This window comes from Vipera ursinii (genome assembly GCF_947247035.1).
Source record: "Vipera ursinii genome assembly, chromosome: 4".
NCBI classification, from domain to species: Eukaryota; Metazoa; Chordata; class Lepidosauria; order Squamata; family Viperidae; genus Vipera; species Vipera ursinii.
Genome location: NC_139514.1, coordinates 115183270 through 115253269, shown reverse-complemented (window position 1 = coordinate 115253269; position 70000 = coordinate 115183270). Strand labels below are relative to the sequence as shown.

General features: G+C 43.6%; 1 protein-coding gene across 1 annotated transcript; it reads left to right on the top strand.

The window, feature by feature from the left end:
• Nucleotides 1–16039: 16039 nt before the first annotated feature.
• PCDH17 (protocadherin 17) lies at nucleotides 16040–26391 on the top strand (the record flags this gene model as incomplete). Its single annotated transcript, XM_083361307.1, has 4 exons — nucleotides 16040–16138; nucleotides 21906–22159; nucleotides 23262–23287; nucleotides 23510–26391. The coding sequence occupies 4 exons, from the start codon at nucleotides 16040–16042 to the stop codon at nucleotides 26389–26391; spliced, it is 3261 nt and encodes a 1086-aa protein (XP_083217433.1).
• Between the last annotated feature and the right edge of the window lie 43609 nt (nucleotides 26392–70000).

Below are 70000 nucleotides of genomic sequence, written 5' to 3'. Positions count from 1 at the left end.
GATGAGAATTAAGACCGTAATTAGAGTGTGCCAGAGCTTGCAGCCAATTGACTGGCGCTGAGATGGATGAGAGCTGTGCTCAGATCCAGACAAGGCATCTCTTGTACAGCTTGCAGAGACATGGAGACAGTCACTACTATGCTGAGTCTAGTAAACAGCCCTTTCCCTCCCCCCAAATAGGTTTATTTCAGGGGGGGTTCTTCTTATTTTCCCCTCTCCAGCTTTCAAGACAGAGAGATCATTCTCAGGGGTTGCCACAAAGAAGCGGCGGGGGGGGGGGGGGGTTTGTCAACCTATTCTCCAAAGCAACTGAGGACAGAACAAGAAGCAACGGATGGAAACTCACCAAAGAGAGAAGCAACCTAGAACTAAGGAGAAATTTCCTGACAGTGAGAAGAATTCGCCAGTGGAACAACCTGCCTCCAGAAGCGGTGAATGCTCCAACACTGGAAGTTTTTTTAAGAAGACATTGGACAGCCATTTGTCTGAAACGGTGTAGAGTTTCCTGCCTGAGTAGGGGGTTGGACTAGATGACCTCCAAGGTCCTTTCCAACTCTGTTATTCCATTCTATTCTAAAATAAGATAATCTTTATTATCATTTTTTTTTTTACTGTGGGCACAACGTCACACATCAAAAATGAAATTTAGTTGCCCGCTCTCAAAGTGAAACACATAGATGACACATGCCTAAAACATACTATAAACAACAGATGTATAGACCCACACCCCTACATATACATAACAATATGTGAACAACCAGTTCTCTGTGTGGATGCCGCTTCCAGAAGTCCATTCTGGGCCTGGGCAACCAAAAATTAGCTACCAGTTCTGCTGAACTGGGGCAAACTGGCTGAATTCCACCACTGGCCTTGATAAATATGGCTCAATTCAAGAGAAATAGGCTTTAAAGATTTAAAAATCAAATGAAAAAAAATAAAATAAAAATAAATAGGCACAGAGTAATACTCAGAAGAGTCCCAGATACAGAGGGACAGATAATTTTAGATCATGTGCAGCCCCGTTGTATAATCATTCTGGTAAGCAAATTTGCTTGACAGCTAAACTGAGGAAAACCAGACATCATTTTGAGGAAATTTGGAAAAAATATATAGTTGGATAAAACCAGCAATTATTTTCAGACAATATGGTTCTTCCCTTCCTATTGTGTCAATCTGGAAACTCCAGTTTCGGAGTTGGATATAGAATTTCTGGCTAATATATTTAGAACAGGGGTCTTCAAACTTGGCCCTTTGGTGGCTTGTGGACTTCAACTCCCATAATTCCTCAGCCAATCTCCATTTTGTTTGTTAGATTTAAGACAGAGCTCTTTCAAACTTGGCCCTTTGCTGACTTGTGGACTTCAATTGGCTGAGGAATTCATGCTGGCTGAGGAATTCTGGGAGTTGAAGTCCAGAAGTCATCAAAGGGCCAAGTTTGAAGACCCCTGATTTAGAAGGAGACAAGTCACAATATTTCTCACCTGCACCGCAAGCCTCCATATTATTTCCAACCAAGATTCTGTTTTCATCATATTTTCATCTTTTTCATGACCGTTACTACTTATAATATCCATGGATTTGTGGATAGTCTATTGCCCTATCCAAATTGTGTATCATGGAAGAATGGGGAAAATTAAATAAATAAATAAATAAAAACCCAGAATAAATTTCTTCAGACCTCTTTCACACTGACCCCCACAGCAAAGTTGCCAAGAATAATTGTATTACAACTTTGATAGATTTCATCAGCAGCTCAGTTAATTTCATTGATTAAAATGATGGATGTCCATTATAACTGATGAGGTTGCTTAGCTTGTTTGCTAAGATAACATCCCATCCTCTGTTTATCAAAACACCAACCCCCATTTTTTTAAAAATTAGCTTAATTTTAGTATGATTTCAGAGCAAAACAAAATACTGTCATTCTTTCCTTCGTGAAGGTAATCTTTATTTGCAATTATTCCTTCGTTCTTGGATTTCTTTCAAGAGTGGGGCAGCATACAAATAAGCACCTGTGTGGAAAGATTTCTAATAGGCAAATATATTCCCAATTAACAAAGTCACACATTAATTAAAGGCATGTGATTAGAGTTAAAATAATTTAAGCCATTTACCCTATCCCTGAAAAGGATTGAGAATTCACCTCTTAATTAAAATACATTTCTTTATTTAATGAATTTTTTGCCTGACCTTCTGGGTGCATAGCTCTGATTTGGTGGCTTTTTCCAAACAGCCTTTTCCAACGCATAAAATATCAGAAGCACAATCCTTGCAACAAATGACAGTTTAAAACCATTAATTAAAACAAGCAAAGTTTGAAGTCTAGCACATTAATCTAATGAGCACCAGAATGAAAACTTTTTCAGTGATACATCCCCAGCATGGACTTCCCAAGATGTCGACCCACACCTATCCCTGTTACAACTCTTGGTGAAGTGCTGACATTAAATTTGAGTTTAGTATTAAATTTAAAGGTCAGGCACCTCTTTTTTTTACATCAACTCTCCAGCTTGAAAATATTCAGAAGCTTCTCTATAGGATTTTAGTAACCAACAGGTTGCAAGGATATTTTTGCTTCATAGTTCACCAAAGCACCAGAGGGCAGAACGAGAAGCATCAAACATAACCAAGGAGAGAAGCAACCTGGAATTAAGGAGAAACTTCCTGACAGTGAGGACAATCAACCAGTGGAACAGCTTGCCTCCAGAAATCGTGAGTGCTCAATCACTGGAGATTTTCAAGAACAGACTGGACATTCACTTGTCTGAGATGGTATTAGGTTCTCCTGCATGAGCAGGGGGCTGGACTAGAAGACCTCCGAGGTCCCTTCCAACTTCTATTCTATTCTATTCCATTCTATTCTATTCTATTCTATTCTATTCTATTCTATTCTATTCTATTCTATTCTATTCTATTCTATTCTATTCTATTCTATTCTATTCTATTCTATTCTATTCCCTCAGTGATATCCTTGGTGGAAATTCCCAGCATCTCTGAAGACAAAAAAAAAAAATCAGAGTAGAATATGGAAAAAAAAACATGTTTATAGCATTCAGTCCAGACACTGTTAAGCAGCTCAACTTCAGGAGCCCTTACAATCAAGAAACAGAAGGACATCATCTTCAAGCTGAGTTGAAGACCTTCTTACTAATGGAAAATTAGAAGAGGTCATTGTTCCTTAAAAGAACATAATAGCAGGTAAGCTTCTAATTCGGGCATATTTGACATATTTGCAATCAATTAAGTTTTTCATTAAGAGTTTGATGTACTTCTACATCAGCTGAATGACTGCAGGCACTTGAGCTAGCCATGACAGCAAATGTTATATTTCAGAAGCAGTCATGTCAGTTTTCTGGATTGCTTCAGTCAATACGGTTTCCACTTTAAAGCAAAATTAACCAACCTTCCAGGCTAGTGTTTACATTACCTTTCCCAAATATGCATTTCATTAACCCTGAATACATTCATTTCCGAATGTTGCCTATTGACTGATTTTTGACGAAGAGAAAAATGGAAAATCCTAATCCTTCAGTGGCAATGTTTAAGCCTGAATAAATGTGCTTGAGGAGTTTTCCATATTTTATTCATGTACAATAACTGCCTGATCAAATCTGTATGACAACTCTATGGGAAGGATAATTTAAGGTGCAAGTTGACTTCCAAACATTATAGCATCTGTCATTTTACAACACAACGGACTCCCTAGTAAAAAAAAACAAAACACAATTCGGTGATGTGGCAATAATTCTGAAATAGCTAACGGAAAACCTTACACTGCTCTACACAGTAAAATGAAACAAATTGTCCCACTCCGTTTGTTTGTGTGAATGAGGGTTCTCTAATTATTTCCCCAGCAAATCAGGATCTTAAGCGGAATACAATTTTTAGATTCTAAATTCTGATATCTTTTTAAATCAAGGAAATGCAATTGCTCCCTTTCCTGTTAGTGACAAAGCCCCACACACTGCTGCAAGCAGGCAAGATTTAGCTCCCCTCCAACATTATATGAGTAAGGTAACCTGATTTTTACTTTTAAAACTTTATACTTAAAAAAATCTGTGTGGGCGTTCAAAGAGTCATATCATTCCCTCTTTACATCTTCAGTGTAGGGAGCACCAGATGGAGGCTAATTCCAGCAGCAATTAAGTGGTGGTTCTCCCTCAGCATTAGATATTTTTGTATGCTACTATAGGGAGGCAGCACTATATGACGGCCATGGACCTGACCCAAGTAATTCAGGGCCCGACTCATGGGGGGGTGTCACACTCTCGACCTGGTTTTTCTATCTGGGCAATGGTTGGATGATTTGGGAGGGGGCTTGCCAACTACTGTCCCCTTGTCATGGTCCGATCATTATCTCCTGCGGCTGGTCTTCCGCTATGTCACCCTCCGCCGCTGGGCTGCAGAACCGACCAGGTGGTTCTGCCCCAGGCGCCTAATGGACCCAGAACAGTTCCAGATGGCGCTTGGGTCTTTACCTATCTCCCTCCCTCACAGCCCAGCCGATGCCTTGGTGGAGGCCTGGGAAAGGGCTGCCACTGAGGCGCTCGACCGTGTTGTACCCTTGCGACCCCTGACCCGGCACAGATCCCCTTGGGCCCCATGGTTTTCTGTGGAGCTCCGGGAGATGAAGCGTCGGAGATGGGGTCTAGAGAGCGGTTGGAGGTCCACCCGGTCTGAATCTGACCGATTGTGACTAAGAGCCCTCACAAAGTCTTACCTCGCGGCGATGAGGACGGCGAAGTCTAATTACTTCACTGCCCTCATCGCGTCCGCAAATAATCACCCGGCCGCCCTGTTTAGGGTGACTCGCTCTCTCCTTGATTGGGAGATGAGGGAGGAACCCTTACAGGGGCGGGCTGAGGAGTTTAGTCATCATCTGGTGGACAAAATCGCTCAGATCCGGACCAATTTGGACTCTGATTGGGCAGAGTCTGACATGGAGGAATCGAGCGGTCTTAAGCATGTTCTCTGGACTGAGTTTGACCCTGTTTTCCCCGATGACGTGGACAGGATCATGAGGAGACTGAGCTCCTCCACTTGTTTACTGGACCCGTGCCCCTCCTGGCTGGTTTATGTGGCCCAGGAGGAGACACGAGGCTGGTTCCAGGCAGTAATAACTGCTTCCTTGAAGGAGGGCATCTTTCCCACCACCTTGAAGGAGGCAGTGGTGAGACCCCTCCTCAAGAAGCCTGTCCTGGACCCGGCTGTTTTAAATAACTACCATCCGGTCTCCAACCTTTGCTTTTTGGCGAAGGTTGTTGAGAGTGTGGTGGTGCATCAGCTTCCTCTGTTCCTGGAGGAAACTGATTATCTTGACCCATACCAATTGGGTTTCAGGCCTGGGTACAGCACGGAGACGGCATTGATGCAATATAGATATGGAATTCGCCCTGAGGATCAGAAGTTTGAAAGAAAATCCACAGGAGAATCTGGAAGAGACGTTGGTGGATGCCCTGGTGCCTATTTTGGGGTTTCAACTTGAGGATTTTTTTGGGAAGATATATAAAGTATTTCGTGTTAATTCTTGGATTGCTAAATGAAGGAAACTGCCAAGGGATGTGGTTGTCTATTTTACAAAGAGAAAGATTAGAAATGAGATCATTCAAATCTCTTATAATAAAAGACTTAAAGTGGCTAATCAGGAGGTTTTGATTCTGAAAGAGATTCCTGCAAGAATTTTGAGAAAAAGGAAAGATTTTTTTTCTTTTTGACAGATGAATTAAAGAAACAACAGCTTCGGTTTAGGTGGGAGATACTAGTGGGGATTGTGGTGAATTATTCTGGAGAAAGATATTGTCTTAATACAGTATTGAAGGCACGTGATTTTTATTCTAATGTATTGAAAGCAGGCTTACCGTCATCCTCTGAAGTTAAAAATGGAAAGGAAGAAGAAGAGCGACAGTTACAAGAAATAGTTTCGGAAGCTGTGCAATCCTTGGCTTTATTTAAAGATCTTAAGATTCAAAGAATGAGACGGGCTGAATTTAGATTTAAGGAACAATAATAATAATAATAATAATAATAATAATAATAATAATAATAATAATAATAATAATAATAATAATAACAGTAGAGATTAATGGAGGACTTTGGTAGAAATAAGATTTAGAAATGGAACTTGTTAAAGATCGTAGGATAATCAAGATCTAATAATGGTGGATATTTGAGGATGGTATTTACAGTAGATCTTAAAAATTAGTATGTATGTATTTAAATTGCCAGTCTAAATGTTGAAGATGTGGTTGTGATGATGCAATGCATTATTATGGATGGTTGAATTGCAAAAGATTACAATTTTAAAAGTTAAAGTAATTTAGTGGAATATGTAAGATCTTTAAGAAAAAGATATTTATAGCTAATAACTATAGTAGAATTTTAAAAAGGTAAAGGTTCCCCCGCACATGTGTGCTAGTCGTTTCCGACTCTAGGGGCCGGTGCTCATCTCCGTTTCAAAGCCGAAGAGCCAGCGCTTGTCTGAGGACGTCTCCGTGGTCATGTGGCCGGCATGACTAGACACCAAAGGCGCACGGAACGCTGTTACCTTCCCACTGTAGTGGTCCCTATTCTTCTACTTGCATTTTTACGTGCTTTCGAACTGCTAGGTTGGCAGAAGCTGGGACGAGTAACAGGCGCTCACTCTGTTATGCGGCACTCGGGATTCAACCCGTCAAACTGCCGACCTTCCGATCGACAAGCTCAGCGTCCTAACCCACTGAGCCACTGTTATATTGGAAGAAGGCTGATTTGTTTATTATAGAAGAATGGATTTTGAAAGTTTTGAATTAGATAGAAATGGTAGAATTTGGAATATGTGAAGAATATTTGTAAGGGAGGTATATTATGATGTTTAAGGAGAATTAAAGCGCGTCTGGATTTAAAGTGTAATTATAGTTAGTTAGTATATTTTAGATTAAGATTGTGAAAATAATACCCTGTATTCTGCTTTGGGAACTCAGGGGGGGGGGGCTGGGGGAGGTAGGGGTATTGGGTGGGTTAGGGTATGAGTTAGGGGTAGGGGGGATGGGGTTTATGTTCAAAAATGTACTTTAAAACTTTTAATTTTAAAAAAAGTAAGAAGTATAGCTTTGTGTTGCTGTCTCTAGTTTTGTTTTGATTTTTTCCCCGTTGGGTTTTTCCATGACAGCCAGATGATTGATAAGTAGCTAAGTAGCTACCTAACTAGCTAGATGGATAGATAGGTAGACAGCAATAGAGCGAGAGAGAGAAAGAGAAAGGGAGAGGGGGAGGAGGGGAGAGGGAGGGAGAGGGGGAGATAAGGAGAGGGAGGGAGAGGGAGAGAGGGAGGGAGGGAAAGGGAGGAGGAGAGGAGAGGGAGGGAGAAAGGGAGGGAGAGGGAGGGGAGAGGAGAGGGAAGGAGGGGGAGAGAGAGGGAGGGAAGGAGAGAGACGAAAGAAGACGTAAGAAGTGAAGAGAGAAAGTGGACATACTCGCCCATCACTTCCATGGCCCACCTCTGAATGGGCCATGGCCCAGTAATAGGCTGTGGTCTTCGGGTTGGGGACCCCTGCCATTCAATCAATCGATCGATCGATCGATCGATCAATCAATCAATCAATAGCTAAGGGGTTAGATTAGCCCTGACTTTACAGGCCAGACTTCAAGCGACCCTAAAAACGTGGCTTGCTGATAGGCACACAGACTGGAAAATGTGGCAAAATCAGTACGGTGGTTGTATTGAGTGTTAATATTATTTACCTCGACTATGAATTTTATGATTTCCCCCCCCCAGGATGGTTTTATATTCTTCTTCTTTGTTAAATGGTTGCATTGTTGTGATGGTGGGTTTGGATTTTTTTAGGGGGGGGGGCTATTCTTGTTGTTTTTTTCTATTTGTTTTGATTGATTGTAAACTGTCCAGAGCCATACATACATACATATGTGTGTGTGTGTGTGTGTGTGTGTGTGTGTGTGTGTGTGTGTGTGAAGATGGGTGGCTATATACATTTGAAGGATAGATAGAGAAAAAATAAATAAATAAATAAAAGGCTGTGTTTGGGTGTGTATTTCCAGAGTTCATCCTGAGAAAAGGGAAGACCTAGCAGTGGGGTGAAGAGAGCACTTAATGGATCAAAAGAAGTTAAAGCCAGCGCTTAACAACTGTGAGGAATGGGGGGGGGAAACACACACACAAAAAACATATTGCTGTGTTGTATTTGCGCAAATGCATTTTCAAGAAGGCAGCAAATGCAATTTCAGGAGCGATAAGGGATTAAAACCTTTTATTTGTGGAGGTGTCCTATGCTCGAAGAACATTCATAGTTCACCCTGCAGCTGGGGGTAGTACCTGCTGACCTGATTAAGGAGCCCAAAATGTTGGATTGTCAGCAAGCCATCATTAGGAATGTTACAGTTAGTAGAATTTTGCAGCAATGGAAAGCACAAAAATACCAAATGATCCAACGCAAGGAGTTTAATCTCTCCTAGTGTTTGTCAACAGTGGGAAGTGACTTTGGATTTACTTGTAGAACTTAAGGGGTGGGGCACGGCATCCAGTCATCGGCTTAAAATGAGCACTGATTGGCCGAGAGTTTTCTGTGCTCAGCCATTGGCCAAAGAGAAGAACAAGGACTGCTCTGAGATGCTTAGGGCACGGGGTCATCAAATGTGGCCCTTTGATGACTTGTGGACTTCAACTCCCAGAATTCCTCAGCCAGTGTGCCTGGCTGAGGAATTCTGGGAGTTGAAGTCCACAAGTCATACAACGGCCAAGTTCGAAGACCTCGGGCTTAGGGGATTCTCTAGATTCAGAATCATCTGACCGAGAGCAGACTCATAGTTTGCTGATGTCAAAATAGATATGGAAACATCAAGAGTGGTTCAAGTGCATTTCAGATGAATTTTAAACTGGTTTGGGGCGATCAAAGCTCAATGAGGTGAACTGTTTTCTGACATGAGCAAAGCGAGCAAATTAGCAAGTGGAGCCACTTCTGGTGGCTATCATCCTACATTTCTCCTGAGATGGGTGGTTACTTCTACCCATAGAGATCTCAGCCACTCTGTAGAAACCAGTGTCTAATCACACTTGACCAAATAAAGCTATTCTATTCTATTCTATTCTATTCTATTCTATTCTATTCTATTCTATTCTATTCTATTCTATTCTATTCTATTCTATTCTATTCTATTCTATTCTATTCTATTCTAATCTGGTGAAATAACAACAGGCTTCTACTCATGGGTAAACAGGCTAGAAAGAGGTCATGTGGGAATGAGATGCTAGTTGAGTAAGTGGTCCACAGAGGTAATAAATATGAATAAACTAAAAAAAAAGTACTCGGGATCCTACTGATATCAGTGGGAGTTATTTAAACATGCATATAACTGGCCTACATAAATCAGTGTGACTTATGGTCTAGTTTATTTACTCTTATTTGGGAGTTCAGCCACTGAAGCCCACCTAGACATGCCTTAGGAACATCCCCTAGAGCAGGGATCTTCAAACTTGGCCCTTTTATGACTTGTGGGCTTCAACTCCCAGAATTCTTCAGCCAGGCACGCTGGCTGAGGAATTCTGGGAGTTGAAGTCCACAAGTCATCAAAGGGCCAAGTTTGAAGGCCCCTGTCTTAAATCTAACAAACAAAATGGAGGCTGGCTGAGGAATTGTGGGAGTTCAAGTCCACAAGTCATCAAAGGGCCAAGTTTGAAGGCCCCTGTCTTAAATCTAACAAACAAAATGGAGGCTGGCTGAGGAATTCTGGGAGTTGAAGTCCACAAGTCATCAAAGGGCCAAGTTTGAAGGCCCCTGCCCTAGCGCCTATGCATTTGGCTGGACATAGGGTGTCCATTAAGTACAACCGATGTCTTCCTGTCACCGAAGGTCTCTGTCAGACGATTACCGATGTTGGGAACTGTATCTGCAAATATGTCAAAGTTTTAAGCCTGCAACATGTTTGCCTGGCTGCTAATTGGTACATTTTTTTTCTTTTCTTAGAAGAGTGAAAATTCTAACCTTTTACTTGACAGATATGTGGGTAAAATGCCACCTAACAATTTGAAAGCTTATCTGCAATGTTGTTGCTGGTTTGGTTTTGTTTACATTGGAAACTCAGACAAGAATATACAAATATCGAGAAGGATGGGAGGAAAAGGAGAGGGGGAAGAACGAAACAAAAGTCAAAGTTAAAAAGGTTGTTTCAACAAACGCTGAAACAGCCTCTGATGTTCTTTTTTTCCGTTCTGTTATAAAACAGATGCGCTTTCCGGAAAATGGATAATAATATGACAATATTTGAATGTTTGAGTGATCCTGTACCTATTGCATACCAGATTAGGGTCAGGAAAAGGGATCGATCTTAGAGCAAGCATTTTATCTAAACTAGATAAGCAAGACAAGACTTCCTTTAGAAAGTATTGGCGAAAGACAGTTAAACTTGGAAAAGCTATGGTGGCGCAGTGGTTAGAATGCAGTATTACAGGCTAACTCTGCCATCTGACAGCAGTTTAATCTTGACCGGTTCAAAATTGACTCAGCCTTTTATCCTTTTACCAAGGTCAGTAAAATGAGGGCCCAAATTGTTGGGGGCAAGAGGCTGACTCTGTAAACCACTTAGAGAGGGCTGTAAAGCATTATGAAGTGGTTTATAAGTCTAAGTACTAATGCTATAAAAAATTCCCACTGCCAGCAGTTCGATCCTGACCGGTTCAAGGTTGACTCAGCCTTTTATCCTTTTACTGAGGTCAGTAAAATGAGGACCCAGATTGTTGGGGACAAGAGGCTGACTCTGTACACTGCTTAGAGAGGGCTGTAAAACACTATGAAGTGGTATATAAATCTAATTGCTATTGCTAAACTCGGATAATATAAAAGCTGAGACAGACCAAGAATCTAGCTCCCCACTCAAAGACAGTGGGCAAGGTATTTCGGCACCTAAAGCAGAAGATCAAGTTCAGAACTAAAACACAAACTTTGTGTTTTGTGCTTTGTGATGTTGTTTTGAACAGGGTGGAATGGAATGGTCTAAATCAGGGGTGTCAAACTGCTGGCCCATGGGCCGGAGCATCACAGAGAAACCACACCCATCCCATTTTCGGAAATGGGAAAAATTTCCGATACCTCGCGCGATGTCACATGACGTCGCGACTTTGACATGCCTGGTCTAAATACTCTCGAAAGAATACAGAGAAGAGCAACAAAGATGAACAGAGGACTGGAGGCTAAAACATATAAGGAATGGTTGCTGGAATTGGGTATGTCTAGTTTAACGAAGAGAAGGACGAGGGGTGACATGATAGCAGTGTTCCAATATGTCAGGGGCTGCCCCAAAGAAGAGGGAGTCAAGCTATTCTCCAAAGCACCTGAAGGCAGGACGAGAAGCAACAGATGGAAACTAACCAAGGAGAGAAGCAACCTAGAACTAAGGAGGAACTTCCTGACAGTTAGAACAATTAACCAGTGGAACCACCTGCCTCCAGAAGCTGTGAATGCTCCAACACTGGAGGTTTTTAAGAAGAGATTGGACAACCATTTGTCTGAAATGGTATAGGGTTTCCTACCTAAGCAGAGGGTTGGACTAGATGACCTCCAAGCTCCCTTTCAACTCTGTATTTTGTTACATGACTTCTTAGATTATGTAGCAAAAGTCCTGGATTTTAGAAAGTTAGCAACAATTAAGGGACCTGAGGAACTTAGTGTTATAAACTTGAATTAATTAAGAATACTTCTCATAGGAAAATGCTGGTTATCTTTTCAAAATAATGAGATCTGAAGGTTGAATATTAGAGGGAGCCAAAGGGTAACAATAACAAAAATGGAGCAGAAATCTTTATTACTTTTCCCACTTTTTTTCACCAAACTGTTTGACAAAATGGATGAATTTGTTGACCAAATGGATAGAAATTATAGAAGAAAAACAAGAAGTTTCATTAGATGTTTGTGAAATCATGTTGAAATGGGACTTAGATATAATATAAGTGGAAATAATGGATGACTTGAATCAGAAAAGTGGTTTGAATAACTTCTTTATATTAAATATACAGAAAAGCTCTGTTAATGTTTTGAGAAATGATAAGCAGAAGGATAAACTTTGCATACTGGACTTGCAATATGTGTGTGTGTGTGTGTGTGTGTGTGTGTGTGTGTGTGTTAAGTATTTGTCAAGACTTTTGAATGCACCTTGCTAATTAACTCTTTCTTTCCTGCTTTGGCCTGACTCAAGGCTTATCCACAGGATATAGTCAACTTATGACAGCTCATTATTTGTGTAAATTATTCAAATTGCTAATAAAGAATTTGAGAGGCTGAGATGATCATTTTGAACTCTTTATGTTCTCATCAGTCAGTCATACCCTTTATTCAAACCCGGGCTGATTATATATTAGGCAGTTGTATGTATGTATATATGAATATATATATATATATATATATATATATATATATATATATATATATATATATATATATATATATATATATATATATATATATATATATATATATATATATATATATATAACTAGTTGCTCTTGCTGCACTTTTGCTAACAAGGCATGGTTGATGAAACATTTGGATTTTGTTATTTGTTTTTTCTAATGAAGAGATAAACTATGAGGAACAGAGATTAGGCTTTATTTAGACACCATGTTAAGCTAGTAAAATTATTTAATTTGTTGGGATGAAGGGAGAAGTAACTTTTTCTTCTTTTTTCCCCCTTTATTACTTTTTTTTCATTTCATTTTTCTGTCTGTAGATTGTGTGGTTTATATTGGCTTTTATTCTTTCCATTTATAATCCTTTAATAAGATGAAGTTCAAACCTGGGATAAATTGTCCATAGGTTCAGTGCTGATCCCGGGGGCAGCTCACAGAGTATCCACCAAATATGGACTATTTTTGACAAGCATCTAAGGTTACAAGTGCAATACGATAAAAGTGAAGTTGACCTCTTCTACTCGTCCCAGCTTCTGCCAACCTAGCAGTTCGAAAGCACGTAAAAATGCAAGTAGAAAAATAGGGACTACTACGGTGGGAAGGTAACAGCGTTCCATGCGCCTTTGGCGTCTAGTCATGCCGGCCACATGACCACGGAGATGTCCTCGGACAAGCGCTGGCTCTTCGGCTTGGAAACGGAGATGAGCACCGGCCCCTAAGTTGGAAACGACTAGCACGCATGTGCAGGGCTACCTTTACCTTTACCTTACTTTTTATACTTTTTTTTTACTGTAAAACAATCTATTTTATAGCTATTTTGCATTGAACAGAAATGGTCTTAACCTCATTGGCTTCTAGGTTGTTGTTGTTGTTTTGTCTGTGAGTTTGTGTTTGTTTTTGCTGTTCTTTTGTGGGTGCTTACTAAATCCACACCTTTCCTGCCTCTTGAGTTATCTGAATTCTACCCTTTGGTTGCTGGTTAGATCCCATATACCCCAAACACAGCAGTGCTAATTCTATCCACTAGAGGGAGCCATAACCAATTGCATTATGGCCACTCCATGTAAAGATATTGTGAATGGGAATTTGCAGTAAATACAGCGCAGCAGCAACAGTAATGAATTAGATGGCTTAAATCGGACTGATCAGCTGTAAAGTTTGAAGACTTGGGTGTGTGAGAGAGAGAGGCAGAAAGAAAGCAGGAAAGAACAGAAGCAGGAAGAATATAAAAACTGATGAGAGAAGGAAGGAAGGAAGGAAGGAAGGAAGGAAGGAAGGAAGGAAGGGGCTAAAAAGAACAAGGGGAGGGAAGGAAGGAAGGAAGGAAGGAAGGAAGGAAGGAAGGAAGGAAGGAAGGAAGAAAGGAAGGGGCTGAAAAGAACAAGGGGAGGGAAGGAAGGAAGGAAGGAAGGAAGGAAGGAAGGAAGGAAGGAAGGAAGGAGCTAAAAAGAACAAGGAAGGAAGGAAGGGGCTAAAAAGAACAAGGAAGGAAGGAAGGAAGGAAGGAAGGAAGGAAGGAAGGAAGGAAGGAAGGAAGGAAGGAAGGAGCTAAAAAGAACAAGGAAGGAAGGAAGGGGCTAAAAAGAACAAGGAAGGAAGGAAGGAAGGAAGGAAGGAAGGAAGGAAGGGGCTAAAAAGAACAAGGAAGGAAGGAAGGAAGGAAGGAAGGAAGGAAGGAAGGAAGGAAGGAAGGAAGGGGCTAAAAGGAACAAGGAAGGAAGGAAGGAAGGGGCTAAGAAAGCAAGGAAGGAGGGAGGGAAGGAAGGAATTAAGGAAGGAACAAAAAAGAACAAGGAGGGAGGAAAGAAGGAAGGAAAAAAGCGGAGAGAAAGAAAGAAGAAATGAAAGTAATAAAAAGGAACAAGGAAATGAAAACGAAGGTGAGAGATTTTTTTAAAAAAGAAAGGAAAGGAAAAGGAGGAAAGCGTGAAGGAAGGAAAATAAGATGACAGAATAGGGGAACAAGGCCCCCACCCCACCCACCCCCCAAAAAAAGGGGGGGGAGTGAGCACGACCCCCTTACAATCAAGCAAATCAGCCCCTTCGCTTCCTTGCTGACCTGAATTGGCTGATCAGGAAATCGTCCCAGCCTCTTCCTTCTTCTGCCTAACCAGTTCTGGGGAGGCTGGGACGCTTTCCAAGAAGCCCCAGTTCAACCCCAGAAGGGATATATTTTCTTTTTTCTCTCTCTCTCTTCTCCCCACCCCGACCCTGTGCAGGTGCTTCTTTTACACTCTCTCTCTCTCTCTCTCTCTCTCTCTCTCTCTCTCTCTCTCTCTCTCTCTCTCTCTCTCTCTCCCTCCCTCCTCCTCTTCCTCCTCCGTCCCCCCCCCACCCCTCCTCTGGCTTTCTTAGCACAGCATCGGCTGGATAATGGCGAGCAAGCCCGGCGCTCCGCATGGCTGGCGGCCCGTGTCCGAGCTGCAAAAAAAAAAAAAAAAAAAAAGGAAGCCTCGGCCGAGGAAGGCAGGCAGGCCCGCGTGGAAAATGCCAAGCAGGGCGAGGCTTCGCTTCCCCCGCCCCCACGCGCGAGGATCTCTCTTTAGGACTCCGAGGAGGTTTTTTTTTAAAAAAGGGGTCCTCCAGGAAAAACAAAAAATCTCCCGCTTTCGGGACGGTAAGAGAAGCCATTCAATATTTCCCAAGGGGGGTGGTTAGGGTTCACCCCTCCTTCTTTCTCTCTCCTCTCTCTCTTTTCCTTCCTTCCTCTTTTTTTCTCCCTTCCTTCCTCCTTTCCTCTTTCTTTCATTTTCTTTCTCCCTTCCTTCATCTCTTTCTTCCTTTCTTTTTCCTTCCTTCCTTCCTCTTTTCTTTCTCCCTTCCTTCCTTTTTCTTTCTCTCCCTTCCTTCTCTTTCTTCCTTCCTTCCTTTCTCTTTCCTTTCTCCCTTGCTTCCTTTCATTCTTTCTTCCTCTTCCTTCCTTCCTTCCTCTTTTCTTTGTCCCTTCCTTCCGTCTTTCTTTCTCCCTTCCTTCCTTTTGCTTTCTCTCCCTTCCTCTTTTATTCTTTTTCTTTCTTCCTTTCTTTTTCCTTCCTCTTTTCTTTCTCCCTTCCTTTTTCTTTCTCTCCCTTCCTTCCTCTTTCTTTTCTTTTTCTTCCTTCCTTCCTCTTTCCTTTCTCCCTTCCTTCCTTTCATTCTTACTCTTCCTTCCTCTTTTCTTTCTCCCTTCCTTCCTTTTTCTTTCTCTCCCTTCCTCTTTTATTCTTTTTCTTTCTTCCTTTCTTTCCTTTCTCCCTTCCTTCCTTACTTTTTTCTTTCTCCCTTCCTTCCATCTCTTTCTTCTTTTTCTCCCTTCCTTCCTTTTTCTTTCTCTCCCTTCCTTCCTATTTTATTCTTTCTTTCTCCCTTCCTTCCATTTTCTTCCTTTCTTCATCTCTTTTCTCCTTCCTTTTTTTCTGCCTTCCTCTTTTCTTTCTCTCTTCTTTCTTTCTCCCTTTTTCTTTCTCTTCCTTCCTTCTTTCCTTTCATTCTTTCTTTTTTTTTTCTCCCCCCCCTTCTCTCTCTTTTGCTTCCCTTCCCTTCTTGAATGATTCAGGCCCAGCCAGGCAGGAGTCATTCACAATTTATAAATGGCATCTGAGCCTTCCTATTTATGCACCGAGATCAATGCTTTGAGCAATCAAAAACGTTTGCCCTTTCGTAGTTCAAATGCACCTTCTCGGAGGCAGAAGCGCAGAAGTTGATGCTGGTGGTGCTTCTTTTGGAGGCCTTTCCCATTCGGAGATTCTTCTTCGCAAACTTGAAGAGGTCGGCAGCCTCCTGGCCTTGGAGCTCCTCTTGCAAAGGTGGGCTGGACGAGAGGGATGTCCTACATAATGCCAAGAGGTTTTGGTGCTTTGGCAGGAACATCAATAGAAAAAGAAGCAGAAGCATTCAATCTCGGCCTTCTGCCCGTCCAGAATAACGAGAGTTGGAAGGGACCTTGGAGGTCTTCCAGTCCAACCCACCCCCCACCCCACACACACACACTCAAGCAGGAGACCCTGTACCATTTTGGACAAATGCCTGTCCAATCTCTTCAGGGAAAAAACTCCTGTGATGGAGCACCCACAACTTCTGGAGGAAACTTCAGATTTAACTTATTCAGGGGCAGCTCTGGGCTTGTCTATTCTTCCTATGGCCACATCCCAAATGGGCATCCCTTATCCTATCTATCTATCTATCTATCTATCTATCTATCTATCTATCTATCTATCTATCTATCTATCTTTTTCTTTCTTTCTTTCTAACTACATCTATCCATCTATATCTACATCTATCTATCTATCTATCTATCTATCTATCTATCTATCTATCTATCTATCTATCCTCCATCCATTTCTCTCCCTCTTTATCTCTTATCCCATCTTCCTATCTATCTATCTATCTATCTATCTATCTATCTATCTATCTATCTATCTATCTATCTAACTAACTAACTAACTAACTATCTCCATCCTGACTTTATGTTTATAAATAATTCAAGGCAAGGTACATACTCCTTCCTCTTCCTTTTCACTCCCATAACAACAACCCTGTGAGGTGGGTTGGGCTGAGAGAGAGAGAGAGAGAGAGAGAGAGAGAGGGAGAGAGAGAGAGAGAGACTGATCCAACCAGCTTTCATGCCTAAGACGAGACTACAACTCACCATCTCCTGGTTTCTAGCCTGGTGCCTTGACCACTAGACCAAACTGGCTGAAGCTCCATAATGGCACAGACTTTGAGGGTGCTACGTGGCAAGGATTCACCTTACCACCTTTTCACCTCAAGGGCTGGACAGAGAGCCTGGAGATCAAGGAGGAAGAACAATAGGGGATGATGGACAAAGAGTCTGGACAGAGAGCCTGTAGGTCCAAGAAGGAAGACCAATGTGGGATGATGGACAGAGAGCCTGGAGGTCCAAGGAGGAAGAAGAAAGGAAGATGATGGGTACTCAGACTATCACCCCAGCCCAAAGTTTACTCCCTCTTATGTAAAAATTGAAGCTCTCAATCTCTCCTCCTTCATGGAGGGGGAAAAAAAGCACTTACAGCAGGGGTGTCAAACTCAATTTCATTGAGGGCCGCATCAGCATTGTGGTTGCCCTCAGGGGGCTGGGTGGGCATGGCCTACTGGGTGGGCGTGGCTAGAGTGCATATGGCCTACTGGGTGGGCGTGGCCAGCACTACATCGTTCACATCAAGGGTGCCTATGGGGGCCTGGGCAGGAGTGGGACAGATCTGAGGGTCTCTGGCAGAAGGAGGGTCTCTGGGCCAGGGCCAAGGCAGTGGGGGCCGTTCCCTCACTCTTTCCAGGATGAAAACCACTTCGCGGGCCGGATCCGGCCCCCGGGCCTTGTGTTTGACATGTCTGACTTACAGCTTCTTTCTTCTAACAATCATCCAACCACGGCTGTGTCAAGATAATCATAATCAGGACATAGGTGGGTGACCTTATATCATCTATCTGATGTCTCAAACCCCCCCCAAAAGAGAGAGAGAGGGGGGGGAGGGAGGGAGGGAGGTGGACAGGAATTTGGCTTCCTGTTTTTCCAAAATCAACTTCTCGGAGTTAGAGATTGTGTGATGGCCCCTTGGAGTTGGGATTTGCTGCAGAAGGAAGGGGCCCAAGGCCATCATCCCTGGAGGTTTTTAAGAAGAGATCGGACAGCCACTTCTCTGAAAGGGGTATAGGGTCTCCTGTTTGGGCAGGGGGCTGGACTAGAAGACCTCCAAGGTCCCTTCCAGCTCTATTTTGATTAAATGCAGGATCAAGTCCCAATGGATTTTTTTTTTTAAAAAAAAAAAAAGCTTGCCTTCAGACTTTGTGGGTGCTTCACCACTTGAGTTTTTTTAAGAAGAGACAAGACGGTCACGTCTGAAAGGGGTATAGGGTCTCCCGTTTGGGCAGGGGGCTGGACTAGAAGACCTCCAAGGTCCCTTCCAGCTCTACTCTGATCCTCATTCTGATCTTCTCTCCCGCCCTATTGCCCGTGGCCCCAACAGAGATGGACGTGGCCCCATCATTTGCATTTTGACATATCCCTTGGCTTTTTATTTATTTTATTTTTATTCCATTTATATCCCGCCCTTCTCCAAAGACTCAGGGCGGCTTACAATCTAAGAAGCACAAATCAAATGTGCTTAGCAATAGCCTTCATTCTATGTATATGCCTGCTTATTAGGGCTTTCAGCCCCCCTCCCGAAGCGGCATTATTACAAAGTCAGCTTATTGCCCCCAACAATCTGGGTCCTCATTTTACCTACCTCGGAAGGATGGAAGGCTGAGTCAACCTTGAGCCTGGTGGGACTCGAACCTGCACTAATTGCAGGCAGCTGGTGTTACTTAAGGAGGCATCAGCCCACTGCTCCACCAAGGCTCTATAATTGTTGTTGTTTTTCCTCTCCCCTTCCCAGTCTTGGCTCTAGGCTGGGCGAGACCCTTCCACGACCCGTGGCCGCTATTTTGGTTTTCTCCTAGCACCGCAAAGTTGGGAGGCTTTTGCGCGCGCGCGCACACACACACACGCGCACCCGCACACACCTTGTAGGGGAGATGGGCGGCATACACATGTGATAAATAAAATTGAATACATGCATGCACGCGTGCATGGATAAACAAACAAAAGAAAAAGGCAGGTTACCCACCGGTGGGCTGGCTAGCCTCGCCCCACCTTTCACACGCGCACACCCGCACACACAGAGATAGACACAGAGACACACACTCACACACCCCGCCGCAGCGATATAAACCTGTCCCTGGCTGGTGCCCAAGCGGAGAGCCGCTCTTTTTTTTTTTTTTTTTTTTTGAGCAGCCCCGATCTGCTTTTCGCGTTTGGGGAAAGCAGCCGTGGCCCGGTTAACGTCGGAACGGGCACCCGGGCGTGCAGGCGTGCAAAGCCCCGCACCTGCTCCTGGCTGCAAAGGGAGGAGGAGCACACGCGAGGCTGACAAACGCGCCGCAAAGGAGAAGCTGGGCGGACGGCGGCGGCGGAGGGGGGGGGTTTCTGGTGGGGGGGGTAAGCCTCCTTCTGCCCGGTTGGGTCTTTCGCTTCTCCCCATCTTCCTCTGCTACACGGCCCCCAACCCCAGTCTTGGGGCGGGGGGGAGCTCCCAGGCGCAACCCCCCCCCCTTACACACACACACACACACACACACAACCCGGCCTTATCTCCCCGCCAGACGCCCGCCCATGATTGGCTGTTCCTGGCCGGGGGCCGGCTCTTCTCCTCGGGCCTGGATTGGCTGGCGGAGACTCCGGATCAATGTTGAAGCGACGGCGTGTTGGAGGGGGGGGGGGACTCGGAGTCAGTCCGCCCGAGGCTCCGTGGCGGGTGGGCTGGAGGCGGCGGCGGCGGCTGCGGCAGAATACGAAGCGCTGCTGCTGCTGCTTTCCCCCCCCCCCGTCATCTCCTCCTCCTCCTCTTCCTCGTCTCTTCCTCCTCCTCCTCCCCCCTCCAACTGTTGCTTCGGATTCTGGATCCACTGGCTTTCTTTCTTTTTTTTTTCTTTGTCCCCCCCTTCCCTTCCCTTCTCCGGATTGCAACGGCGGCTGGATTCCCTTCGCCGGATTCGTGCCTGGGTGGAGTGCGTTAAAAGATAACAAACCCCCACCCCAATAATAATAATAATAATAACCACAACGACAACCATCATCATCATCATCATCATCATCATCATCCCAGGCCAAAGGGAGAAGCGCCCCGCAAAGCCTCGGATGGCTAGAAAAAGGGCCGGATTATCATCCGGCGCGGATTCTCTCTCTCTCTCTCTCCCCTTTTTTTTCCTTCCTTCCTTCCTTCCTTCCTTTCTTTTTTTTTTAACCTTCCTCCATGAAGTAAACCTCAAGCGGAGCCAACTCTTCTTCCAGCTCCATCCAACCCGGGTTGAATTTGGCCGAGAAGGGATGGTGATGGGGGTGGTGGGGATACCACAAACTTGAGCTCGCCCGGGAAGGGTTGCTGTTGCGATGGTGTCGGTTGTGGGTGCCGGGTGGGTGGGATTGTGCTGGCGCCCGCCCCCCCCCTGCCCTCCCCCCTTTCCGAGTCGGGAGTTTTCCCACGTAATTCTCAGGGAGTAAAAAAAAAAAGAAAGAAAGGAGAGCGCCGAGCTTTCCAGTCCAACCGCTGCTGGAGAGTTGGGAGAAGAGAGCGAATTGTTTATTTTATTTTATTTTATTTTATTTTATTTTATTTTATTATTTTATTATTTTATTTTATTTTATTTTATTTTTTTATTTTATTTTATTTTATTTTATTTTTTATTGTCTGCCCCCTTGGCTTTGGGAAAGGATCGCAACGCCGTCCTCTTTTCTTTCTTTTTTCTTCTTCGTTTTTGACTTTTTTTTTTTTTATAAAAGGACACCCACCCACCCCCACCCCTCCCAATCTCCCTTTCTCAACTTGTGGCTCGCGATCAATGATCTGTTTGCGGGCGTGCAAAGGTTAAGGTGGGGAAGCCGCCGCCCGTGCCACGCGCCACACGAGGCGCTTCGAATCCCCCGCTCCTCCCGTCCTGTCTTATTTTTTATTTTATTATTTTATTTTTAAAGCTGCGCTTTTTTCTTTTTTTTTGGACAGCTCCCCTCCGACTCGCCCCAGCGGCAAAAGCAAACACCTGCAAGGTCTCTTCTGATCAGCTTTTGTTGGCCTCTGCGCCGGCTTGCGGTTGCCTCGATCTTCAATTCCAGTCTCTTTTTTTACCCCCCCGCCCCACCACCCCCTCCGCACATCCAGGGGTGAAGCTTTGCATCCCCCCTTTCCCCCCTTTTATTCTAGCTTGCCTTCCACCACCACCACCACCACCCCATCCCCATCCCACCGGAGGTTGCCTTGCAAAGCCAGACTCGTTTCCCCGACTCTGCACGTACCGCAAGGCGAGAGAGAGAGAGAGAGAGGGGGGGGGGGGAAGGAGGGAGGGAGGGAGGGAGAGAGAGGGAGGGAAAGAAAGAAAGAAAGAGAGAGAGAGAGAGAGAGAGAAAGGGAGGGAGAGAGAGGGAGGGAGGGAGGGAGAGAGAGAGAGAGAGAGAGAGGGAGGGAGAGAGAGAGAGAGAGAATAAAATTAAAGCACCTTGCAGCTCCTACTACATCTTTACAGCGCTCTCCTTCCTACCTTGCTTTTCGGGAGGAGGAAAAAACAAACAAACAACAAACCAGATTATTATTATTATTATTATTTAAAAAAAAAAACAACGGGAAGGTGGGAAGCCGGCTGGAAGAGCGAGTCACCTCTTTCGGAAGAGGACGAAGAAAAAGGTGGCCTTCACGGAAAGGAGGGAGGGAGAGAGAGAGAGAAAAAGAGAGAGAGAGACGAGGAGAGCCGTTCCACGAATGCCAAGGCGCAGTTTCCCCCACCCACCACCCCCTTTTTTTTTTTTTTTTTTTTTGGAGAGGCTAGGAGCGCGGGGGCGCGCACGCGTGCGCTCGCGTATGCTTGCCTCGCCGTCGCCCCCACCCTCGCCTGTCTCTCTCTCTCTCTCTCCCTCCCTCTTTCTCTCTCTCTTTTTTTTTTAAACCTCTGCGCTCAGTCATGAGTTGCCTGTTGATTTCCTCTTAAGAGTGGCAAGACTCCGAGGCGCGGGGAGGCGAGCGGGACTGAAATTCAACCGCAGCCAGCGCAGGAGCGCAAAGCCCTGGCAGACACGCACCGAGGCAGCAAACACCAAACAGCAATAGCGGCGGCGGCGGCGGAGGAGGAGGCGACGGCCGGCACCCGAAGAAGAAAGCCGAGCGGGCGATGCGGTGGTGGCGGCGGCGGTGGTGGCGGCGGCGGCGCCAGCAGCCCCAGCAAGAGCGGCGGCGGAGGAGGAGGGTGCCGGTTTCCTTAGCGGATCTCCCCCGGCCTGTTTGAAGCAAAAATTTAAAAAAAAAATCGCCGTCGCCCACCCTCGCCCCCTCCCTTCCCCGCCGCCCTTCCGCCCAGCGATCCGCTGCAAAGCCGGAGGAGCCACGGCTCCGGAGGGCGCTTCCTTTGGCTCTCCAATCCACCCATCCAACTCTACCTCTAGAATTTCATTCTCCTGGGTTTTTTTCCTTTTCTTTTCTTTTCCTTTCTTTCTCTCTCTGTCTTTTTCCAGCCGGGAAAGAAGAAGAAGAAGAAGAGACAGGAGAGCGTGCGAGAGAGAGAGAGAGCGGGCTTTTTGGAACTACAAATCTGGAGGGACTTGGACCGTCTATATATATATACATATCTTACCTATTTTGATTTTTTTTATTTTTTATTTTTATTTTTTTGGCTTGGGGAGACCGGCCCTTTCCGGCTGTCTCCGCGGAGCCTCGGAACCGGCGGCGGCGGAGGAGGCGAAGCGCGCCCGGCGGAGCGAGGGGGGGAATCCGGCGAGAGGACCACGGGGCGAGCTCCTGATGGAGCAGGAGCGATGCTGCGGCTGACCGCAGCAGCCCAACGGGCGCGATTAGATCTCCACAAGGCAGCCAGCGGGGCGGCGAAAACACCGCCGGCTCACACCCGAGACGCTGCGGAGCCGTGAAAACGTCTTTTTTTTAATCGCTTTTTCCCACCGACAAAAAAGATTTGGCCCAGCGCTACGGCGCTTTGCAGCCTCCTCCTAGATCTGCCTTTCTCAGATCTCTCTCTCTCTCTCTCTCTCTCTCTCTCTCTCTCTCTCTCTCTCTCTCTCTCTCTCTTTCTCTCTCTCTCTTCCCTCCCCCCACGCCCCCGGCTCCCATTTCCGAGCCAATTCGGATCAAGGAACCCCTGGTTTGTGGTTTTTTGTTTTTTTTTTTTAAGATCTCCCATTCCTAAGAAGAGAGAGAGAGAGAGAGAGAGAGAGAGAAACTCCGTCTTCTGTTTCTCTGCCTCTCTTTTTTTTTCTTTTTACGCTTCTCGTGAGGATCTTTGGCATCGTGGAAAGGGTTTGATTTTTTTTTTATTTTTTTTTTAAATGTTTTTAAAGAAACCGCTCCTGCCTTGGAAAAACGGGTGAATCTTGCTCTTGCCGAATCTTGCCGCCTCCGAGAAGGGAATTTTAAGCGTTTGGGTCCTCGTCCCTCCTCTCTCCGCCTGGCTGAAGTTGGACAGAGCAAGGGGAAACTGCAGCACGGAGGAGGAGGAGGAGGAGGAGGAGGACCAGGAAACAAAAAAAGACACCCCCCCCCCCCACACACACAGACACAACCACCTTTGCCTGCTGGCTGATTGCAGCCCTCCGCCGCCCTTGGCCGTGGCTTCGTCCACGGGGGTGCCGACGCCGAGTCGATCGTGCCGAGCAACAGGTTCGGGAACTTGAAGGGGGAGAGCGAGAGGGCGACGAGGAGGAGGAGGAGGAGGAGGAGGAGGCGGAGGGACCCGACGATCGGCTGGAAAGCGGAGACGCCAACGCGGCGGCGGCGTTGGCGGAGAAGCTTGCCCGGTCTGCGCCGTCCGCTGGGATGTCCCTCCCCGCCTGGTGGTGGTGGTGCTTCCCTCTCCTCGCCTGGCTTCCTCCAGCCTTGGCTTTAAGGAACCTGAACTACTCGGTGCCGGAGGAGCAAGGCGCCGGCACGGTGATCGGCAACATCGGCCGCGATGCCCGGCTGCAGTCCGGGTCGAGCGGCGGCGGCGGCGGCGGCGGCGCCTCGTCGCCTTCTCTGGAGCGTCCCCGCGGCTCCAAGGCCACTTTCCGCGTGCTGGAGAACTCGGCTCCCCACCTGCTCGACGTGGACGGCGAGAGCGGCTTGCTCTACACCAAGCAGCGGCTGGACCGCGAGGCGCTCTGCCGGCGCAACGCCAAGTGCCAGCTGTCGCTCGAGGTCTTCGCCAACGACCAGGAGATCTGCATGATCAAAGTGGAGATCCAGGACCTGAACGACAACGCGCCGGCTTTCCCGTCCGACCAAGTCGATCTGGACATCTCCGAGAACGCCGCGCCGGGGACTCGCTTCCCGCTGGCCAGCGCGCACGACCCGGACGCGGCCGACAACGGCCTGCGCACTTACCTGCTCACCCGCGACGACTACGGCCTCTTCGCCTTAGACGTGAAAGCCCGAGGCGACGGCACCAAGTTCCCGGAGCTGGTGGTGCAGAAGCCGCTGGACCGCGAGGAGCAAAGCCACCACACCTTGGTGCTGACGGCCCTCGACGGCGGCGACCCGCCCCGCTCCGGTACTGTCCAGCTCAACGTGCGCCTCATCGACTCCAACGACAACAGCCCGGTTTTTGAGGCGGCCTCCTACGTGGTGGAGCTGTCCGAGAACGTCCCCCTGGGCACCGTCCTCTTGGACCTCAACGCCACCGATGCCGACGAGGGCACCAACGGCCAGGTGCTCTATTCCTTCAGTGGCTACACCCCCGACCGGGTGCGGGAGCTCTTCAGCATTGACCCCCAGACGGGCTTGATCCGGGTCAAGGGCAACCTGGATTACGAGGAGGGGAATTTGGTGGAGATTGACGTCCAGGCCCGGGACTTGGGTCCCAATCCCATTCCGGCCCATTGCAAGGTGACTGTCCACCTGCTGGACCGCAATGACAATGCCCCCACCATTGGCTTTGTCTCCGTGCGCCAGGGGGCCCTGAGCGAGGCCGCCCCGCCGGGCACCGTCATTGCCCTGGTGAGGGTCACCGACCGGGACTCTGGGAAGAACGGGCAGCTGCAATGCCGGGTGCAAGGCAGCGATGGCAGCGGAGGAGATGGGGCAGTGCCCTTTACTCTAGAGGAGAACTATGACAACCTGTATACGGTGGTGACTGACAGGCCTTTGGATCGGGAGGTGCAGGATGAGTACAATGTCACCATCTTGGCTCGGGATGGGGGCAACCCTCCTCTGAACTCCACCAAGTCCTTCTCGGTCAGGATCCTAGACGAGAACGACAACCCGCCCCGTTTTAGCAAGAGCCTTTATGTGCTACAAGTGCCTGAGAACAACATCCCAGGAGAGTATCTGGGATCTGTCTTGGCCAAAGATCCTGACCTGGGCCAAAATGGCACTGTCTCCTACTCCATTCTGCCAGGACACGTGGGGGACGTCTCTATTTACACCTACGTCTCAGTCAACCCAACCAACGGGGCCATTTACGCTTTGCGCAGCTTCAACTATGAGCAGACCAAACATTTTGAATTCCACGTGTTGGCCAAGGACTCAGGCTCTCCTCACAGGGAGAGCAACGCCACTGTCCGTGTCACTGTTCTGGATGTCAATGACAACGCCCCCCTGATTGTCTTGCCAGCCCTGATCAATGACACTGCCGAACTCCAGGTTCCCCGTAATGCTGGCGTGGGCTACCCTGTGGGCACTGTCCGGGCCATGGATAATGATTTTGGGGAAAGCGGACGCCTGACCTATGAGATTGTGGAAGGCAATGAGGAACATCTCTTTGAGATGGACCCTATCAGTGGAGAGATCCGCACCCTTCACCCTTACTGGGAAGAGCTGAGTCCTGTGGCCGAACTAGTGGTGAAGGTCAGCGACCATGGGAAGCCTAGTCTTTCAGCAGTAGCCAAGCTGATTGTCCGGGCTTTGGCTGGACCTTTGCCTGAAGCAGGGGAGCCCCAGGTCAACGGGGAGCAGCACCGCCGGCCTCACTGGGACCTCTCGCTGCCCTTGATTGTCACCCTCAGCACGGTTTCCATCATCCTCTTGGCTGCCATGATCACCATTGCTGTGAAGTGTAAACGTGAGAACAAGGACATCCGCACCTACAACTGCCGTATTGCTGAGTACAGCCACCCCCAGTTGGGTGGAGGGGGCGGGGGCGGGGGCGGGGGTGGGGGCAGCGGAGGGGGCAAGGGCAAGAAGAAGAAGATTAGCAAGAATGACATCATGCTGGTGCCCAGCGAAGGGGAGGACAGCCGCGGACCCCTCAACGTCATGAATGTGGTCAGCAGCCCGTCCTTGGCCACCTCGCCTATGTATTTTGACTACCAGACTCGCCTGCCCCTTAGCTCGCCCAGGTCCGAGGTGATGTTCCTGAAACCTGCTTCCAACAGCCTGAGCGTGCCCCAAGGCCACGTGGGATGCCACACCAGCTTCACGGGGCAAGGGACTAACGTCAGCGAAGTTCCCCCAAGCCGGATGTCCATAATACAGGTAGGAGACTTTGAGAGATAACCTGGAGCTTCTCCTCACTATATGCCTTTATTGTATCTGCAGTGACACCTGTCAAGAAGCAGCCCTTCCAGGTGTCGACAAATAAGGACTAGGTTCTGAGGTCCTAGCTAGGATTTAGGCCATGATGCCTCTTCTGTAGTCTTTTGGTAGCGAGTAGCGAGGTCAAGGAGGTTTGCTAGAAAACAGAGCAGCAGGTGGCTTAGCGTTGCAGCAGCACTCCGAAACTGGGGCAGTTCTGTGAGATCTAGTCCGTCAGATCTAGTCGATCCAGTCTTTTGCTTTGGTACTTTGAACCTTGATCAGCCTGGGTGGCTTGTTCTTACAGGTTTCTCTCGTGTGCCTTGAGGAAAGCAGGAAAACCATTGCTTGTTCCAAGGTGGTGCACTAGCTATGACACAAAACGTGGTTTATAATATTTGGAAACGCTGCTCTTTTTATGTCCGTGTGCTGAAGTTTTGTTTGCAAAACCGGTATGTTTTGATATTTCCAACCAGTTCAATCATATCTATAAATCATAAGTAGTTTCCCCCCCTGTCTTTGCTACATAAAATAGATATATCTCCTGGGACAACAGATCACTGTTTTTATTATAGGCAATCCAACCTCTCACCCCCCAAAAGCTGTGTTTGATTTCCTTGCTGTGGCATAAGTAGGCTCCATCCCAAAATTAAAACCCTGGTTTTTTTTGCAGAAAAGGCTTAAAGCATAAGCACAGATTAGCAAAAGGCTATCGAGGCTTGGCTTTCAACTTATACATGCATGGACTGTTGCCGCTTGCTTGCAAACTGCAGCCTAAGTGGTGGGTGACATGCATGAGTAACGTAGCTGAAGCACAGCTGGAAACCCCTCAGAAACAATTTTAATATCAGCTGTCGTTCTCTGAGATGCAGTGCTTTTCACTGGAGCCTCTCTCATCCTGCCGTGATCAAGTCCTCCAGTCTTCAAGGGGAACAGAATCCAGTGAGGCAAAATAAATAAATAAATAAATAAATAAATAAATAAAAATGACTAAACTACCGCTTAAATGGTTTGTTGGCTTATTCTGCAATCATGCTGAAAAATCCTGTGCTTTACTTGCAATCCAGTGCTTGAAGACTGTGCGTGATTTAGCCCAGCCAAGCATTTGAAAATCAGAGAGAGAGAGAGAGAGAGATTGAAGCATACACCTAACCTTTGACTAGAAATGGAAGAGAACAGATTACTCGTAAAGCAAGGGGAAAATGTTGCAGGCAGAGAAATACATCCTTTTTTTTCCCCTTTTCTTTCCTAACAGAGAGAAAGGCAAAGTATAATTCCCTTGAACTAAAAAAAAACACCAAGAAAGGGGATATCACACACACACATACAAGGCCTTAAGTATTTCAGAGCTGTGCTTCGGATTTTATAGGGCCGTTGGAAAGAGATGGGTTTTACAAGGCAAGCTTCCCAAATGTGCCAGAAAATAAAATAAACGGGGCAGATTTTAAAGGGAATGAGCTTGAACTGCTACTTTATTCTGTTCAGAATAAAATATGACACACACACACCCAACCCAGACTGGAATCAGAAGGGATTCCCCCCCTCCCCCGCCCGTTGAGAATCCTGCCCATTTGATAGACTGGATCCAAGTCCTATAAAAGATAGGCTGCGGTGTGAGCTGTGTAACGCTCTTGATCTACGTCTGTGATTGTCTTTCCTTTGCATGTAAGCGGGCAAGGTATGATGATGTGCCTAATCCAAAATACTGTGTGCAGGGCGACCTCTTAAGATAATAGCTGTGGAACACCCTGTTTTGTCCGGCAAGCTTCTAATATTCTCTACTAAATCACAGGGAAGGGACTGGAGTGTATCAAAAGCGACACAGACCGAGTTCCCTTTCCAAACTTAATGAGAGGAAAGCGGCTATCTTGTTCCTAATGCATTGGAAGGGGAGTTGATCTGAAGACTGGGGTCTTGCCTTCAGCAGAACTCCTGGCACGCTAAAAAGAGTCTTCCACTGTTTTCTATGATTACTGCTTTCCTTTCTCTCTCTCTCTCTCTCTCTCTCTCTCTCTCTCTCTCTTTCATGCGTACTAGAGAGCAAAGCCCATTGGCAATAGCAAAGAGAGTTATTATTATTATCATTATTTTTTGGAGTAAACATGCATGGGTTGAGTTTGGAAACACCTCTTCTGAAAGCCTTCAGGTCCATATGAAGGAACACTCTGCCTTACTCTTGTGTTAACCCGACAGGCAGAGGGAGGGTCTCCATGCCCAGTGGGATCCCTGAAGGTTGGAGGGCTATTGCCTTGATCTCCTGAGTCTTGAGCTTGGAGAACCTTACCGTCCGAAAGCCAAATGGTTCGTCCCTATGGGAAGCAGAAAGCTGTAGCACTAGAAGACTTGTGTTTCCCTCTGAAGGCAAACTTTTTCCCTAAGATGTCCTCCCTTCAGTGGAAACGCTTTCTTTATTGTTTTTGTGTTTTGTTGTGTGTTTTTTTTTTAATTTCTCCCAATCTTGCAACAGGTTTGGACTGCTGATCCCACCCACTTTGATTTTTGCTCCTACAGGTGTTTCGCGACTCACTCCTTCTCCGGTAAAGAATCCTCCTGAACATTTTAACCGCTTCCTTTCTTAGGAAGGAATCAAAAACCCTCTTGGTTTGGCCACCAGCCCTGGAGGAGCCTTAAATCTCTTACAGCCTTGGGTGTAGTGGAGAACTCAGTCCCCTTGCTGCCTTTTAAGTAGACATTACTGGCTTTGGTACAAAAGTTCAGGCGAGACCTTTCTTTTTTGGCTCAGAGGTTAAAAACACACACACACACACACATCTTGGCCATCTTTTTTAGACAGGAGGATTTATATGCAAAGACCAGAAATTTCCATCACAGAAGCCAAAAGAATGGTGCTTTCTAGCTGCTGTCTACTGCTATGCAAAACCCCTGTAAATAAATAAATATATATTTGTCACACACGTATATATGTATGTATGTATATATGTATAGTTATATAGTTTCGGTAATGAAAATCAAGAGAGGGTTGAAATTTCTCTCTCTCTCTCTCCCTCCCTCCCCCCCCCCTCTCTCTCTCTCTCTCTCTCTCTCTCTCTCTCTCTCTCTCTCTATATATATATATATATATATATATATATATATATATATATATATATATATATATATATACATACATATACATATACATATACATATACATGTATCTGTATCTGTATCTGTATCTCTATTTGTATCTCTATCTGTATCTCTATCTGTATCTCCAGTGCTTTTTTTGTAAAAGAAAAAGGTGCCAGAACTCACACATGTCATACAACCTGCCTTGCCTACCCTACAATGTTCCACCCAAAAAAAGGTGCTGGAACTCCATTCTGAGCGTTCTATGAGAAAAACAGCCCTGATTATCTCTATCTTTCTATCTATCTATCTGTCTGTCTATCTATCTATCTATCTATCTATCTATCTATCTATCTATCTATCTATCTCTATACATATACACACACACACACAAATATATATATATATATATACACACACACACACACACACACACACACACATATACATATACATATATGCATACACACAACCCTCTATTGACTTTCATTACCGAAACTATTTCGTGTTACGCTCATCATGACTGGATGTTGCTATCAATTAAAAGAACTGAGCAATACTCCACATCTGAAATTGATTTTAAGAAAAAGTGACAGTTGGAGGAAGAACATTAAGCTAGGACAGAGCTGAAGGTAATTTGATTTATAGCTCATGCATTTAAAACGGATACTTTTTTTTTTCCTCCCGGGTGTCATTTGTTTAAATCATGTCTTTGTTAAAGAGGTAAAATGAAGAAGTCGGAATGTCAAACCTGCACTCTGCAAAGTTCCCAGGGGAAAAACAAACAAACGCCTCTTTGATCCGGTGTAATAATTACTGATAGATATTGAATTTTGTTTTGCTGAAGCACTTGTAATCCAATGTATGGATAATATTGAGTCATTAAAGAGTTTTGATGTAGTGTAAAGTCCCAGTTGGTAAAGTTTTTTTAAAAACAAAACAAAACACAGCATATATACTGTATTCTATCTTCTGCAATTTTTGTTGTTTGTTTTTGTCGTGAAATTTATAGAAATCAAAAGAGAAATTTCTTTCTTGAAAAAGACACTCTGTAGGGGTTGTTTTTTTTTATTAAGTTCTTAAAATGATAGCCGTGGCTGAGAAATGAATGCATTTATCTCATTTGTGAGATATATACAATTTGTAACAATGTTGTGACAAAGGTAATTAAAAAGGAAGAGAATTCACCAAAGAGATTAGAACGCTGTAATCCTAGTTTTATTTTGTTTGTGGGTTATTATTGTGTTTGTGTGTGTGTGTGTGTGTGAATAAAATCTTTGGAAGATATATTCCTAAACTTGCAGTTCCAGCCACTTTGGTAGATGGCCTTCACTTCCTGGGACAACAACTATGTTATCTTAGTATTTTAAGGAGAAGAGATTGAGGAAATTGTAATTTTTTCTCTATTTCTCTGGATTTTGGCAGGGGAATATCCTGCTGGAAAATTAATCTCTTGTCCAGCTTTTCATCCAACGGTTCTTAACTTCTTGTCCAGCTAGGCCTCAACTTAGAACCATTCATTTAGTGACCATTCAGAGTTACATCGGCATTCAAAAAAGGTGACTTCTAACTGTTTTCCACACAACCCTTGTGGGCACGTGGTTAAAAATTTGGCAACTGTCCTGAAGGGGGGCATGTGATTTCCCCGATTTGCGACCTTTTGACAAGCCAGGTCAGTGGGGAAGCCAGACTCATTTACCGACCGTGTGACTAACTTGACCGCTGCCGTGATTCGCATAAGGATGGTCACAAGAAAGGTCGTAAAAAATGGGGCAGAACTCGCTTAATGAATGTTTCACTTGGCAGCAGAAATTTTGGGCTGAACTGTGGTCGTAGGTTAAGGACCACATGTGCCCAGAGGGACTCCTGGATGGAATTCCAGAGAGCGATTCCAAATCAGTGCAAAACAAGGTACACAATTTCAGGAGCTAGGCCTCTCCTCCCTGTTCCCCAAAACCCTTTGTACCTTCCTTGTGGGTTTCCAAAAATGGCTGCCCAGTGGCAGTTCATTTGAAGACAGTAAAAAGGAAAACAAATGAGATGTGAACTTATTAACCAGGTTTATTATTATTATTTTATTATTGAATGCATGGGGAATTATGGTTTCAAGGCAGAATCAATCCTGACAGTCGGAACAATTGACCAGTGGAACAACCTGCCTCCAGAAGCTGTGAATGCTCCAACACTGGAAGTTTTTAAGAAGAGACTGGACAGCCATTTGTCTGAAACGGTATAGGGTTTCCTGCCTGAGCAGGGGGTTGGACTAGATGACCTCAAAGGTCCCTTCTAACTTTATTATTATTATTATTATTATTATTATTATTATTATTATTATTATTATTATTAGTAGTAGTAGTAGTAGTAGTAGTAGTAGTAGTAGTAGTAGTATCATTAGTATAGTACTTATTATGCACTGAGTCCCAATGGATAAGGTTTTGGTTTTTTTTTAAACCCATGAATACCTTCTTCTTTCTATTCTGAAATTTATATAAATCAAAAGAGAATTTTCCTCCTTGAAAAAAAGACATTCTATAGTTTCTGTTAAGTTCTTAAGATGATAGTCACAGGTATAAATGAAATCAAATGCAGTCTTGGTCTATCTTTTTTTTTTGGTCTTTTTTTAGACATTACTGAAAGGAATACTAATACTAATACTAATACTAATAACAATAATAATAATAGCAGCAGCAGCAGCAGCTGGAAGGGACCGTGGAGGTCATCTAGTCCAACCCCCTGCTCAGGTAGGAAACCCTATTCCATTTCAGACAAATGGCTGTCCAGTCTCTTCTTAAATACTTCCAGTGTTGGAGCATTCACCGCTTCTGGAGGCAGGTGGTTCCACTGGTTAATTGTTCTAACTGTCAGGAAGTTTCTCCTTAGTTCCAGGTTGCTTCCATCCGTTGCTTCTTGTCCTGCCTTTGGGTGCTTTGGAGAATAGCTTGACTCCCTCTTCTTTGTGACTGTCAAATAATAGAATAGAATAGAATAGAATAGAATAGAATAGAATAGAATAGAATAGAATAGAATAGAATAGAATAGAATAGAATAGGAAGGGACTTTGGAGGTCTTGTAGTCCATCCCCTGGTACAAGCAGGAGAACCTATACCATCTCAGACAAGTGACTGTCTAGCCTCTTCTTAAACATCTCCAGTGATGAAGCACCCACAACTTCTGAAGGCAAAGTTGTTCCACTGGTTGATTGTCCTCACTGTCAGGAAGTTGCTCCTTAATTCCAGGTTGCTTCTCTCTTTGGTCAGTTTCCAACCATGGTTTCTCGTCCTTCCCTCTGGTGCTTTGGAGAATAGTTTGACCCCTTCCTCTTCTTTGTGGCAGACCCTCAGATACTGGAACACTGCTATCTTGTCACCCCTATTTCTTCTTTTCTGTAGACTAGCCAAACCCAAGTCCTGCAGCTTTTCTTGAGACAGTCATATTAGCCTATTTATAATGTCTCAGGGTTGCTGTTTTGTTCTGTTTTTTCTCCCATGGCTCCAAGATTTTGTTTTTATAAGAATGAGTTGCATTCTCGGGCCGCTGTATCTCACTTGGCTAATCTGTGGTTTGTAGAGGGTGTTGTGGACTCAATCCCTGCAGGTGGTTCACAACCTGGGTAAACACCAGCCTCAGCTGTTGGATGGATCCAGGTGGCACGCTACATCGTAGTACACAACATTGGAAGGGCAGCACGTTTGGTAGCTGCCATAATTAGCCGACAGGTTAAACCTGCAGGCACCGGCAAAACTGATGGCTCATGTGGCTTTGCAGCACTGCGACACAATCTCCGCAGGTGTGCAAAGCCACATCACACGAGAGAGATCTTGTTTGTGCAATGTTGTTGTTGTTGTTTTGTTTTCTATCTCAAATGTTTCACTTGGCAGCAGAAATTTAGGGCTGAATTGTGGTCGTAAGTTAAGGACCACGTGTGCCCAGAGGGACTCCTGGATGGAATTCCAGAGAGCGATTCCAAATCTGTGGAAAACAAGGTACACAAATTCAGGAGTTAGGCCTCTCCTCCCTGTTCCCCTAAAACAGGGGTAGGCAACCTCGGCTCTTTTATGACTCATGGACTTCAATTCCAGCTGGCTCAGGAATTCTGGGAGTTGAAGTCCATGAGTCATAAAAGAGCCGAGGTTGCCTACCCCTGCCCTAAACCCTTTGAAACTTCCTTGTGGATTTCCAAAAATGGCTGCCCAACGGCAGTTCATTTGAAGATGGTAAAAAGGAAAACAAATGAGATGTAAGCCTATTAACCAGGATTATTTATTTATTTATTTATTCATTTATTCATTTATTTATTTATTTATCATTGAATGCATGGGCAATTATGGAGCCATTAAAGAGTTTCAAGGCAAGATCAATCCTGACAGTGAGAACAATTCACCAGTGGAACAACCTGCCTCCAGAAGCTGTGAATGCTCCAACACTACAAGTTTTTAAGAAGAGACTGGACACCCATTTGTCTGAAATGGTATAGGGTTTCCTGCCTGAGCAGGGGGTTGAATTAGATGACCTCCAAGGTCCCTTCCAACATTATTACTGTTGTTGTTGTTGTTGTAAATGTACACACACACACTTAATCCTGATGTGGGGGCTTTCGGTAGCTTCCTCGACTTATCACCATTTGTAGTTGCAACAGTACTGAGAAAAGTGACTTATGGTGGTTTTTTCACACTTAACGACGGCTGCAGCCCGGTCCTCCCCCGGTCCTGTGATCCAAATTAGGACGCTTGGCAACCGGTGCCATATCTACGAGGTTGTGCTCACATGATTCCCCCTTTTGCCACCTTCTGACAAGCCAAGTCCGGGGGGGGGGAAGCCAGATTGACTGAACGACCATGGGACTAATTTAACCGCTGCCGTGACTCACTTAGCAACGGTCACAAGAAAGGTCATTAAAAAAACCAGGGCCAAACTCATTTAAGAAATGTCTCGTTCGGCAGCAGACGTTTTGGGCTTTTAACTGTCCTCGTAGGTTGAGGTCTACCTGAAATTTTCTTGCAGGAAATTTCAGAAAGCAATTCCAAATCTGTGGAAAACTAAGAGAACGCTGCTACTAAAAGTATGCAGGTTAAGGAGCTAGGCCTCTCCTCCCCATTCCCGCAAATCCTCTGTGCCTTCCTTGTGGGTTTCCAAAAATTTTTGCCCTATGGTAATTGATTTGAAGATAGTAAAAGGAAAATAAATGAGATGCATTGTGGTCCTATTAAGCAGGTTTAATTTTTTTATTATTAAATGTGTGGGCAACATTGAACCATTAAAGAGTTTAAATTGTTGGACTCCGTGGTCGTTGTAAGTTGAGGTGTAAAAGGTAGGATTTTAATCAGTTTGACGGTGAGACAGGCGGCATGTGAATACGATTAAAATAAAAACAAAATGTCATACATATTGTCATGGTTCCGACAGATGAAACTCTTCAAAAGAACTTATAGGCATTGTTTACCTTCAAGGATCTTTTACTCGAGTAGCATAATATCGGCATTTACATAATCAAAGCCAAAAACTGAATCCCCCTCCCCATGGCACCTAGTATCAAAGCACAATTCCCTCCCTCAATTAATGGTCATAAATCACATTCCCCAATTAGCTTGAAGCAAGGGCTTCTTCTCCAGCACTCCAGCCCGCCAGTTCTTTATCAGCTCTGGGCTCAGTAACCTTGATTCTCACGCTAGGTTTAGTGTTGTTATGTCTAGCTGGACTCTCATTCACATTCCCCCCACACACCATCATCTAACTCTAAATGTGAAAGGGAAAAGATGGCTACATTTCCATCTGTGGTCAATGCAAAAATATCCGATGTTAGCAGCGTTGACACATATGTTGCCCTTCTGTACCCAACTATGGCTTTGTCACAGCTGGCTGGGTGTGTACATTCTGCAGAACTATAAATTCTAGTTGACAGAAATCACAGTCAAGGATGTTCATGCACAAAAACCTCACAGACCAGAAGGGAAAACACACTGTGAGGTGGGTGCGTCAGAAAACAGGTTGTCTCAAATTTTTCTGCGCAGAGAGAAAAATTTCCTCTTTTTTTTTCTTGTCTCGTTTGAAAAACACCCTGAGCATTTTATTAGACTTATCTGAAGTGTTATGAGTACATTTGGCGATAATATTGTGAAGGTAACTTGCAGTACACACTCCATGACATCGCAAACAACGCAACTGTTGAAGCACTTAAAATAGTGTGCAAGGGTGTTTCTAGCCTTCAAAACAGAATGCATATGGGTTGTTTAGCAGGAAAGTTCTACCTGTAAAAGAGATTTAATGCTTTCTTTCCTGGAGTTTCTTTTGTTTTGCCTTGAAGACATTTCGTTTCTCATCCAAGAAGCTTCTTCTTCTGAAGAGCTGAAGAAGCTTCTTAGAAGAGAAGCAAAACGTCTTCAAGGAAAAACGAAGAAAGCCCAGTTGCCTTTTGAAAAAAGCGCCTTTGGGACAAGTTGCCAAATTATAATTAATTAAAAAAAATATTGCTGAGAGGTGTTCAGACCCACATACGTTTAAGTCTAGCAAGCATGTCAAAGGGTTGGTAATCTTGCATGCCAGTTGGAATTCACATAATTGTCAGATGTGCTAAGAAAAAGTGATCCATCAGAGTCCATCTTGTACATGTCAAGAAGAACAGTGTGGAGGAATTGTTTTCATTTGCCCTTTCCGTGGGGACCTAGCTTCCTAAATATTCGCTTTTAGCTATCTTAGAGCAAAAAGGATCAGGGTAGGCCGAGATAATAGAAGTAGTTGGATCTACTAAAAAAAAAAAAGATGCTGAGGCTCTAGAACAGGGCTCTTCAAACGTGGCCCTTTTATGACTTGTGGACTTCAACTCCCAGAATTCCTCAGCCAGGCTGAGGACTTCAGGGAGTTGAAGTCCACAAGTCATAAAAGGGCCAAGTTGGAAGACCCCTGTCTTAAATCTAACAAACAAAATGGAGGCTGGCTGAGGAATTCTGGGAGCTGAAGTCCACAAGTCATCAAAGGGCCAAGTTTGAAGACCCCTGCTCTAGAAAGAGTGCAGAGAAGAGCAGCAAAGATGGTTAGGGGTCTGGAAGCTAAATCTTATAATGAACAGTTAAAGGAACTTGATACGCCTAATCTAATGAAGATAAGGTTTAGGGGTGATACGGTAGTTGTCTTCTGGTACTTGAGAGGCTGTCACGGAGAAGAGAAGGTTGACTTATTCTCCAAAGCACCTGAGGGCAGGCCAAGAAGTCATGGTTGGAAGCTCATTAAAGAGACACCCAACCTAGAGCTAAAGAGAAATTTCCTGACAGTGAGAATCCACTAGTTAAAGGAACAGAGTTGTGGTGCTCCATCACTGGAGGTTTTCAAGAGAAAGCTAGACAACCATCCATCCAGGATGGAATTAAGGTCTCCTGATATGGACAGGGGATTGGATGAGAAGCCTTTCAAGGTCTCTTCCATCCCTATCATCCTATGTTGTAATTTCCCTTTACTTCTTGCAAACACATCAACTGATGAACATAGAAACTAATTTTATAACCTGTAGCAGGTGGGTGATGTCAACAAAAGATGCTTTGGCTAATCTGTGGGCTTGCTCAAAAAGTAAACCCTGTTAATTTCAATGGGATTTACTCCCATAAGAGGGAATGAGATAATAAGCATACTACTTGTTGCTTTTATGAACACTGAGAGCTTAGGCAGCAGAGACTTAATTCCTTGTATGTGTCCAATCATACTTGGTCAATAAATAATTACTATTCTATTTCTAAGGCCAATTCCTGGCAAATAGATGGGGAAGAAATGGAGGGAGTGACGGATTTTATTTTCCTGGGCTCCAAGATCTCTGCACATGGGGACTGTAGTCAAGAAATTAAAAGACGCTTGCTCCTGGGGAGGAAAGCCATGGCAAATCTAGACAGCACACTAAAAAGCAGAGACATCACCCTGCCAACAAAAGTGCGTATAGTCAAGGCTATGGTCTTCCCAGTTGCAATGTATGGCAGGGAATGTTGGACAATAAGAAAGGCTGAACACCAAAGAATTGAGGCCTTTGAACTCTGGTGCTGGAGAAGACTCCTGTGAGTCCCTTGGACTGCAAGGCGATCAAACCGGTCAGTCCTAGAGGAGATCAACCCTGACTGCTCTTTAGAAGGCCAGATTCTGAAGCTAAAACTCAAATCCTTTGGCCACCTAAGGAGAAGGAAGGACTCACTGGAGAAGAGCCTAATGCTGGGAAAGGTTGAGGGCAATAGAAGAAGGGGACGACAGAGAAGGAGGTGGCTGGATGGAGTCACTGAAGCAGTAGGCATGAGCCTAAATGGACTCCAGAAGATGGTAGAGGACAGGAAGGCCTAGAGGAATGTTGTCCATGGGATCCCGATGGGTCGGACATGACTTCACAACTAACAACAACAACAATTCTATTTCTATTTCTATTTTTATCCTAGCCCTTAATTCTATTCTATTCTATTCTATTCTATTCTATTCTATTCTATTCTATTCTATTCTATTCTATTCTATTCTATTCTATTCTATTCTATTCTATTCTATTCTATTCTATTCTATTCTATTCTATTCCTCTTGACAAATAGTTTTCAGCACTTTTTTCCCCCAGCACAATAAATTGTCTGTTCAACGACAACCCCCTACTAAAAAACGACAACTAAAAACAGCTTGCCAGAATTATGTCAGCAGATTTTGAATTAGCACTCTTCCCCCCCTCTCCTTTCACTTTTGAAATAGCCATGGGAAGATTTTTTTTTAATTATTATTATTAATATTTATTTATTTATTTGCTACATTGACTTGGGGTTATATTGAAAGTGGTCTCTAATTAAGCAAGCGTAATCTACCACTTTTAGCTTAGGGTTGCATGAGAGGGTTGCAAAAATCCTGACAGTTACTTGATGGTCGCAAATTGCACCAGAAAATGTCAACTCTCTGCTATCACTAGTGGCCATTCAGGTCTTTGCATGGGGATACGCTGTCTTATCTAAACTAGAGTTGAAGCTATATAGGCTGATCAAACTTTGGACTCTGGTTAGTTAAAAGTGCAACCAGATATTTTGTTTCCTTTCTAAAAGAATGCTTAAATGGAGGAGTGGAAGGAGATCCATTCATGAAATACAAAACTGTTGCTTAGTTTCTCCTTTAAACACAGATTTTATATGTGTTTTGGGGCCACCAGGTGCTACCAAACTATACATGAAACACTTGCACTGACTTAGTACAACACAGGCTTCTTCAAACTTGACCCTTTTATGACTTGTGGACTTCAACTCCCAGAATTCCTCAGTCAGGCACGCTGGCTGAGGAATTCTGGGAGTTGAAGTCCACGAGTCATAAAAAGGGCCAAGTTTGAAGACCCCTGGTATAACACATTTAACTCAAAGGGGTTTGGCTTATTTATACTTGAGCATATTGTGCAAACACAGGGAGTGTGCCAATCGAATCTACCTTTAACCTGCAGCGCCCATGGAAACCTGATCTTAAGCTTGAGAAATCTTTTGCAATTTGCTCTCACTAAAATGACAGCTCTGTAGGTCATACCTAGTGGCTGACTAATGGAGTAAATAAGGCATGTTGTGTCACAAGCCTGGCATGCTTGATGGAGTTTTCAGGGCAGCTTCCCTTAAGCTTCCCTTGATATTTAGTGACAAATGATTTGGTGGGGTGTTACTGATGAGATATATAGTCAGAGTTTGCTTAAGGCAGGGGTCTTCAAACTTGACCCTTCCTCTTTGTGACCCTCAAATATTGGAACACTGCTATCATGTCTTCCCCAGTCCTTTTTCTTTCTTTTTCTTACTAGACTAAAAAAAGGTAAAGGTTCCCCCGCACGTGCATGCCAGTCGTTTCCGACTCTAGGGGCCGGTGCTCATCTCCGTTTCAAATCTGAAGAGCCAGCGCTTGTCCGAGGACGTCTCCATGGTCATGTGGCCGGCATGACTAGATGCCAAAGGCACACGGAACGCTGTTACCTTCCCACCGTAGCGGTCCCTATTTTTCTACTTGCATTTTTACATGCTTTCGAACTGCTAGGTTAGCAGAAGCTGGGATGAGTAACAGGCGCTCACTCTGTTACGCGGCACTTGGGATTCGACCCGCCAAACTGCCGACCTTCTGATTGACAAGCTCAGCGTCCTAACCCACTGAGCCACCGCGTCCCTTTCTCACTAGACTAGACATACCCAATTCCTGTTCTTCGTATGTTAGTCCCTTATTCCTCTTTGTTTCTTTTCTCTGCACCCTTTCCAGAGTTTAATGAGAACATCTGTTATTAGAATTTAGGATTGCTTACTTTAATGAATCAACCGCAAAGCCAGAAAAGCAGAAGGAAATAGCTTCTTACAAGAAATGGAGGGTGATATAGCTTAGACAATTTCTTTGGGGAAAAAAAGAAGAAAAAAAAAAGGGCTGAGCAAAAGTCACGGTGAAGCATGAATGCACAGTCTTGGGGCAGAATAAGTTGCATGCCCTGAAGTCAGCTTTGGGAAGATAGTCCTGGTTTACACAGAGTTTAGTCTGATTCAGCAGACTCCAATTCTTCTGCAGCCCCGATCATTTAAATAAGACAAAAAAAACATTTGTTCTGTTAGTTTCAGAAGCAAAGCACCCTTGAATGCAAAGCAGGGCAAAGGAAAAACAACAACAACAGAACTTGTGTGGATAATGGCAGTAATTCCATGCTAACAGGAAACAGTTCTCTTTCGTTCTTTCTTTTTTAAAAAACAACAACAACAAATTTTTGTATTTAACTTTTATGTATTGCCCTGTTCACCGCCCTGAGTCTCTTGAGAGAAGGGCGGTATATAAATTAAATTAATAAATAATAAATAAATAAATAAACTTCTGGCAAACATAAGCTTTTTTTTTCTCCCCACATTCCCAAAATAGACGAAAGAATGGATGGATAAAGGGGGAAAAAAAAGAGAGCAGATACAGCTTTCTTTTAAGCCAGGCGACAAAGTGGCATTGGGAACTTCCTACGTATACAAGTTGTGTGGAGGATCACAGAGGGGATGGATGATGGGGCTTGTGGTGGGATGGGGGAAAGATTTGTCGAGAGAACAGGAGGGATGATGGATTAACAAAGAGCCTGGCTGTAGCTTTTTACTGAACAACGACAACAAGGGGAGTGTGTGTGTGTGTGTGGGAGCCTATTTTGCAAGAAGCACTCAAGCTGAGAGTCACCACGGATTTGCTGCAGTAGGCAGTCCTGTAACATTTGAAGATAAACTGCAGATCAGTCTAATACTTCCAGGCACCTGATGTTTACCATGTGCCAACAGATTACTGTCAAATCCCACTGCAACCTAATCACCAGGTGTCTCTAGTAGCATGGGAGAAAAGAAAAGATTTCAAAGGGGGGTGGAGGAAAAACCCCCTGAAGCGATATTCGTGCTGTTGTGTGGCGTAATGTGGGTTCCTGTTGCTTGCTTTTTAAAACTTTGCTGCGCCTACTTGGAGAAATCCCAACTGTGTGTGCAGCTGGTGTGAAGACAGAAGACAGCAGGAGGAGGAGGAGGAGGAGGAGGAGGAGGAAGAGAAGTAAGAGGAAGAGGAGGGGGAAGAGAAGTTAGAGGAGGGGGGAGGAGGAAGAGAAGTAAGAAGAGGAGGAGTAAGAAGGGGAGGGGGAGGAGGAAGAAGAGAAGAAGAGGGGGAGGAAGAAAAATAAGAAGAGGAGGCAGAGGAGGAGGAGGAGGAGGAGAAGCATCTTCATTTACTCCTTTTACTCTAAGCAGGGGTCTTCAAACTCGGCCCTTTTATGACTTGTGGACTTCAATTCCCAGAATTCCTCAGCCAGCGTACCTGGCTGAGGAATTCTTGGAGTTGAAGTCCATGAGTCATAAAAGGGCCGAGTTTGAAGACCCCTGCTCTAAAACAAGGACCTTCTTACTTCTGTTTTTTATCATCTGCCCACGTGGTCCTATTCTCTTGTTTGTTATTAATGGTAGCTGCTGTCAGACTGAGTCACTGGGCTCACAAGCCTTTATTTTTGGAAGGAAAAGAGTGAAAAAACAAAACCGGAGGCTGCAAATTTGCGGAGAAGTGCAATGGAGAAAAACAAGGGCCCTTTTCTCCTTGGTGAACATGCCCTGGGTAGAAGAAGCCCCCCCCAAAAAAAAAAGATCGTCAGCCATTACTGCGATGGATGGGGAAAAAAATTAGACATTGTCAAGGACCAAGGTGAAAATTACAGTAGAGAAATTTCACCGAGAGCGCAATACTTTTTTTTTTCCCCTGTAACCCTGGACTGTGATCCATCTGTTCTAGACCTTCATAAATTTAGTGACTTTTTTTTATTGAACTCATTAAGCATGGAGACACACACCCCCTCCCCTTATTAAATGCATGAATGGAGGCAGGGGATTGCGCTGGTATCTTGGCAAGTCATAATTAGTGGGAGATCAATTCTCCAAAGCATCTGAGGGCAGGGCAAGAGGTAATGGCTGGAGGATCATTAAAGAGAGATCCAGCCTAGAATTAAGGAGAAAATTCCTGTCAATGAGAACAATTAATCAGTGAAATGGCTTCCCTCAGGAAGCTGTGGTGTTCGTTGTCTGGAGGTTTTCAAGAGGAGATTGGACAACCACTTGGACTGGAATGGTCTAGAGCAGGGGGGTCTTCAAACTTGGCCCTTTGATGACTTGTGGACTTCAACTCCCAGAATTCCTCAGCCAGCCCCCATTTTGTTCGTTATATTTAAGACAGGGGTCTTCAAACTTGGCCCTTTGATGACTTGTGGACTTCAACTCCCAGAATTCCTCAGCCAGCCTCCATTTTGTTTGTTACGTTTAAGACAGGGGTCTTCAAACTTGGCCCTTTGATGACTTGTGGACTTCAACTCCCAGAATTCCTCAGCCAGCCTCCATTTTGTTTGTTAGATTTAAGACAGGGGTCTTCAAACTTGGCCCTTTGATGACTTGTGGACTTCAACTCCCAGAATTCCTCAGCCAGCCTCCATTTTGTTTGTTAGATTTAAGACAGGGGTCTTCAAACTTGGCCCTTTGATGTCTTGTGGACTTCAACTCCCAGAATTCCTCAGCCAGGCATGCTGGCTGAGGAATTCTGGGAGCTGAAATCCACAAGTCATAAAAAGGCCAAGTTTGAAGACCCCTGGTATAGGGCTTCCTGCCTGAGCAAGGGGTTGGACTAGAAGACCTCCAGGGTCCCTCCCAAGCCTATTTCCTCTTTTCTATGTTCGACTTCCTCCCTTCCATGTTCCAAGTGAGTCTATTTCTGCTTCTTTTCTGAGCCAGTTATCCAGGTGCCATCCCCCGCTGAACTTAAAATTTTATGAGTTTCCCTTTTATGGCAACAGCGAAGAATCTGTCGCCGCAACTGAGCAAATTTAGCACATCGAGATTTGTCGGGAAGATGTGATTAGAGCACTTCCTGCAGTCTAGCTTCTGTCTGTCACAACTTTAATACAGAAGCTGCCATTTTTAAAGTGAAGTTGTAAATACGGCACAGATCTCTCCATCCGGGCAGGGTATTCATAAGCAACCCTGTGCATTAATGTGTCAGTTCTGATTGTTATTTCAATGGAAAGAATACCAGCAGGAACCAGTCAGGAGAGACAGAGAGAACGAGCTACAGTTTCACAGAGGCAAATGGCGTCCTTTCTCCTCCAATCACTGGATGCAGTGTAATTGCAGAGCACAATAAGAAGTGACAATGTTTCTGTTGTTGGGTGGGAATCGGCACCGCTTATGCGCTTTTCAGAAAATCCAAAAGGCAGAGATTGAGGTTAACCCTCTCGGCAGTCCCAAAGACGTTAAAAAAACCAAAAAACCTACAGATAGAATAACTTGTCCTTTAAGCCCCCCAATGACCCATTTTTACATTCTGCAGTCCCATCCATGACCGCAACCAATCGACTTATCAAATGCTACATAACTCGTGCAGGCTTCACGTGGACACTGGTTTTATTCCATAGCTACAAACTGCGCTCTCAGCTGGAGGCAATGCACATGAATTTGTTAAAACGATGAAACCAGCAGTGCAAAAATGCACTAAAGTTGTCAATGCCTGGGTCACAATGGCAAGCGCTCATGGTATTATTGGACCCCCTTTTTCCTCCTCTGCGGAAGCCGTGACTTGAAAACAGCTTCCTCCTCTGCGCCTTATTTATCAATCACCACTGGAAAGAGGAGAAGATATGTTTTCTACCACGTGAATTTTCAACTTTTTCACCCCTTGTACCACTTCTACGATATAGCAATATCCGAGTACCACCAGTCGCCTAGCAAGGTGTCAAAAACTTGATGACCCCCCCCCAAAAAAAGGATAAAAGTGATGAAGTACAGGTAGTCCTCGACTTACAACAGTTCGCTTAGTGACTGTTCGAAGTTACAAGGGCACTGAAAAAAGTGCCCCTCCCCCAAGCCACAGCCGAGCAAGACACTTGCCTGCCCACCCGGTGGCGCTCTTCCTCCTGTCCGAGGTTTTCATTGTTGAGAGCATTTCTGTTGAGGATTGGCAGCGGGTGGGTGGGGTGGGTGTTTGGTTTTTATTCCCTCCGTCTGCTGGGTGGTTGCAGCAGGTTTTGGTCACTTCACATGACCCTGGGACATTGTGACCGTCATAAATATGAATCCGTTGCCAAGCATCTGAATGTAAATCACAAGACCCTGGAGATGCTGCAACATTCCAGCTGATCGGCACTTCTTCTGGGCTCAGAAGCGCCAGGATCAGCGCTGAGCTCCAGCTGGAGCCTGGCGCTGATCCTGGCACTTCCGCTGAGCCCCGACAGCCCTGCAGCTCCAGCCGTCTCTCGCTCAGGCTTGTGCGTTGCTGCCACCGGTTCAGCTCATTCCCCTCCCCCGCTACCACTTTTCTAGGATGGTCGCGTACCACCTGCCAGGTGCCAATGTACCACAGGTGGTACCCGTACCACTGGTTGAAAAGCCCTCTTCTAGTACAAAGCCTGTGTACCCTTGGAATAGTGCATCCCGTTTTGGTCAACAGCCTATCCAAAAGATGTTGGAATTCTGGAAAGAATGCAAAGAAGAGCAACTGGAGGCTAAAAGATATGAGTTAACAGTTGCAAGAATTGGTATGTCTAGTCTAGTGAAAAGAAGTATTGGGACGACATGATAACACTGTCCCAACATTTGAGGAGCTCTTAGAAAGACGGTGTGTGTGTGTGTGTGTGTGTGTGTGTGTGTGTGTGTCAAACTATTTCCCAAAGCACCAAAAGGCAAGACCAGAAACAACAGTTGGAAACTAATTAAGGAGAGAAGCAACCTAGAACTAAGGAGGAAGCTTACTAAGCTGACTTTGTAATAATGTCGCTTGCGGGGGTGGGGTGTGAAAGCCCTAATAAGCAGGCATATACATAGAATGAAGGCTACTGCTAAGCTTGTAAGCCGCCCTGAGTCTTCGGAGAAGGGCGGGATATAAATGGAATTAAAATAAATAAAATAAATAAATTTCCTAATGGGGAGAGCAATCAACCACTGAAATAGCTTGCCTTCAGAAGTTGTGGGTGCTCCATCAAAAAGAGACTGGACAACTATTTATCTGAAATAAATAGTGGATTGGGGGTTGGACTAGAAGACCTCCAAGGTCCCTTCCAACTCTTATTGTTCTATCTTCTATATTTTAATGAATAAAGGATTAAGGGTTGATTTTCACTTATGGAAAAGTCTGCTTTTCTAGATTTTTGAAAACTGGCCTTGTCCTCTGGCCTTGAAAGATATACTCTGGTGTTTTGTTTTGTTTTTTACAGTCCTATGGTACCTATTGGGGATAGAATTTGTAAGCTGTATTTTTAAATTCAGAGGACTGTGGAAGTTTACAGGTGAAGACATGGGACTTTGGACTTGTTCTCTGCTGCCTCTTCTGCTTGATCTTTGTTTCTGAACTTAAAGGTAAAGGTAAAGGTTCCCACGCACGTGCATGCTAGTCGTTTCCGACTCTGGGGGCCGGTGCTCATCTCCGTTTCAAAGCCGAAGAGCCAGCGCTTGTCCGAGGACGTCTCCGTGGTCATGTGGCCGGCATGACTAGACACCAAAGCCGCACGGAGCGCTGTTACCTTCCCACCGCAGTGGTCCCTATTTTTCTATTTGCATTTTTTACGTGCTTTCGAACTGCTAGGTTGGCAGAAGCTGGGATGAGTAACAGGCGCTCACTCTGCTACGCGGCACTCGGGATTCGACCCGCCAAACTGCCGACCTTCTGATCGACAAGCTCAGCGTCCTAACCCACTGAGCCACCGCGTCCCTTATTCTTATTCTGAATTTAAGGATAGGTTTAAAAATAATTTGGGGACGCTGTTCAAGGTGGAGAAACAAACCTTTACCCGCTGTTTACTTCCATTATTATTTTAGAGATGTATCTGAGGCATCGCTGCTGTGGCACAGAGTATGCTAACTCTATTTAGCAGAGCTGGGCAGCCATCCATAAGTAAGAAAAGTGCTTCAGACCTTCTGCAAGTTCTGAGGAAAAAAAAAGCTTGCAGGTGTTTGGTGGAAGCCTGAAAGCAGTTGCCTTTTTTTTTCAAGTTCTCGGAATAACAGAGTTGGAAGCAGCTTGGAGGTCTTCTAGCTCAACCCCCTGCCCAAGTGGGAGGCCCTATACCTTTTCAGACAAATGGCTGTCCAATCTCTTCTTGAAAACCTCCAGTAATGGAGTTCCCACAACTTCTGAAGTCCACTGTTACTGTTTTCACTGGCAAGAAATTTCTCCTTATGCCTAGGTTGCTTCTCCCCTTGATTAGTCTCCATCCATTGCTTCTTGTCCCTTCCTTCAGGTGCTCTGGAGAATAGTCTGACCCTCTCTTCTTTGGGGCAGCCCCTGAGATATTGGAAGAGTCTCATCCCAATCTCAAAAACAGCAAACATGCTGGACTCAAGCTTCCGTGAGAGCTTAAAGCATTTCTTCTGTTCCAAATTGTTGTTTTTTTGTTTGTTGTTTTGAAGTGAGCACAGGCTTGGTACTCAAATGTTTTGTTCTGTGCCTGTTGGTTGTGTTAATTTATTTATTACAAATCTGCTTAGAGCAACTCGGAGCAGTCCTTCTCCCGCTCTGTCCAATTAGGCTGGCAAAGGAAAACCCCAAATAATAAACATTAACATTTGCACTGTATATCATTTCAAAATATTTGCAACTCATTAGAATAATGGTTGGAATTGAAAATCCTGGAAAGTGCAAGTCTTGGAAAGAGCCGAGTCTTTCTTTCTTTCTTTCTTTCTTTCTTTCTTTCTTTCTTTCTTTCTTTCTTTCTTTCTTTCTTTCTTTCTTTCTTTCTTTCTCTTTCTCTCTCTCTCTCTCTTTCCTCCCTCCCTCCCTCCCTCCCTCCCTCCTTCCTTTCTTTCTTTCTTTCTTTCTTTCTTTCTTTCTTTCTTTCTTTCTTTCTTTCTTTCTTTCTTTCTCTCTCTCTCTCTCTCTCTCTCTCTCTCTCTCTCTTTCCTCCCTCGCTCCTTCCTTCCTTCCTTCCTTCCTTTCTTTCTTTCTTTCTTTCTTTCTTTCTTTCTTTCTTTCTTTCTTTCTTTCTTTCTTTCTTTCTTTCTTCCTCCCTCCCTCCCTCCCTCCCTCCCTCCTTCCTTCCTTCCTTCCTTCCTTCCTTCCTTCCTTCCTTCCTTCCTTCCTTCCTTCCTCCCTCCCTCCCTCCCTCCCTCCCTCCCTGGAACAGTCAGCAAGATGTTTAAACTGGAATTTTTATCCAGGCTGAGTCCTGCCCAGATACCTGGATAGTCAGTCATGTTTTGTTCGATGGTGTTAGAGATTGGAGGTGCTGCATCCAATTCTTCTCTGAGTTTCCAATTATTATTAGAAATGTCATTGCAGGATGTAAGCTGTTCCAAACACAGCTGCCTTTTGCAGCTTTATTACTATTATGGTAGGTTGCACAGTCAGCCGGATGTTTAGACTGCGTTTTTATCTACCTATTGAGTTCTTCTGGGATAGGCAGATGTTGTTGTTTGATGATGTTAAAGGTATTGTTGCAGGATATAAGCTGTTCCAAGTAAAACTGCTTTTGTAATTGACTGATTGTCATTTTGTAAATGCTGATGGTGTTCAAGTGATCTCCAGATGTTTTAGGATTGCACCCAAAGGACCTATTATTGTTGATGCTATCTTTGCTTTCTTTTGTCACACCCATTCTATTTTTACATGTCGGTCTTAGCATTTTTCTCCAGGTTTTGTTGTTGTTGTTGTTGTTGTTGTTGTTGTTGTTCTATTCTGGCATCTCCAGGTCACCATATCACAAAAAAGATGTTGAGAGTCTGGAAAAAAAAATCAGAGAAGAGCAATTAAGATGATCAAAGGCCTGGAGACCAAAATGTACAAAGAACGACTGTGGGACTTGGGTTTGGCCAGTCTAAAGAAAAGAAGAAATAGGGGAGACATGATAGCAGTATTCCAGTATCCGAGGGGCTGCCATAGGGCAGAGGGGGCCAGGTTGTTCACCAGAGCACCAGAGGGAAGGACAAGAAACAACGGTTGGAAGCTGATCAAAGACGGAAGCAACCTGGAATTAAGGAGAAACTTCCTGACAGTGAGGACAACCAACCAGTGGAACAGCTTGCCACCAGAAATCGTGGGGGTGAAGAGCCTGGACAATACCTGTCTGAGACGGTGTAAGTTCTCCTGCTTGAGCAGGGGGCTGGACTAGAAGACCTCCAAGCTCCCTTCCAGATCTATTCTATTCCATGTCCACCATCCAGACTTTTTTTAAAAAAATCTTATCTTATGATCATGGGGTGTTATGTGCCAGGTGCTTGTCTGTCCCAGAGTTACTTTAGCGTCTTCATTTTCTATTACTGTGTCTATGTTGTGGACCTACCAGTTCTCGCTTGCAGGCAAGGATATTTCTTGCAGATATCCCAGTGCACCATTTTGTCAAGCTGTTGTTTGTAATCGGTCTGTGTGATCTTCTTGCACAGCTGAATAGGTGGTTCTCAGTTTCTTCAGCTTTTTTTTTTTTTTTTTGCAGAGGCAGCATTTGTCGTCTGTTGCTATCTTCTCAGTTCTGGCTTTATATACGTTCGTTCTTGATTTTGTGCAGTGAGAATTAGCCCCTCCAACTTTTCTACTTTTAACCAATGCCAGGTCCTGTCGCTATCGGCTAACCTGCCTTGCCATGTCCGATTTCTGTTCTTCATTTAGCCTTTCTTGTAGCACAGTTTGATCTCTCCAGTATTCAGTAAGCCTTCGTGGCCTACTAGCTTCATGTCAACATCCTCACTGTCCACCAGATATTATTCCAATTAATATTAGCATAACAACAGCAATAGCGTTTAGAATTATATACCAGCCCCTGGCACTTTATAGGACACTCTGGGTGGCTTAAAATGTAGAAGCATTATTTACCTATTGCCCCCCCACCCCCAACAATTTGGGTCTTCATTTTACCAACATTGAAAGGATGGAAGGCTAAGTAAACCTTGATCCCGGTCAAAGAGCCTTGGTGGAGCAGTGGGCTAATGCCTCCTTAAGTAACACCAGCTGCCTGCAATTAGTGCAGGTTCGAGTCCCACCAGGCTCAAGGTTGACTCAGCCTTCCATCCTTCCCAGGTAGGTAAAATGAGGACCCAGATTGTTGGGGGCAATTAAGCTGACTTTGTAATAATGCCGCTTGGGGGGGGCGAAAGCCCTAATAAGCAGGCATATACATAGAATGAAGGCTATTGCTAAGCACATTGGTTTGTGCTTAAATTGTAAGCCGCCCTGAGTCTTCGGAGAAGGGCGGGATATAAATGGGATTAAAAAAAAAAGATCGAACTCTAGGCTGCAGGCAGAGTTAGCCTGCAATACTGCACTTTAACCACCGTGCCACCTGGGCAATGTAATATTGCTTTATTTTCTCTGTTTGCTAGCCTTTCCATATTATGTGTAAGTTGACGAAGCAAACGTATTGCAGAAATAAACATCGTAAGACAATGTAAAACAATCAAGTGCTAAGATGAGCATCCGTAGGAATCAGGAATTGAAATGAAAACATTTTAAAAACCTTGTGGAACACGAGAAGGGAGCGGTTTAACCAGAGCTATGTGGCAGGACTATTTATCTGTTAGGTCATTGGAGTAGGAAGACCAGAAATCTCCACACACTGGTAAGACCTACTGAGTGTCCTTTGGCCATACTGTATATTCATTCTCAGTGTGAGTCGATTTGCAGAATTCTGTAAATGATAAGGTAAACAGGTAGAGTTGTGTAAAAAAAGCGCATTTTGAATGCTAAGCAACTCTTTCAAGTCCCGAAGTAGGAAGTGCCCAAAGTCAACTGAACTACATCAGAAAGTTCCCATCCCTGGAACGGCCTCCTGATCTCCTATTTAGGATCATCTTCAAAAGGATGGATTTGCTGCTTTGTGCGGGAAGCTTTGTTGAATTAACAGCCTACTCATGATTTTTCATGACGATGGTGATTTAGTGAGCTGCGACGTTAAAGCAAAATAACAGTGGAGGGCCTGCATTTTTCCTAACCCCTTTTGAAACGGCCCTTGGAATAAATCTCCCAGTCATTCTTCGCTAAGTCTCAGCGGTGACCTGAACATTCTCTCACCATGTGCTGATGAGTGATAATGGGAAATTAGTGTGATAGCACATTTATTACAAGCATTTAGTCTACTTTGGAAGCATTAAGGTCTTGACTTCCGCTGTCTCTTTGTCTGTGAAAAGAATTCTCTTCTGAGTTCGTTTCCCTTCCCCCACTATGTGTATTTGTAGGTGAATATTTGTGCTCTGTTGTGACTCCCGACAGCCCTGAAAAAGGTCAAATAAATTTCTTATGGAGATTTACCTCCCCCTTTCCTTTCCACATGACTTGATATGAAATTAGGCAAACGTATTCTGACTGTGAGTGCAAAAGTGATGTGTGTGTGTGTGTGTGTGTGTGTGTGTGTGTGTATTACAATCCCCAACCTTTTACTAAGGGACCTGGAGAATATAAATATCATATTTTAAAAGAACTTTGTACTATATGAATAGTGGGTTCAGTAAGTTCTCTTTCTTTCTCTCTCTCTCTCTCTCTCTCTTTCTTTCTTTCTTTCTTTCTTTCTTTCTTTCTTTCTTTCTTCCTTCCTTCCTTCCTTCCTTCTTTCTTTCTTTCTTCCCTCCCTCCCTCCCTCCCTCCCTCCCTCCTCCCTCTTTCTTTCTTTCTTTCTTTCTTTCTTTCTTTCTTTCTTTCTTTCTTTCTTTCTTTCTTTCTATCTATCTTTCTTTCTTTCCTTCTTTCTTTCTTCCCTCCCTCCTCCCTCTTTCTTTCTTTCTTTCTTTCTTTCTTTCTTTCTTTCTTTCTTTCTTTCTTTCTTTCTTTCTTTCCTCCCTCCCTCCCTCCCTCCTTTCTTTCTTTCTTTCTTTCTTTCTTTCTTTCTTTTTTTCTTTAGACAAACATATTCTAACTGTCAGTGCAAAAGTGATGTGTGTGTGTGTGTCTTGCAATCACCAACCTTTTACTAAGGGACCTTAGTAAATTTAAATATTTTATCTTAAAAGAACTTTGCACTATATGAATAGTGGGTCCAGTAAGTTCCAGTTCATGTTTTCCACTCGCTTCTCTTTGTGTCTTTATTGCAGAGTTATTGTTTCAGATTGCAGGATTTACCTGTGAGCAATTATAGGGAAAAGGTGGGATAGCTCGCCTTCAGAGGTTGTGGGTGCTCCGTCACTGGAGAGATTTAAGAAGAGACTGGATGGTCATTTGTCTGAAATGGTATAGGTTCTCCTGATTGAGCAGGGGGCTGGACTAGAAGACCTCCAAGGTCCCTTCCAACTCCATCATTCTGTTCTTCTGTAAGGCACATTTGTCAGAATGTCAGTTTTTGTACAATTTTAGAGGTATAGGAACTCTTTCATACTCTGTCCTTGACAGCCTTTGAATAATGAGACCCCTGACCCGTATCCGTGGGAGCTACATTATTTATTTTCCTCGTCCCCGATGCTGTTAATTTCTTCTCCACCATTAGATTATTTTGGAACTTCTGAGATATCCCGGATTCTTAACCAATGGCAGCCAAAGATTTCCTTCGTTCCTTTCTTCCCCTGCTTGACTAAAGTCATTCTGAAACCAATACTGTACTTAGAGCACCATAAGAAACCAAGAAGGGCCACATTGCCTGTTGTATAAATCCAGGAATAATCATACCCTTGAACTAAAACTCCGCTTCTTTGAATCGGCAAGAATGATTTGGTCTTCTAGAGATCGAGAGCTAATTTGCAGGCTGAAAACATGTGCTGTTTACACAACAAAAACTGCCGCACTCTCTTCAATAGACTTTTTTCAGGTTCTCAGGCTATGGGTTCATTTAGCAAAGTGTAGCACATTTAAAGCCTGTTCTGCATCTAATAAGAGTTGGAGAGATTACCGCCTGCTTGGTAGAGAATCAGGGTGGAAACAATTCAGATGTTTTGTTTACAGCTGTCGCCCTCTGCGGTTATTGGCTATGAAGGTGTTAGGATGGTTGAAAAAGTAATAAAATGCCAGACAATACAATATGACCTACAACACACACACACACACACAAATGCAGAGAGAGAGAGAGACTCCCAAAGGCACTGAACACTGGACAATATACAAGCCAAATAGAATGGAATAGAATGGAATGGAATAGAATAGAATAGAATAGAATAGAATAGAATAGAATAGAATAGAATAGAATAGAATAGAATAGAATAGAATAGAATAGAATAGAATAGAATAGAATAGAATAGAATAGAATAGAATAGCAATATAGAATGGAATAGAATGGAATGGAATAGAATGGAATAGAATAGAATAGAATAGAATAGAATAGAATAGAATAGAATAGAATAGAATAGAATAGAATAGAATAGAATAGAATAGAATAGCAATATAGAATGGAACGGAACGGAACGGAACAGAACAGAACAGAACAGAACAGAACAGAATAGAGCTGGAAGGGACCTTGGAAGTCTTCTAGTCCAACCCCCTACTCAGGCAGGAGACCCTATACCATTTCAGACAAATGGCTGTCCAGTCTCTTCTTAAAAACCTCCAGAGATGGAGTGCCCATGATTTCTGGAGGCAAAACTGTTCCACTGGTTGATTGTCCTCACTGTCAGGAAGTTTCTCCTTAATTCCAGGTTGCTTCGCTCTCCGGTCAGTTTCCAACTATTGTTTCTTGTCCTGCCCTCTGGTGCTTTGGAGAATAATTTGACCCCTTCTTCTTTCATTGTACATAAAAGAAAGTTGAGAAGGAAAAGATCCAGATGGACGTGGTTCACTGGACCCAGCGGGACCTTTAAAATGGGAGAACTGAGAAGTTTTTTTAAAAAATAAAAGAAAATAAAAGACTCTGTGTGAATCAGAATATCAGCATGGTGGAAACAAAAATGGTTTGGAAGATCAAATGCTGGGAGAGGGAGAGTAAAATAGCAAATGTCTGTGCAGATTCCAGATTCTGCGAATTCTTGGAGATTGGAGAGTAAATAATTTCGGTGTAAATTTGATTTGATTTCTTTTGCTTTCATTTCTCTGCTTCTTTCTGACTCTTCTTCGGGTATTTTCATTGCAACAGTGTGATGGATACAGGGAAATAGGGAAAACTATTGCAAGTGTTGTTTTTTCCTCTGTTGTGTACGTGTTGCAGGTCTTTCAACCCATTAGCTTCTGTCATACGCAACTTCATTGGTGTGTCTGAGGAAGAAAGACTTGGTTCAAAGTTCATTTACCTGTTTGTTTATTAAATTTGTATGCCACCCAGCTCACTGTGAGGCAACTCTAAAAGTTAATTTTGTTCCTAAAAATGTAGAAGTGTCATAACTCAGCGTTAAAATAAAATAAAATTCTGCAGCTCTAAATTAGGAACCAGAAACAGTTTCAAGAAATGGCGTGGTGCTTTGGTTGTTCTTCTACGTTGGGAATTCTATTCAGGTTTTGTGACGATCCACTGTTTCCCACCAAATTTTCTAAAGAAAGGAAGGAAAGGAAAGAAGAGGGAGAAGAAGGGGAAAAAAAGAAGGAAAGAGGAAAACCAGCCAGTTTAAATACACCAAAACTGAATTTTATCTTCTCTTTGGAACCAATTCTGATGGAGTTTTTAGGGTTTCACAGTCAAAATATCATCAAGTCATCTTTCCTGGACAACCCGTGCCACTTTCTCAGTTCAACCTCTTCTTGCTATACATGATACAAAAGTTTTTTCTGTTTGTAAAGTTTCATGAAAATAATATTTCTTAATGAACGTGCAGGTTTGTTCTCATATACTGCTGTGGAGGGAACATACAGTAGTGGCCTTTTGGGAAAAGTGTATTTTTGAGGTTTGATGGCTAATAACATACATACCCCTTTTTTGGAGTGGTACCATAAAACAGCGTTCCTTTCGCCTTTGGCGTCTAGTCATGCCAGTTACATGACCACGGAGATGTCCTCGGACAAGCGCTGGCTCTCCGGCTTTGAAACGGAGATGAGCACCGGCCCCCAGAGTTGGAAACGACTGGCACGCATGTGCGGGGGAACCTTTACCTTTACCTTACCATAAAATTATATGTCCATGGAAAGATAATTTAATCAAGAATGTAACACAGCATAGTTTGTTCAATTATCTGTACTGTATTCTGTGAAAAGGTATAGCTAAATAACCAGAAGGGACGTGGTGGCTCAGTGGGTTAGGACGCTGAGCTTGTCGATCAGAAGGTCGGCAGTTTGGCGGGTCGAATCCCGAGTGCCGCGTAGCAGAGTGAGCGCCTGTTACTCGTCCCAGCTGCTGCCAACCTAGCAGTTCGAAAGTACGTAAAAATGCAAGTAGAAAAATAGGGACCACTCCGGTGGGAAGGTAACAGCGTTCCGTGCGCCTTTGGCGTCTAGTCATGCCGGCCACATGACCACGGAAACGTCCTCAGACAAGCACTGGCTCTTTGGCTTTGAAACAGAGATGAGCACCAGTCCCTAGAGTCAGAAACAACTAGCACGCATGCGCGGGGGAACCTTTACCTTTACTTTTTGAATAACCAAAAAAAGGAAACACAAGTTGGTTAGGTTGATATCAGGTAGCTTTCCTTCATCTAATTGTAGCCAATGAGCACGAGTGTTTAGAGAGGCAATCAGGTGTCGTCTTGTTTTGGCAATGAGCCAATCAGATCACAGTAGGATCTAGTTATTGATGTCATGCATTGAAGCTGAGAGGAGGACATTTGACAGTGTGTTATGTGATTGCTATCAAGTTGGTTGGGTTTTTTTGTGTTCTTTTATTGAGTGAGCTTGTCAAACGTAATAAAATTAAAGTAATGGTGCAAACAGCTGACTGGTCTCCCAGAAAGCGACGTAAAAATAGTCTTATTAAGTGAACAAGGCTGCAGTTATAAAGATATTAGGAGAACAATTGGTGGAAACTTAACTGATTAAATTATCTTTCCATTGATATATAATTTTATGGTACTACCCAAAAAGTGGTGTTATTAGTCATCCAACCTCCAAAATACACTTTTCCCGAAAGATTTCCACAATTTTGGCCACTACTGCACACGATGTGCAATAACCAGTGTGTGGTTTTTGAAAGACTTTGGAGTACTGTGTGGCTCTTATCCATGTGGTGGAAATCAAGCATCTCTATCTTTCTTCTGACAGTTATTTTTAGGTTGCGCGATTGAATGATTGATACGAAATTAGCTTCCAACAGTGTACCAGACCAATCTGTTGAGATTCATATGTCAGCATTCCGTTTGCCCATTCTAATCTTACGGAAATTAATACTTACTGCTATTTCCAGGCCATGCCCTGGATAAGATCCAGCAAGCTTTATCCCCCCTGAAATGACTCTTCCAACTCATTGAGCATTTAGCATAACATGCTTTAATGTGATTGGCGCGTTTTAAGCATCTTTATTCAGGAGAAAAGGAAAAAAAATGATCTGAGAGTTAAACTGCATAATTATGGGAAATGAATCATAACAATAAAAGGCCATTCAAGTTAACAAGCTTTGTGATCAAGGGATAAATGCAGGTTGGGTAAATAAGATTGTAGATGCAGCTAATCTACATAAGTAAGCTTTGGTCTGATTAGAGGAATGGAGAATGAATGAACGAACGAACGAGAGTGACAGCGAGTACATACTTCATTCTTATTGTTTCCTGCCTTTTGATTCAAAGTAACGGCTTAATTGCTTTCATAAATAAAATGCAGCAAAGAACGCAAATCAATTAGCAGCTCCTACCATCAAGAGGAAACCGAATAAGTGATAAGGTCCTAATGTTGAGGTTTTTTTTTTACCAATTGGCCACATAATGCATTCGTTTCTATAATCAATAATCTATAGTTGATATTTGCCTATGGAGATTCTCAATCACCCAGGTTTTGGTTTTTAAAAGGCAATTGGAATTTCTTTGTTTTTACAACAACAACAATAAAGTTGGAAGAGACCTTGGAGGTCATCTAGTCCAACCCCCTGTTCAGGCAGGAAACCTTATACCATTTCAGACAAGTGGCTGGCCAGTCTCTTCTTAAAAACTTCCAGTGTTGGAGCATTCACAGCTTCTGGACGCAGGTTGTTCCACTGATTAATTGTTCTGTCAGGAAGTTTCTTCTTAGTTCTAGGTTGCTTGTCTCCTTGATTAGCTTCCATCCGTTGCTTCTTGTCCTGCCTTCAGGTGCTTTGGAGAATAGCTTGACTCCCTCTTCTTTGGGGCAGCCCCTGAGATATTGGAAGACTGCTATCTTGTCTCCCCTCATCCTTCTCTTCATTAAACTAGACATTCCCAATTTCAGCAAGTGTTCCTTATATGTTTTAGCCTCCAGTCCCCTGATCATCTTTGTTGCTCTTCTCTGCACTCTTTCTAGAGTCTTCAAGTTTTCCTTAAAGACTTTTTGTTTCCCATCCAAGAAACTTCAGTTTCTTCACATAACTGAAGAAGCTTTTGGGATGAGAAGCGAAATGACTTTAGGGAACACAAAGAAAGTCCAGCTGCCTTTAAAAAAAAAAAACACCTTTGGGACACATAGTTGATATAGTATCTAGTATACTATATGATAGTAATATGTTTAAATATTTCAGCTTATGATTTGTCGGGGTGATCAGATAAACTGATTTTGTTTGCTGGACACAGCAAGTGAAAATCTAGGGCAGGGGGTCTTCAAACTTGGCCCTTTTAGGACCTGTGGACTTCAACTCCCAGAATTTCTAAGCTGGCTGAGGAATTCTGGGAATTGAAGTCCACAAGTCCTAAAAGTTTGAAGACCCCTGATCTAGGGCTAATGACAAAATCTTGACCTCTCAGAACAAACAAGTACATAGAAAATGAATACTGTATATGGGTGACAATAATAACATCTTTAGGGCATTTTGTTCACCACTTATGGTGAACAAAGGTGCTGGTGATGACCTATAAAGCCCTAAATGGCTTGGGTCCGGGTTATCTGAGGGAACACCTGCTGCCGGCATCAAGCTCCCTTCGTCCTGTGCGCTCCCACAGGGAGGGTCTTCTCAGGATATCGCCGGTTAAGGAATGCCGGCGGGTTATTCCCAGGGGAAGAGCGTTCTCTGTGGGTGCGCCTGCCCTATGGAACCAACTCCCCATGGAACTTAGGACTGCCCCCGACCTTCGTTCATTTCGCCGGGACCTGAAAACTTGGCTCTTCGAGCTGTCTGGCCCAGGCTGAGGGGTTTTAATTTTATTGGGTTTTAGTTTAAATTGGGGACTTGATTTAATTAATTTTAATCTGATTTTAACTTTTGTATGTTTGTTTTTCACTCTCCCTGTAAACCGCCCTGATTCCTACGGGAATTGGGCGGTATATAAATTTAATAAAATAAAATAAATAAAATAAACATCCAAATTGAGACAGCACTGCAGAGTCATATAACAGTTGTAAATACAGTGTTGTTGTGGATTTTTTTTCTCTCTGAATGTTGATATAGAGCCGGTCATGATTTAATAAAAGCCAACATTTTTTCCCAAGGAGGACCAAAATAATGAAGGCCAGGCTTGAACGTTTAGGGAAGTACCGTATTTTCCGGCGTATAAGATGACCTTTTAACCCATGAAAATCATCTCAAAAGTTGGGGGGGTCGTCTTATACACCCAGTCATCTTATACGCCGGAAAATACGGTATGTTGTTAATAAAGATTCTCAGCCATCCAGGTCATGGTTGTCCCAAAGGTGCTTTTTCAAAAGGCAACTGGACTTTCTTTGCTTTTCCTTGAAGACGTTTTGTGTCTCATCCAAGAACTGAAGAAGCTTCTGAGATGAAAATGAAAAGGTCTTCAAGGAAAAACAAAAGTCCAGTTGCCTTGTGAAGAGAGAGAGAGCTTTGTCATTTTGTTTATCTAGTTCAGAGGTGTCAGACTCAATTTCATTGAGGGCCGCATCAGCATTGCGCTTGCCCTCAGGGGGCCGGGTGGGTGTGGCCAGGGTGGGTGTGGCCTACTGGGTAGGCGTGGCTAGAGTGCGTATGGCCTACTGGGTGGGCATGGCCAGCTCTACATTGTTCGCATCAAGGGTGCCTATGGGGGCCTGGGCAGGAGTGGGACAGATCTGGGGTTCTCTGGCAGAAGGAGGGTCTCTGGGCCAGGGCCATGGCAGTAGGGGCCGTTCCCTCACTGTTTCCAGGATGGCTTCGCGGGCCGCATGAAAACACTTGGTGGGCCGGATCCGGCCCCCGGGCCTTGTGTTTGACATGTCTGATCTAGTTACTTCTACCATTCTGGATTCCAACAAAGAGAAACTATTTCCAGTTTTGGTCGTAAAATATGCCCTGACTAAAATTTTGGGTGATTCCTCCATCGGAAGAAAGAGGTTAACATGGAAACTTTTAAAAAAAAAATTCAGAAAGGGTTCAAAACATAACATTTTGCCTACCGCTAATAAAAACCTACCTTTGCTGCCTTCCAAGCAGGAATGTCTTCGGGAATTGGCAGGGAGAGAGTCAAGAGAATCGAGTTGGCACCTAGGCAATTGACCTCTTGCCCCTTTGCATTGTGCCCACATAAAGTTTGTCGAAGGGATAAAACAAGTACGTACCTGAACAACTACTAAAGCAAGCTTCTCGTGCAGCTAATGGCCCTGAACTCAAGTAAGCCTCCCTAATGGCTTGCTTAAGCATTTGCGGATGCTGGCTCATGACTTTTTGTCATCCAATCTATTTTAAGTTGGGAACTAGGAAACAACTAACCACAAAAGCTGACTTATGCCAATTCTCACTGTAAGCAACCCGTGTTATCAAAAACAAGATGATTGGCAATTAATTTCATCACTGGTCAGCACTTACTATGCTACAAGAGAAGAATTGATTGCACCTCCTTTAAGATGGCAGGCCTTTGCATTCTGTCCTAAGGACTGTTGAAATAGAATAGAATAGAATAGAATAGAATAGAATAGAATAGAATAGAATAGAATAGAATAGAATAGAATAGAATAGAATAGAATAGAATAGAATAGAATAATGGAATGGAGGAATAGAATAGAATAGAGAATAGAATAGAATAGAATAGAATAGAATAGAATAGAATAGAATAGAATAGAATAGAATAGAATAGAATAGAATAGAATAGAATAGAATAGGAGAATAGAATAGAATAGAATAGAATAGAATAGAATAGAATAGAATAGAATAGAATAGAATAGAATAGAATAGAATAGAATAGAATAGAAAATAGGATAGAATAGAGTAGAGTAGAGTAGGGTGGGGTGGGGTGGGGTGGGGTGGGGTGGAGTAGAGTAGAGTAAGAATTAGAGTAGAATAGGAATAGAATAGAGTAGAGTAGAGTAGAGGAGTAAAGAATTAGAATAGAAAAAGAGTAGAATAAGAATAGAATAGAGTAGGAATTAGAATAGAAAAAGTATAGAAGAGAAGAGAAGAGAAGAGAAGAGAAGAGAAGAGAAGAGAAGAGAAGAGAAGAGAAGAGAAGAGAAGAGAAGAGTTGGAAAGGACCTTGAAGGTCATCTAGTCCAACCCCTTTCCCAAGCAGGAGATCCTATACTATTCCGGACAAGTGGCTGTCCATTTTCTTTTTAAAAGCCTCCAGTGATGGAGCATACACAACTTCCGAAGACAAGTCATTCCACCGATTAGTTGTTCTCACTGTCAGGAATTTCTCCTTAGAGAGAGAAGCTTTAAAAAAATATATTCTGGATCTATCCAGTTGTCTTTTCAACCAAGTGTCAATTTGGGGCTTTGCTGCCTGTCCAATCCAAAACAGCCAAGGAGTTCTGAATCCTAGGAGAAAGCACATGAGTGGGGAATACGATATGTGATGGAACAGTGGTAAGATCATGGTAGGTAGGATACATCAGGTTAGGAATGCAGCCGAGATATCACGTCTGCAGTGGATAATCTCCTTTGTTCTCAAGAGAGGGCAGCTTCTGGCTGAAGAGAGAAGGGAAGCCAACTATCATTGGGAGGTCACCATAAAACAGTGAAATCAAGATAGTTGCAGCAATTTGCTTCCATTTGGCTGCCAAGAAGATTATATGGATTCAAGTTGAAGGAAACTTCACTTTTTCCTTAGTCTCCTTTGAAAGCGTGAGTTGACAGGGACCTTTCATACAAAAGGACCCCCTCATCTTTACAGATCTATGATTCTTTTCACAATTGCTTCACTTTACCCGATTGTCTTCCATGGGGTCTTGAGAATCCTCTTTCCCTATTAATCCCAAAGCTGCCAATTTGATGGACCTTCACAAGCACACCTACGTACACTCTCTCACACACATGTCCTCCTGCTTTGATGGTCAGATTAAAACAAAACAAAACAACAACAATTATTGTGCCCTAGTGACAGAAACAATAATCATCATCCAGTGTGTGTTATTTTCTGATCACTTTGTTGTTTCCCTAGATCAGATGACAAGTCAGAATTTAGAGTGTGTGCCAAATAATGGGTTTTAAAGCTTTTTTTTCCCCTCAAGGCATTAAAACCTTTTAGAAATTATCTCAGAATTTCTTCAAAGATTTTTCCCCAAAATAAATAAATAAGTGTGTGTGTGTGTGTGTGTGTATACTCAGAGGCAGAGATCCACTTCAATATGAGTGGGAAGAAGAATCTTACTTAACAATGTTACTATAATTGCATTTTTCTGGTCAATACTATGCGACTTGTAAATAAGTATTACAGTCTTCAAAATTGTGTTGTTCATCTTCCAGCTTCATACTCTAAATAATAAGGTCTAGAGTACAGGGGGTAGGCAACCTTGGCCCTTTTATGACTCGTGGACTTCAACTCCCAGAATTCCTGAGCCAGCCACACTGAGGGAAAAGAGAGAGGTTTCCAAGCTGAGCCAGGGTGGCTCAGGAATTCTGGGAGTTGAAGTCCACGAGTCATAAAAAGAGCCAAGGTTGCCTGCCCCTGGTCTAGGCAAATGGGAAAGGTCTGAAGTGACACCACAACCACATTCACATGGCAACAGTCGTAAAGTTCATTCTACAGTAGATGCTCAAGATCCAGGAAAAAATTCCTGATTTCACCAAGTACTAACCTGCTTAAGTGCAATGTGATTAGGATCTCTTCAGAAGGCTGATTCAGGATGGTGAGAGATTACAAATATCAGTCAGGTCCGTCTCTCACAACCACTGATCAACCTTCATTTGTTTGTTTGTGTGTGTGTGTGTGTGTGTGTGTATGTGTTTCAAAAAGCAACAGCTGACCATAGACCAAGACCAAGTATTGCAGAAACTCTTGTGTTCCTCGTGTAGAAAGCTAACAGGGTCAGTTCTGGTTAGTACCTGGATGGAGGGTAAGATGGCACTTGGGAGGTGTGAAGTAGATGGAGAAGCTGAAGGGAAAATAAATAAATAAATACCTCCTGAAAGAAGAGATTTTCAAACAACTTGGCCAATCTGTCAGTAAAACTCTCTGGATATAGTCTTTGAGAAGGGAATCAATCAGACAATAAATTGCCCATGGGCCTTTCTCTCTCTCTCTCTCTCTCTCTCTCTCTCTCTCTCTCTCTCTCTCTCTCTCTCTCTCTCTCCCTCCCTCCCTCCCTCTTTCTCTCTCTCTCTCTCTCTCTCTCTCTCTCTCTCTCTCCCTCCCTCCCTCCCCCCCCTCCCTCCCTCCCTCCCTCTTTCTCTCTCTCTCTCTCTCTCTCTCTCTCTCTCTTTTGCCAGCCTGCCAAGGTTGTTATTAATATGGTTAAGGAATAATCAAATTAAACTGAAAATGCAATACCATTTTTGGAAAAAAAAACACCAAAAGCAAAACAAATAATCCTGGAACAATTATTGGTGAAAACAACCCATTAAAATGACACTGCTGATATTTTATGACTTAGCATTTTGCTTTGCTTTGTTTTGTTTTGCATGATGCTTGCATCTAAATGGCTTTAATTGACTACCTAAGTTTGCATAAGCGAATGTAGAAATAAACATTGAGTGTTCTTTCCTGATGGCTTTACTTGCATACAAATATGCCATTAGCAGCATCCAGGTGTGAAATAAATTTTGAGAATCAAGTTATAATTGTGTTGTGGAAGGAGTAGACATTTCTTCTCCCTTCCTTTCTGCAGGGCACGTTTTATGCTTTTTTCTTCCTTGTGGACAGAAAGATCACAAAAATATATATAGGAAGGTTTTATTTCTTACACATGACTTGCAGAAAATTGCTTCCTAGCTTTCTAAAACTGTTTAAAGATTGCTAAGTAATACTACGATTCTTAGGTGGGGGGGGGAGTGCCTAAAATTGAAAAAAAAATCATTTTTGAAAGGAAAAAAAAAATTCACATTTTCTTCCTGTCTATTTCTTAAATGTTTTTTTTAAAAAGCTGGTCCTGAAAGGACTAAATACATTAATCAATGGTTGTCAGAGGCTTGTAAATTTGCTCTGTAACGAGCTAAGTCTAGGACTTTGTCTTTCTACTTATTATTGTAGTCCTAGATCTGAGTAGCGTGGTGACCTAGTAAGACCTAGTAAGATTCTTGCTTCCCACGTGGAAGGTTGAGAGTTCAATACTAGGTAGCAGCAAATGTTTCTCTCCTGGTGCAAAGAGAAAATATCTGCTGTGAACTCTGCATTGAAGTCAGGAAGGGTGTCAGGCCAGTAAATTCTCAGCTACATCCAGTTGCCCCCATCTTAATCCTAACCCTAATTCTAACCCTAATTCTAACCCTAACTCCCATCCTACCCTGAATTAAGGGATTACAGGGTAATAATAATAATAATAATAATAATAATAATAATAATAATAATAATAATAACAACAACAACAACAACAACAACAACAATAATAATAATAATAATAATAATAATAATAATAATAATAATAATAATAATAGCTGCAGCAATAATAAAAGCTGGAAGGCATCTTGGAGGTCATCTAGTCCAAACCCCTGCTCAGACAGGAAACCCTATACCATTTCAGACAAATGGCTGTCCAGTCTCTTTTTAAAAACTTCCAGTGTTGGAGCATTCACAGCTTCTGGAGGAAGGTTGTTCCACTGGTCATTTGTTCTAACTTAGATAAAAATATTTTTTTTTTAAAAAATACAAGTTTTTTTAAATACAAGTCGACCACAAAAGCGAAGGTAAGACTACGAGGGGATGTACACAGGGAGAGAATTACCATATGAGTAACGCATCACCCTTTGATTTGGCTGGCAAGGATGGCACGTCATAAGGCAACCAACATCAACAAGTTCTAGATTGCTCATTGAGTATTGAAGAAGTGATGAGTCCCAGGACAAAATGTTCTCATCAAAATGTGTTGAGTGCCACACCTAGGTACCACTGTATTTCCCATAGAGGTCTGAGTGAATGCACACCAGAGCTGTGGATGCTTCGACATGTTGTGTATTCAACACAAGCACAGCACCAAAGCACCAGAGGGAAGGACAAGAAACAATGGTTGGAAACTAATCAAGGAGAGAAGCAACCTGGAACCATTGAGAAACTTCCTGATGGTGAGGACAATCAACCAGTTGAACAGCTTAAACCCAGAAATCGTGGGAAATCTGGAAAACTGGAAATCTTCAAGAAGAGACTTGACAGTCACTTGTCTGAGATGGTATAGGTTCTCCTGCTTGAGCAGGGAGCTGGACTAGAACAGGGCTTTTCAACCAGTGGTACAGGTACCACCTGTGGTACATTGGCACCTGGCAGGTGGTACGTGACCATCCTAGAAAAGTGGTAGCAGGGGAGGGGAATGAGCTGAACCGGTGGCAGCACCTCACAAGCCTGAGCGAGAGACGGCTGAAGCTGCAGGGCTGTCAGGGCTCAGCGGAAACACCAGGATCAGCGCCAGGATCCAGCTGAAGCTCGGCGGTGATCCTGGCGCTTCTGAGCCCAGAAGAAGCGCCGATCAGCTGGAATGTTGCAGCATCTCCAGGGTCTTGTGATTTACATTCAGATGCTTGGCAACTGATTCATATTTATGACGGTCACAGTGTCCCAGGGTCATGAGAGGTGACCAAAACCTGCTGCAACCACCCAGCAGAAGGGGGGGGGATAAAAACCAAACACCCCCACCCCACCCCCACTGCCAATCCGCAACAGAAATTCTCACAACAATGAAAACTTTGGACAGGAGGAAGAGCGCCACCGGGCGGACAGGCAGGTGTCTTGCTCGGCTGTGGCTTGGGGGTGCACTTTTTTCAGTGCCATTGCAACTTCAAACAGTCAGTAAGTGAACTGTTGTAAGTCGAGGACTACCTGTACTTCATCACTTTTTTTCCTTTTTGGGGGGGGTCATCAAGTTTTTGACACCTTGCTACGTGGGTGATACTCGGATGTTGCCATATCCTACAAGTGGTACAAGGGGTGAAAAGGTTGAAAAGCCCTGGACTAGAAGACCTCCAAGGTCCCTTCCAGCTCTGTTCTGTTCTGTTCTGTTCTGTTCTGTTCTGTTCTAGTCTAGTCTAGTCTAGTCCATTCCTCCTTATTGTTCAGGAAAGGTGATTGCCTTTTTTTTTCTTCGGGTTCCTGGAAAACCTTTTTCCTAATCATTTTCAAAGCATGCCCAGCTCTAATCCATGTCCCCGGGAAGCGACCAGAGGGTTAAACCCCAAAGAAAAGGTGATGAAAATGAGATAGAAATGATGAAAAAAGTAACAGCGTGAACAGGATCAAATTATAAAAGGACAGAGTAAGTGTTCTGCTCTTTGAGCGGACACTTAAAAACCAGATTTCCCAGGAGTTTCTGAAACATTTCCTGGAGCTAACCATTGTTTTAATTAATTCCTTTTTTCACCCTCCCTTCTGGGTTCACTATTATTTAAGTTGCCAGCCGATGTGTTGTTATGAATCTCCTCCTACTTTATGAGTAGATTCATTAGAGAGGTAATTTCGCCAAAGTGCCTTGAGTAAAGAACTCGGTCATTTGGCCACAAGAGCTTGGTGTGAAGGTGGGATCAAGTAAGAGATTGTGACAAGGCTAAGAAAAGAATCAAAGTAGACTTAAGCAGTCAGGAGTTAGACGTAGAGGTCCATTGTCACTTTATTTAATAAAGATGAACTTAGGCTAAATGGAAAGAAATCCCAGAAGAAGCCTGACAACACGCTCCAAAAGATTCGGCCTTAATGAACTCACCACAGAATCAGAAGAGAGCTGGAAGGGACTTTGGAGGTCTTCTAGTCCAGCCCCCCCGCTCGAGCAGGAGAACCTATACCATTTCAGACAAGTGACTGTCCAGCCTCTTCTTAAAAACCTCCAGTGATGGAGCACCCACGATTTCTGGAGGCAGGCTGTTCCACTGGTTAATTGTCCTCACTGTCAGGAAGTTTCTCCTTAATTCCAGGTTGCTTTTCTCTTTGGTCAGTTTCCAACCGTGGTTTCTTGTCCTGCCTTCTGGTGTTTTGGAGAGTAGTTTGATGGCCTCTTCTTTGTGGTTGTAAGCTGAGGAGTACATATTTATTTTTTTATTTTTATTTTAATTCCATTTATATCCTGCCCTTCTCCGAAGACTCAGGACGGCTTACAAGCTTAGCAGTAGCCTTCATTCTATGTATATGCCTGCTTACTAGGGCTTTCACACACACCCCAAGCCGCATTATTACAAAGTCAGCTTAATTGTCCCCAACAATCTGGGTCCTCATTTTACCTACCTCGGAAGGATGGAAGGCTGAGTCAACCTTGAGCCTGGTGGGACTCGAACCTGCAATCAATGAGGATAGGATAGTCTTTACAGCTTTCAAGATTCCATATTTAGTCCAACCCAGCATGAAAAGATATCTTATTTAAGTCGTAGCCATATAATCCCTTGTTGAAAATAAATTCTTTGCTTCCTTGAACTTGCCTAGCTGTGTGCGAATTGATGGATTCCCTATTAATTTTTCCCTCTTACCCACAGTGGCAGCGTAACAGTGTGTGTCAAATACACGGTTTCTCGATGCTAAACATTGTTAATCTAAGCCTAAGAAGAGTCCCTTGTGAAGAATTTCCTAATTTGGCATGCTTTCCTTAAAGGTTTTCGAGCCTTTTACTAATTATTACATTGTTAAGATTACATTAAAATTCAGCTACAGCTCTTATTAGGTGTAACAAACAAACTTAACAAAGCTGAAATGGGAATTCAATATAGCTGCATCACCATTCTGATATTTTTATTCCCGCTTGGTTTGAGTTTTAATAGCAGCTGAATGCATACACTTTTCAGGGGGAATATAGACCTGTTTGAAGAGTTTTAATTCCACAGATCCTCGTAGTTTTTTACATTAAAATATGAGGATCTTTTTGGTGCATGGCTGATAGTGTGCATGAAATGGGGGGGGGGAATGTTTTGTTCCAAGCTTGAGGCAAAATTGTTTCATTAAGATCCTTTGTTCCATAACAATATTTTGAGAGTTTCCATGTTTTCAGTGGAATAAAACTCAAAACATCTCAAGTGTTCCAGCATGTAGAACAATGGAACTTGAAAATGAATTGTTCTGTACACATAATAATGTACTTTGGATGGATGATCCTGGTCAATGTTTCCTTCACAAACATATAGGAAAAAAACAACAACAATAAGTTGATAATCTTTGGGCAAACAAAATGCATTTATATATATATATTTGTTTTTGTAGATTCTCGCGGGTGTCTTTATGTGTAGATCTAGAGTCTCGGGTTTCTTCCCGCGTTCCTTTCATCTTCAGAAAGTTGTGGCGACGTTTCGACGAAATCCCATCCGTCATCATCAGGCCGGAGTGTTCCTCCTGCTGCTTCCAGGAGCAATGGCGCTGTTGCACCAAAGAAAATTCCCACAGAAACCATCATATGTGGAGTTGAAACCAGCTTAACTAAACTCAATGCAGATGAAGCAGACCAAGTCAGACATGAAGTCACCCACATCCTATGCACAAGCAAACCACCCAAAAGCAACCTAACAAAAGAAGAACAAGTAGCATTGCAAAACCTAAGAAAAGACAACAGCATAATCATACTACCAGCAGATAAAGGCAATGCTACAGTGGTAATGGACACATCAGACTATGAAGAGAAACTGTCCAACTTACTCAAAGAAACTACATACAAACCTATATATACAGATCCCACAACCTATCTAGAAAAGACCACCAAGAAAAAGATAAAATCAACTTCTATAAGCCAAGAAATCCAACAAACAATCATTCCTAGGGAGAAGTCATCCAGATGCCCAAAACTATATGGCCTCCCCAAAATACACAAAGATGGAATCCCACTAAGACCCATAGTAAGTTCTATAGACTCACCACTACAAAACTTAGCTAAATACCTAGCAAAACAATTACAACCTCAAGCAGAAATGCCAGCTTCATATGTCCAAAACTCATACCACTTTATAGAATTAGTGAAAAATCTACAGATAGACCAAAAAGACTTGCTAGTCAGCTTCGATGTGGTATCACTATTCACCCAGGTGCCAGTCAAAGAAGCTCTATCAACAATAAGAAGCAAATACCAACCACCAAACCATATTATAGAACTAGCAGAACACTGCTTATCAAACACATACTTCATACACAGAGGCCAGAGATACAAACAAATAGAAGGCGCACCAATGGGATCCCCTCTATCACCAGTTATCGCCAACCTTTTCATGGAAGAATTTGAAACTAACGCTCTGGAAAAGACTACAAACAAACCAAAACTGTGGCTCAGATATGTGGATGACACCTTCGTGATCTGGCCCCACGGAAGAAAGGAGCTAGAAAACTTCCTAACACACCTGAATAGCCTACATCCCAAAATAAAATTCACCATGGAGATTGAAACAAACAACCAGTTACCTTTCCTGGATGTACTTATATACAAAAAACAAAACGGCACCCTAGGACACACAGTCTACCGAAAGAAAAGACACACCAACCATTACCTCAATGCGCAATCACATCATCACCCAGCACAAATAAATTCAGTAGCCAAAACACTAATAACAAGAACCAGACGCCTTGCAGATGAAACACATATACAAACAGAACTACACACCCTGACAGACATATTGACAGCAAACAAGTTCCCAAAAAAACAAAATCACCCAATATGATTCAGCAGAGGACTCCGAAACAGAAAAACATCCAAGAAGAAGAACAGAACAACGACCAGCCATCTTGCCCTACATAAAAGGAACAACCGACAAAATCAGTAAAGTACTACGCAAACATAACATCAAAACCGCATTTAACACTGACAGAAAGATATCAACCATCCTGAGAAATCCCAAAGACAAAATAGAACTGGAAAACCAGGGCATATACAAATCCCATGCGCCTCCTGTCCAGCAACATACATCGGACAGACTAACAGAAGAATAGAGGTACGTGTAGAAGAACATAAGAACTCAGTACAGAAGAAAGATCACACATCTTCACTAGTACAACACATAAACACTACGGGACACAACATCAATTTTGAAGGTACAAAAACAATCGCCAAAATAGAACCATCTCAATAGCAGAATAATCAGAGAAGCCATTGAAATAGAAAAACACCCAGACAGTATGAACAAGCGAGACGACACCTCCCGCCTACATGCCATTTGGAAACCAGCATTGATAGAGAAACGAATTTCAGCAAACAAGGATTTAAAAAACCAACAAACAACCCCAAATGCCACCAGCCCCAGCAAGACTCATCCACACCCAGAACAAAAACTCTCCCACACAGAAGACAGAACAAGTCAAGCAAAAGTGCCATCACCCAAGCAGAAGAACGCACACACGAACCTGACTGACCCATACCAGAGATACATAGCAGGTCCTCGAACTCAGAGCCGGGCCAAGGCTCTGGAGGCCACTACACAGCCCACTCCTCAGGACACAAATCACAACACTCAGGATATTACAACACAACAAAAAAACCCACCCATTCAGAACACACCCCACCCAATCAGAAGACAGCCACGCCTCCAACCAATCAGAAGACAACCACGCATCCACCCAATCAGAAGACAGCCATGCCTCCACTCAATCAGAAGACAACCACGCCTCCACCCAGTCGGAGGACACCCCCACCCAATCAGAAAGCAGCCACGCCTCCACCCCAGTCAGAACACAGCCCCACCGGCAGTTGGAAGGAAAGGAACAGCCAGACCACGCATTGCTCCTGGAAGCAGCAGGAGGAACACTCCGGCCTGATGATGACGGATGGGATTTCGTCGAAACGTCGCCACAACTTTCTGAAGATGAAAGTAACGCGGGAAGAAACCCGAGACTCTAGATCTACATATATATATATATATATATATATATATATATATATATATATATATATATATATATATATATATATATATATATATATATATATATAAAGTCTTAAAGGTGTTTTTCAAGAGGCAACAGGACTTCGTTTTTTCTTGGAAGACATTTCACTTCTCATCCAAGAAGCTTCTTCAGCTCTGACGAGATGGTGGGGGAATGGAAGGATTTATATTCCTTGCAGACAGCTGGTCATTTGCATTCTTTTAGCGAGTCATTGAGGCCACCTGGAAGTTTGTCTGTGTCCTCAGGGTCACCTGAGTGGTGCAGATGGGTGTGGAGCCTTCTGGAACTGCTGAAAGCTCTGTGCTGTAGACTGGAGATAGATTATGTTGTATCCCTCCCCCTCTGTTGAGAGAGGGCTGTTCAGTTTGGACCTAGATGGCCTCTTTCAAATGAGCGATCTTCTCTGTCCAAAATGTGGACTTTGCGTCCACAATGGGAAGAAAAGCAGCTTTTGGGGATTTGTGTCTGCACAGAACTAAGCCCCAAAATGCAAAAATTATAAAACAGCCCAGTAAATGGTTTATTTCATACGTTCATTATGCCTGATGTACAATTCCAGCCAAACACATGCACGTCAAAGCTAGTTAATGTTCATTAGGTAATATGTTCACTTTAAGATTATCTGGGACACTATTCATCCTCTTCACAACCTGTTTTCCTTGTTACCTTCTGGGAGGAGGGGGTTTCGTGGTATCCGTAGCAGAACATCCCGATTCAGCCATAGTTTCATTCTGTACACCATTAACCTTGTGAACTCTCAAGCTTCCTCTTCCATTATATATTCAAGATGGACAGTATTTAATATTCTATTGTTACAGTATGTATATGTAGGGGTGTGGGTCTATACATACAGTATGTTGTATGTAGTATGTTTTAGGTGTGTGTCATGTATGTGTTTCACTTTGAGAGCGGGCAACTAAATTTCATTTTTGATGTGTGCCGCTGTGCCCACATTAAAAAAATGACAATAAAGATTATCTTATCTTATCTTATCTTCATCAAGG